Genomic DNA, 63,434 nt, shown 5'->3' on the forward strand with positions numbered 1-63,434 from the left:
CAAGGATAACAGCTCTGACAACCAAGAGGTACTGGACTCCGTCATCAACGCCTTTTACGTAGATAACTGCCTGCAGTCTCTTCGTTCCCCATCACAGGCAAAACAGCTTATTGACAGGATGAGAGTCCTGCTCGCTGCTGGTGGATTTGATATGAGACAGTGGGCGAGCAACCAACCAGAGGTTATCGCTCATCTCCCCCCAGAGGCAAGGTCAGAGGGCTGCGAGCTGTGGCTGACCGCAGACAGAGCTGATCCCCAGGAGTCAACTCTAGGCCTCCGTTGGCACTGCCCATCTGACACCCTCGGCTACAAGCATCGCCAATCAGTAGCCATGGAGTCCACACTGAGGAATGTATACAGAGTGCTGGCATCTCAATACGACCCACTCGGATACATTATCCCCTACACCACGCGGGCTAAGGTCTTGATCCAGGCTCTTTGGAGGAACGAGCAAGGCTGGGATGAGCCTATCACAGGCGAACTCCTCTCCGTATGGCAAGCATGGGAGAACGAGCTATCTCACCTCCATCACATTAACATGCCACGGTGTTACATGCCAGCTGGTGTCAATCCCGATCACTCTCCTGTGGACCTGCATGTCTTCTGTGACGCCTCGGAGAAGGCGTACGGATCTGTAGCCTATCTGCGTGTTGAAGACAATGAAGGACACGGTCATGTGTCATTCGTTATGTCCAGATCTCGCGTTGCTCCACGGAGACAGCTCTCCATGCCTCGCTTGGAGCTCAGTGCTGCACTGACTGGAGCTCAATTGGTCAAACTGCTACAGACCGAGCTCACCATATCTATAAGGCAGACAACAATGTGGTCAGATTCTACGACCGTACTCAGTTGGATCCAGTCTGATTCGTCTCAGTATAAGGTGTTTGTTGGGACGCGTATAGGCGAAATACAGGAGCTCACGGATACTGCTAGCTGGAGGTACGTCCCTTCTGAGCAGAACCCGGCAGATGACATCACGCGAGGGAAGTCATTACAGCAGCTGACTCAACCTACTCGCTGGAAGAACGGACCTGATTTCCTGTCTGACAATCCTGCTCAATGGCCAGCTACTCACATAGTAACCTCAGAAGACGCAGATGAGCGCAGGAAATCTACATTCTGTGGTCAGCTCACCTTCCCCGATGCATCTGCTCCTGATCCAACACAGTACAACACCTGGTCTGACCTATTACAGGCTACTCACCAGTCCCTTCATGGGGCGGCAGCGCTCCCTATGTCTGCTTCCGACCGACTAGACACAGAGGTAGTCCTTCTCAGGCGAGCACAGAGCGAGAGCTTCCCAGAAGAACTCAACGCCCTGCAGCATTCTCACCCTGTTCGGCCTACCAGCCGTCTCAGTCCACTCTCGTCAGAGTACGACCAGACTCTGGGCCTTATCCGAGTTGGGGGTCGTCTCCGAAAAGCTGAAGATCTGCCTGAGGATACTGTTCATCCTATTGTTCTTGCACCTGATCACCCTATAACACAGCTGTTGGTGAAAGAGTTTGACGATCGTCTGCTTCATCCAGGTCCTGAGCGAGTCTTCGCAGAGATCAGAAGGACCTATTGGATCCTCAGAGGCCGCCAAGCCATCAAGAAACACCAGCGGCAGTGTGTGGAGTGTCGCAAGTGGCGCAGCAAACCGGTGATCCCTAAAATGGCAGACCTCCCAGCTGCTCGACTCCGACTCAACAAGCCCCCTTTCTGGTCGACTGGCGTGGACTGTTTCGGCCCTTATATGGTCAAGATAGGACGGCGTCAGGAGAAACGATGGGGCATTGTGTTTAAGTGTCTCACTACCAGGTGTGTTCATCTTGACCTACTGCCTAGTATGGACACGGATTCATTTCTCTTGTCTCTCCGTCACTTCATCTCGCGAAGAGGGAAACCCTTCGAGATCTTATGCGACAGAGGCACCAACTTCCGCGGTGGGGACAAGGAGCTTCAGGAGGCGTTTGAGGCACTTGAACCATCGCTACAGGAACAGCTAGCAACACAGTGCATCACCTTCAGATTTAACCCCCCTCTGGCTCCACACTTTGGTGGAACGTGGGAGAGGGAAATTAAATCTGTCAAGGCATCTCTCCAAACCATCCTGAAAGACCAGTCCCTCCCCGAGGAGGTCCTACTGACCGTCCTCATTGAAATTGAGGGAATTCTCAATTCCAAGCCGTTAGGCTATGCGTCATCGGATCTTGCAGATCCTGATCCCGTGACGCCTAACCTTCTGCTCATGGGGCGGCGGGATGCTTCGCTGCCTCAAGCTGTGTACGGCTCCAGTGACCTGCTAGGACGCCGTCGCTGGAGACACAGTCAGGTACTTGCTGACCATTTCTGGGGTCAGTTCACCCGCAAGTACCTCCCTGGTCTCCAACCACGCCAGAAGTGGCGGAACCCAACATCAGACTTAGCCGTGGACGCCGTCGTCCTGGTGGTTGACCCACAGCTCCCGAGAGCGCTGTGGCCTGTCGGACGCATCACCCGGATCATCCACAGCGACGATGGCAAGGTCCGCACTGCAGAGATCGACATCAAGGGCAACTCCTACACACGACCCGTGGCCAAACTGATAGAGCTCCCGAGGATGCCCGACGACGGAGATATCAGCGCTCCCTAGCCCAGCAGCGACCTTCCTGTGACTGCGCATTCGTCCTACGAATCCGGGGGCGGCTGTGGAAAACTCCCTGCTGGACGAGGGCATACGTCACGCAGTTGATTCACCTATTCGCGCACATGCGCAATTACTTTTTCTAGGAGCTTAGTTCACTGCCGACACGAGTCCAGCAGCTGTAGAGTTGTTAATATCTCCCGTTCGGTTTTACTTTCATATTGTGTTGCTGTGTGCGTTACCGACCATGTAAGTACACCAATGGGACAATTGACATATAGTAAGACATTACTTTGTTGTAATTTGTGAACTACAGTCTGAATAATAATCCATCGTTGCTGCTGCTAACTTAATTAAACACATTTCGTGGTTTCATTCGCGCCACTAGTCTATCACGTGATTACTAGATACTAATGCTAGTGACATGTTTCATTTGTGGTCTTAGAGCGCCATCTAGTGGTCAATGTTGGTATAACATGGTGTAACTGCTGATTTCCTTTGTATTGAATTCTATTGTTACTCATTGTTACTCAGCATTGTGCTGTGCTTGTTGCACAGCAATTACTTAAACTTCAGAGCTGATATTGTTACATGCTCTTGGCCTGTACTGCATGCATACATATTTATATATTCATGTATATTTATGTTATATTATTTATGTATGTATGTACAGTACAATTCATATTGATATTCTGTATTTCCTTTATTTACAGAAAACCACACACTCATACTCAAACACAAACATATACATCTACACTCCAGTACATTCACACACATGTTATTGAAACAACAATCCTCTGTTGGACCTGAAACCAATAAATCTGTCAAACTAAACCAAGTTGCAGCGACTCTCTTGCCGGAGTGCATAGCCAGTTTGGGTGGCGCCAGCGTAGTAACGTACACAGACTTCACAACCCCCATCGTGACTCCAATCTTTTCAACAGTTGAATCCTTTCTAAACCTCTTCAGTACCAATCACATGCGATTCCGTTTGAGCAGAACCGAACAGAATCTTGTCCTCTGCACACTGCAACTGCAAAAGAGAGAAATGTTCATTGACCTGTATCACACTATTTCTATTGCACAGAATGCTTATTTTGATAATTAAATAATGTGACAAATGTGGTAATTTTGTGTAATTCAAAGAGAAGAAGAGAAGATATATTGTCAAAATAATAATAGTAGAAATAATGTCGCCATGACACCTATTCAGAAAAAGTGTTTCTATTTCCGGCGAAGCTGCATTGTATCTATTTTAACGTGACGGTTGACAGTGTTTAACATATCAAAACGCATATAAAAGTAAACTTTTATATTTTACAGTATATCGGTTATATTACGCAGTATATCCATGCTGAGGGCAGAATTGTCAACATTTCAAAAGAAATCTAAGTTGAAGCATATTTAGCGTACTGTATACTGAGAACGCTCAAAGCTATAATGTAAACAGAATGAACGGAAGTTGAAAACCGGCCAGATTTCCGGGTTAAGGAATAAGGTGGATAGCTGCTGTCTCTGTGTGCAGGAACAGTAGCCTATCTATTGATCATCCATATTGATAAGTCCTGTAGTATGCTTTCTATTTCAGACAAATGTGTTTTACTGAGAATGATTGGTAGTATGGTATCAAATTAGGTGTTATTGCACTCTGTCATGCAAGATCTTAGCTGTGAGGGTTTTTGTTGGGCACAGCTGGGTTTCCTGACACTGTGGGCTGCAGGGCGCAGTAGTAGACAGCAGAGTCTGACACTTTAGCAGATGAGATCTCCAGAGAAACTTGCTGCGCTGTCTTGTCATGTTTCATTGATATCCCAACAACAGGAGGAGTTGCATTGGTTATGAAGCCTCGATATTCCAGAATGAGAAACTGTGGCACTGTGTAAGAGAATTGGCGATACCAGTGCAGACCGTAGTCTGTTCCATCGTACTTGCAGGTGAGCTCAACATTTTCTCCTTCTGTTGCATACTTTACTGCAGTGACTGGGGTAATAGAGTTTCCAACACTCTTACCTTTAATGGGAGAGTTGTGTACAAATGTCAGTAAGCATGTGTGTTGCTGTTAACCATTCATAATTTAATAAGACCGCTCTTTAATACTATTGCAAAATTGAAAATGTTCTTACCCAATAAGGTTGAAAACAGTAATGTTACAGCGATCATGGAAGAGCTCATTGTGGAGTTCTTGTGATATGCAGGTCTGTTTGGATTCACTTCTTTACTCTCAAACACTTTCATTTGACCTCACCGTGATGCTGTCTGTTCAGCTCCTCCCCTGATGGTTTGAGAAATAGCGAACTTAGAGAACTTTGGTGATCAGTGTAATAATACAGTGATTTAAAAATGCCACCATTACTTTAGGATACATTAACATATTTTATGTCCATCATTATTTGTGTACAAATGTCTAATATTGATTCTAAGCCATGGCCCATCTGAGCCAGATGGTATATAGTGCACAAACATAAACCTTTCCCACTGGCTAATACACATGATCAGTCAGGTGGAGTACTAACAAGCAGAAAGACATCCACATGTTTATTTTGAAAAGTTGCTTATAGATTAAGAGCTGATGAGTGATATGGTGTGATTGAGCACAATCACTGGGAAATAAAGTGTATTGTTAGGTATTTGTCATGACAAAAGACTTTTCATCTGTGTGGACACCTGTTGGATACAATAGTGTTAAAAAAATTATATGAACAACTACACTTAGCGTACACTCACATACAGTTAATGTAATTTGAGTTTTTGTTGAGTGCAGCTGCTGTTCCTGTCACTGTGGGCTCCAGAGCGCAGTAGTAGACAGCAGAGTCAGAGACTTCAACAGATGAGATATTCAGATGAAACTTTTTATCTTTATCCACTTGACCAGAGGCACGAGGATGAGGAGGATCTGATTTCATTGGATTACTGTTGGATTCAAACAACATGATGATGAATTCTGGTTTAGATCCTGGATTCTGGCGATACCACTGCAGATTGTTCACAGCAACATTGTATGTGCAGGAGAGAGAAGCTGTATCACCCTCTGATACAAGGAGTTCTGTAGAGTTTGGAGTGATGTCATCTTGAAAACTGTCACCTGAAAAAATGTTATTAAAAAAAAAATACTTAAAACATTTTCATTTTTGACACATTTGTGTTTGATTTTTGTGATAAACCCACCTATCAGTGTTAAAATGAGAAAGAAAAGACTGCACATGGTCATAATTGTCTGACACAAAATAAACAGAATCCACACAATGAATGACAACTCTTCAATTGTTCTTCATGAGTACCCAATCACCGCTGTAAGACTCCTCCTTATATGTGTGTGTGTGTGTGTGTGTGTGTGTGTGTGTGTGTGTGTGTGTGTGTGTGTGTGTGTGTGTGTGTGTGTGTGTGTGTGTGTGTGTGTGTGTGTGTGTGTGTGTGTGTGTGTGTGTGTGTGTGTGTGTGTGTGTGTTGGTTTTAGGTCAAAGACAGATGTTCAGCAAAGAATATCTGCCACACACCACCATTCCAGTAGATGGCACCATAATGACATACAACAACTTGTTGTCTTGTGAGGTTCACAGAAGACTGGCTACCATTACATTATTCTATCCCAAAAACAGGAGGAGTTGCATTGATTATGTACAGTAGACTCAATATTCCAGAATGAGAAACTGTGGTACTGAGTAAGGGAACACGACACCAGTACAGACTGTAGTCTGTTCCATCGTACTTGCAGGTGAGCTCAATATTATGTTCTCCTTCTGTTGCATGCTGACTGCAGTCACGAGAGTAATAGATACTCTTACCTTTAATGGGAGAGGTTTTTTGTTTTTTTTTTTTTGGGGGGGGGGGGGGGGCGGGTTACAAATAATGTGTGCTGCTGTTAATCATTCATGATTTAATAATGAAGGCTACTCTGTAATACTACTGCAAAACATTAAAATTTGTTCTTACCCAAGTTGGTTGAAAACATTATCAATGGTACAGCAATTATCATGGTAAAGCACATTGTGGAGTTCATGTGCAGGTCTGCTTGGATTCCGTTATTTACTCTCAAGCACTTTAATCTGACCTCACCGTGATACTGTCTGTTCAGCTCCTCAATTGAAGGTTTGAGAATTTGGTGATCAGTATAATAATACAGTGTTTTTTATTTTATTTTTTCTTAGATTTACCCATTACTTTAGGAAACATTCACATATGCTAATGTATGTCCATCATTATTTGTGTACACATTTCTAATATTTATTCTAAGCCATGGCCCATCTGAGCCAGATGGTGTACTAGTGCGCAAACTTAAACTTTTTCCACTGACAAATGCATGATCAGTCAGGTGGAGTACTAACATGCAGAAAGACGCAATAATAACTTCCACATGTTTATTTTGTTTATTTTGAAAAATGAAATAAAGTGTATAATGAAGTGTATAGTTATAGATATTTCTCATAACAAAAGAGTTGTGTCTCTGTGGCCGCCTCTTGGGCACAACAATGTTAAAAATATGTGAACAGTCCATTCCTGCTACACTTACAGTAGCTTATAATCACATACAGTTCATGTAATTTTTGTTTTTGTTCAGTGCAGCTGCTGTTCCTGTCACTGTGGGCTGCAGAGCGCAGTAGTAGACAGCAGAGTCAGAGACTTCAGCAGATGAGATATTCAGATAAACCTTTTTATCTTTAGCCACTTCACCAGAGGCACGAGGATGAGGAGGAGTTGATTTCACTGGATTACTGTTGGATTCAAACAACATGATGATGAATTCTGGTTTAGATCCTGGATTCTGGCGATACCACTGCAGATTGTTCACAGAAACACTGTATTTGCAGGAAAGACAAGCTGTTTCACCCTCTGAGACAACAAGTTCTGTAGAGGTTGGAGTGATGTCAGCTTGAAAACTGTCACCTAGAAAGGAAAAATGTTGATATTTTAAAAAAAAATACTCCAAACATGCAGACCCATGTTTCATTTTTGACAAATTATTTTTTTTTATCTTTTCAAAACTGAAATAAACCCACCTATCAGTATTAAAAGCAGTAAGAGAAGGCTCCACATGGTCAGAATTCTGTGACAAAAATAACAGAATCCATACAATGAATGACAACTCGTCAATTGTTCTTCATGAGTACCCAATCACCGCTGTAAGACTCCTCCTTCTTATCTCTGTGCAGTTGTACACACCCCCACTGAGACTCTTTTCAACAGTTGAAATACAGATGTTTTATACACTTTGAAATTCAGCAGAGTAATGTGATTTGTGTGTGGTGTGTGTGTGTGTGTGTGTGTGTGTCCTAATGATTTGCTTTAAGGTCAAAGACAGATGTTCAGTAAAGAATATCTGCCACACACCACCATTCCACTAGATGGCACCATAATGACATACAACAACTTAGTAAGGTTCACTGACTGGCTAATACTTTCTGCCAGAATGAAGAAATATTTTCTGTTCATTTCCCTTATTAATGTTATAGTGTACACAGTGACAAGAGCAAATATGTCACTGGAAAATAATAAAGCCCCAGTATTAGATATCTTAGAGTCAAAAAGTGCAGTAAGTGAAATCTTCATCCAGTGCGTCACGGCTGAAGTGTGATCAACCATCAGTTCAGTCTAACGTGTCTCTGTGCGCAATGCGCATGGAGTAACTAAAATTGTATGTGAGACGAAGAAAGAAGCTGGTTACAGAAACCAATGCCAATATGAAAGCTTTACGAGTTAAGTAACGCTATAGTATGTACACTTTTTTTCTGTGCTACCTCAAAATAAGATAAAACTAACATTTGTAGGCCTATTTGTTCCTGTATGCAAATTGCAGATAGGCAATAATATTATGAAACCTCAATAGTTGTGGATAGTTGAAGAAAAGTTAAGGCCACATTTAGACATGCAGGTTTTTGTAAGGGGAGGTGTGTTTGTCATTCACTGTGGGCCTCAGGGCACAGTAGTAGAGAGCAGAGTCTGAGAGTTCAGCAGAGGAGAGATCCAGATAGACTTTCTCTTTAGTCATTCTAACAGACAGATGAAGCTCCACATCTGATTGTTCATTCTGCCCAACGTAAATGCTGAGAAGATGCTGAGGAGCTGAGTTTGGATACTGGCGATACCACTGTAGAGACTGTAGATTTGAAGAGGAGTAGCTGCATGAAAGGGTTAAATCAGATCCCTCCATATGAGAGACATCAGTGCTATCTGAAGTTATCGTATCTGCATTTATGAGTCCTGCCAGAGGAAAAGAAACAGACATGTTGTGCATATATCAGTATGCATGATTTGTGCTGCTGTATTTGTTTTTTTTTTTTTTTCATTTTTTAAGAAAATAAATTCTTCTGTGTATTACTACTGAAAATTGTAGCTTCTCTTACCCAATAAGGTTGAAAACAGTAGCAGTGCTACAAGAGTCATCATGGTAATGCCCATAGTGTAGTTCATGAGGGAGGATAGTACAGTATGCTGATCTGCTTGGATTCAGTTCTTCACTCTTAGACACTTCAATCTGATGCTGTCTGTTGAGCTCCTCCTCTAACTGGTAGAGGGTTGGTGAACATCGAAAGAACTTTGGAGATTGGGATAATGATAAAGTGATTTAAAGATACTTCAATTACTTTAGGAGACAACAATTTATGTTATAATGGTTTGTGTTAAGATGAGTAATGTTAACAATAAACTGTTCGAGCAAGATGAGCAACATGATACACTTCAACACTAACATAAACTCTGACCTCTGAAATGATCTGAGTCATATGGATTACTAACATGAAGAAATTATACATTCCTCATGTTTATTATGAACAATGACAATGGAGTCCGAACTGTATGCTAAACTGTATGTGAGCATGCTAGTGAGTGATGCTACTGACCTGCTGTCAATACTGCAATATACTGTATAATATAGCATGAAGGGCAGATTTGCTGAAACTTCCTCTGGGTTTCATGGTCTTGAATTAAGGCATAGAGTGCCTCCCTCTGGTGTCATGGTGACATGAACATGTCATGCATTAGATTAAGTATTGAGTATTATGGGAAGAGGGGTGCTTAAAATCATGTAATAAAATAACATATGGAAGCCATTATTAATTCTCAAGGTGAAGTTGTGTCAAATACAAATTGATGCATGTATGAATTGTAATGCATATCTCAAAGCTTCAAAGGTTAAGCTCATCCTTTAGATCTTGATACTGTAGCCTATGTTTCACTGTGTAAATATCAACATACATAACAGATTTGTTACATGTTTATTTGTTAATTGTATTATATGTATTATAATTGCATATTCCATCTTAAGATATTTAAAATAAAATGAATTTCATTCACAGTATTATGATTCATGATGAATGCAGATCAGTACAAGCTTCATGGGGCAATTGCTCTGTCCCTATAGTTTGGAGTTTATCACGGTTTTAAACTGGAGTTGGAGTTGGGAGTTGGAGTTTAAGGCCACATTAAACTCCAAACTAGCGACAGAGCAATTGCCCCAATGTGTTCCAACTTGGATCAGCAGACAGGATTCAGGATTAATAGTCAGAGTGTATAAATGAATGTACAGTGCTGTCTGTGAAGGGGACAGCATCTCCCTCCTCCATCTGAGAGGTTTTTGCACAGCAGAGTCTGAGTTCCTGTCACTGTGGGCCTCAGGGCGCAGTAGTACACAGCAGAGTCAGACGCCTCTGCAGAGGAGAGCTCCAGAAACACACGCTTTGCCTCTTTATCTATGGAGGGACTCAGACGGGGAACTGAGCCTGTAGGGGAACCATGCTCATATATGAGGTAGAGGAACTCTGGGATGGAGTTGGGATACTGCCGATACCACTGTAAAGTATTGCCAGTGCTACTACTGCTGTAGTTACAGGAGAAAGTGGCACTTTCTCCATCACTTATGACCACTGAAGAATTCAAGGATGTGATGGTATTCCCAACAGATCTTCCTGTGAATAATATGAAGAGATGAACATTATGTGAAGATGGATATTTCTGATACATTCTTCTGTGATGGAGTCTAGATCATTTGAGACAACAAGATAACTTGATTATCTGCTTATATTGCATTATTATATTACACCTAGATTATGTACTACCTGGTGATAAATAGAAATGGTAATACTCAAAGACCTTACCTATTAAGAGAGACAAGAGCAGGAATACACCAGGTACCATCATGACTGGTCTGCACTGACAGTGACTGCAAGCATCGCAACACCTTCTTTACATACATTTCCTGACCCCCCCCCCCCCTCCCCCCCATCCACTGGAGTAGGTTATTGTTGCGCAAAGGATCAGCCAACATTCATTATGGCTTTACCAGTGTATGTTTTAATGATTTAACTGAATTATAAAATTTATTTCAACTGGAACCAAGTTGGGTATAAAAAGAAGGGAACCTGGGTTCACTTTCACTTTTTGCATTGTAGTCTATTATTTATTAAATAAATATTCAAATATTGTGATGAAGCCTATAACAAATCATGATACAGACATTTATCATTTTTCTGCAGCCAAACAAGAATGTTCTAATGTTAGACTAATGTGTATCCTTTCATCCAAGCTATTAGACACTGATAATATATTACTGTAATCAGCTTATCAGCGACACATTTAAAAAATGTATGTGACCAGTCCAATGTTGCTGTACTACTTCATACTGTTCATGTACTTTGAGTTTTTGTACAGTGTTGTTGGGTTTCCTGTCACTGTGGGCTCCAGAGCGCAGTAGTAGATAGCAGAGTCTGAGACTTCAGCAGATGAGATATTCAGATAAACCTTTGTAGAGCCTTTATCCACTATACCAGAGGCACGAGGATGAGGAGGAGTTGATTTTACTGGATCACCGCCGAATTCGAACAACATGATGATGAATTCTGGTTTAGATCCTGGATTCTGGCGATACCACTGCAGATTGCTCACAGCAACACTGTATGTGCAGGAGAGAGAAGCGGTTTCACCCTCTGAGACAACGAGTTCAGTAGAGGCTTGAGTGATGTCAGCTTGAAAACTGTCACCTAAAAAGAAAAAAAAACCATATATTTTTAAAAAATACTTGCCGACTGTTTCATAATTGTTGACTCTGACTTTTTTATTATTAATGCTAAAAGCTGAAATAAACCCACCTATCAGTGCTAAAAGCAGATAGACAAGGCTGCACATGGTCATAATTGTGTGAAACATAATTGAATTACCAGCTGTGATAACTGCTGTACGACTCCTCCTTCTCACATGTTTGTACAGCAGTACACACCCCCATTGAGACTAATCTTTTCAACAGTTGAAATACTGCTGTTTTTATACACTTTGAAATTCAGCACGGTAAGGTTAAGTGTGCACATTTGTGTTTGTGTGTGTGTGTGTGTGTGTGTGTGGGTGGGTGGGGGGCGGTTACATCTTTTGAATTCTAAGGTCTCCGTTCTTTCTCATTCAGTAAAACAACACACACACCACCATTCCACTAGATGGCACCACTATGACATACAACAACTTACTGTTGTGAGCATGTTTTTTTTTCTATGAAATAAATATTTGCATGTTTTCCATTTAAAGGCATAGCCATCCATATAACTTGTGAAAATTGCATGTGATAACATGAGACCACAATAGTTTTGCATGGTTGAGGAACTTGCTAAACGCTCTACAAATAAAACTCAAGGCCACATTTAGGTAGGTTTTTGTATGGGGAATGGGGATGCATGTCTGTCATTTACTGTGGGCCTCAGGGCACGGTAGTAGAGAGCAGAGTCTGAGAGTTCAGCAGAGGAGAGATCCAGATAGACTTGATCTTTAGTCATTCTCACAGACAGACGAAGCTCCACATCTGATTGTTCACTCTGCCCAACATAAATGTTCTTCACCTTTAGACACTTCAGTCTGATCACATCATGATGCAGTCTGTTCAGCTCCTCCTCTGACTGGTAGAGGGTTGATGAACTTCATCAGAAGTTTGGTGATCAGGATAATGATGAATTGATTTAAAAATGCTCCAATTAGGCTACTTTTGCAGATATTCACACCCGATATTTATTATGGTTTGTGTAAACTTGAGTAATGTTAACAATAAACTGTCTGAACCAGATATCACATTAGAGTACTAACATAAAGTCTGAACTCTGAATTGAGTCATATATGGAGTACTAAAATAAAGAAACTATTACATTCCAAATGTTTATTTAGAAAAATGACAATGGAGAGAGAGAGAGAGAGAGAGAGAGAGAGAGAGAGAGAGAGAGAGAGAGAGCTGTGAATAAATAGTTGTGTAGCCTGCTGTGCTGTTAGACACAATTATGTTCCTGTACCCTTATTGAAGTTTTTGTACAGTGCTGTTGGGTCTTCTGTCACTGTGGGCTGCAGGGCGCAGTAGTAGACAGCAGAGTCTGAGACTTGAGTGGATGAGATCTCCAGAAACAGCTTCTTCTTCTTACTGTTTAGTTTAACAGACAACCCATGAACTGGTGGATTCGCTTGTTGAGTGTGATTCCCTTCAGTCAGAAGATACAAGAACTCTGGCCTTGAACTGGGGTACTGGCGATACCACAGCAGGGAGTCCGAACTGTAAGCTAAACTGTAGTTACATGTGAGCATAATGGGGTCCCCCTCTTTAGAAATCTCTTCAGATGCGAGCGATTTTATATGCTGACCAGCTGTCAGCCCTGAAATACAAAAGATAATCAACATAATAATTTTAGATTAAAATGCTTTTCATTGTATGTTATGTCATTTACAAGACAACCTTGATTTCAGAAGTAATGTTATTATTAAAAGCATAGATTACTTGAAATATTATTCATACCTATGATAAATATCAAAGGCCAAACAACACAGAGAACTTCCATGTTGGCTTTCAGGAGGAAACAGTGTTGAACTTAACTGGTGTTGAACTTAACTGTCACTTTGGAGAGCCTGGTGTGGTATGAAAATCCTCAACACTTCATACGCTCAACTCCACCCCCCATTTTGGGAGGGAACATGGCTCTATAATAATAACAACTACAGTATATAATGAATACATAAACATACTTCTCATGGTTGTCAGTTAAACATACAAACACATCAGCATTACCTAGAAGGATGTAGAGGATGATCATAGTCAACTCTTAGTTAAGTTATTTGACAAGAGAGTTTCTTTTCACAGACGGACAGCTGACACACACAGTGGAGCATGAAGGATATTGTAAGTCTGCAGTAACCTCTGGGTCTCATGGTCTTAGCGCCTCCTTCTGGTGTGGTGACAAAAACATGTGATGATATATATTAGGTATTGAGTATTGTCATGGGAAGAGGGGGGCTTAAAATCATGCGATGAAATAATATATATGGAAGCCACGATTAATGTTCAGGGTGATGTTCCTGTACATTTTTGGCTGTGTGCATTACAAATTAATACATTTATGTATTGTGATGCAAAACATCTCTTTATACATGAAGGGCAAAGCTCATCCTTTAACTCAATTTTGTGTATGCTTTAATTGTGTAAATATCAATTTTGATATGTAATATGTTTCTTTGCTAATTTTTATGTATTATAAATGCAAATCCCATATTTTAAATGTGCAATATTGTAATTCACATGATACATACAGCTTAGTGCATCAGCAGTCTGGATTAATAGTCAGAGTATGAATGTGCTGTCTGTGAAGGGGACGTGTTGGATCTCCCTCTTCCTGCACATCTCAGAGGTTTTTGCACAGCAGAGTCTGAGCTCCTGTCACTGTGGGCACCAGGGCGCAGTAGTACACAGCAGAGTCAGACGCCTCTGCAGAGGAGAGCTCCAGAAACACACGCTTGTTCTCTTTATCTATGGAGGGACTCAGGCGGGGAACTGGGTCTGAAGGGGAACCATGCTCATATATGTAGTAGAGAAACTCTGGGATGGAGTTGGGATACTGCCGATACCACTGCAAGTTAGTGACACCACCACTGTAGTTACAGGATAAAGTGGTACTTTCTCCTTCGTTGATGACCACTGAAGCTTGCAAGGCTGTTATGGGATTCCCAACAGATTCTCCTGAGAATGAAGAACACAGAGAGCCTAGATTATTTGAGATGACTAGATGACTAGAGTAGATCTACTCAACTATACCTGCATTATTTCATTATATCATGTACTACCTGATATTATGAGAAGGTGTTACCTGAGAGAGACAAGAGTAGGAAGGGAACAAGTATCATCATGACTGGTCTGCACTGACTGCAACATCTCAACACCTTCTTTACACACATATACATTTCATGACTCCGCCCCATCCATTGAAGTTGGTTATTGTTGAAGGATCAGCCAATAATATGCTTTTAATAACATTCATTTATGGCTTTACCATATGTTTCAATTATTTAACTGAACTCTACCTAATATATTTACAGTTCATGTAATTTGAGTTTTTGTACAGTGCAGCTGGTGTTCCTGTCACTGTGGGCTGCAGAGCGCAGTAGTAGACAGCAGAGTCTGATACTTCAGCAGATGAGATATGCAGATGAAACTGTTTTAAGTCTTTATCCACTTCACCAGAGGCACGAGGATGAGGAGGAGTTGATTTCACTGGATTAATGTTGGATTCAAACAACATGATGATGAATTCTGGTTTAGAGCCTGGATTCTGGCGATACCACTGCAGATTTTGTACAGTAACACTGTATATGCAGGAGAGAGAAGCTGTTTCCCCCTCTGAGACAACACGTTCTGTAGAGGTTGGAGAGATGTCAGCTTGAAAACTGTCACCTAAAAGAAAAAAATGTTGCTATATTTAAAAATACTTAAAACATGCAGGCCCATGTTTAAAGTTTTTTTTTGTCAAAACTGAATTTAACCCACCTATCAGTGTTAAAAGCAGATAGAGAAGGCTGCACATGGTCATAATTGTCTGACACAAAATAAACAGAATCCACACAATGAATGACAACTCTTCAATTGTTCTTCATGAGTACCCAAAAACCGCTGCATGACTCCTCCTCATATACAGGTGTGTGTGTGTGTGTGTGTGTGTGTGTGTGTGTGTGTGTGTGTGTGTGTGTGTGTGTGTGTGTGTGTGTGTGTGTGTGTGTGTGTGTGTGTGTGTGTGTGTGTGTGTGTGTGTGTGTGAGAGAGAGAGAGAGAGAGAGAGAGAGACAGATGTTAGTAAAGATTTCTGCCACACACCACCATTCCACTAGATGGCAACATAACGACATACAACAACTTGTTGTCTTGTGAGGTTCACAGAAGACTGGCTACCATTACATTATTCTATCCCAAAAACAGGAGGAGTTGCATTGATTATGTACAGTAGACTCAATATTCCAGAATGAGAAACTGTAGTACTGAGTAAGGGAACACGATACCAGTGCAGACTGTAGTCTGTTCCATCGTACTTGCAGGTACAACAACTTCCTCGTGTGAGGTTCACTGAAGACTGGCTACCATTACATTCTGCTAGAATGCAGAAATAAGGTCCAATCATTTCCCTTATTAAAGTCATAGTGTACTGTGACTTTGTGCAGTACACTATGAAGAGCAAATATTTCACTGGGAAAATTATAAAACCCCAGCACTAGATATGAATCAAAAGCTACCATAAGTGAAATCTTCATATAGTCCGTCAACTTAAGTTCGTGATCAATCATCAGTTGAGTACATGTGTCTGTGTGCCCATGAAGTTTTGTATGAGGATGTGTGTTTGTCATTCACTGTGGGCTGCAGGGCACAGTAGTAGAAAGCAGTCTGAGAGTTCAGAGGAGAGATCCAGAAAGACTTTCTCTTCAGTCATTTTCACAGACAGACTAAGCTCCTCATCTTTTTGCTGATTCTGACCAACATAAATGCTGAGAAGATGCTGAGGAGCTGAGTTTGGATGCTGACGATACCACTGTAGAGTGGATTTGAGGAGGAGTAGTTGCATGAAAGGGTTAAATCAGATCCCTCCATATGAGAGACATCAGTACTATCTGAAGTTATCGTATCTGCATTCATGAGCCCTGCCAGAGGTAAAGAAACAGACATGTTGAGCATATATCAGTATGCATGATTTGTGCTGCTGTTTTCTTTTTCATTTTTCTAGAAAATAAATTATTCTGTGTAATACTACTGAAAAATGTAGCTTCTCTTACCCAATAAGGTTGAAAACAGTAGCAGTGCTACAGGAATCATCATGGTAGTGTCCATAGTGTAGTTCATGAGGGTGCATGTTATGCAGATCTGCTTGGATTCAGTTCTTCACCCTTAGACACTTCAATCCTCCTCTGACTGGTAGAGGGTTGGTCAACTTCATAAGAGACTTTCACATCTGATAACTTATGTTACTGTATTATGGTTTGTGTAATTGTTAACAATAAAATGTCTGAGCAATATTATACAAGAGCACTAACATAAACTCTGACCTCTGAAATGATCTGTGTCGTATGGAGTACTAGCATACAGAAATAAACTACAGTATTATACATACATACATATTTTGTAAAATGACAATGGAGTCTGAACTATAAGCTAAGCTGTAGTTGCATGTGAGCATGATAGGGTTCCCCTCTCTAGAAATCTCTTCAGATGTACAGTAGGTGATGCTATATGCTGACCAGCTGTCAATACTGCAATATAAGACATGGTCAATATATTAGTTTTAGATTAAATTGGAATGTTGTCTACAAAACAACCTTTTTTCCAAAACAATGCTATAAAAGCATATATTATTTTAATTATTATTCAAACCTATAGAAATATGAAAGGCCGAACAACGCAGATAACTTTCAAGTTGGCTTTTTGAAAGAAACGGTGTGCAGAACTTAACTTTGGAGAGCCTGGCGTGGTATTAATTGAATTGAATTGAATTGAAATGGAAATTCTCAACCCCTCATATGTTCAACCGCACCCCCTGTTTTGGGAGTGGTATAAAGAAATATAGCCTACTTTAATATAATAACTATCAACTTTCAGTTAAGTTAATTGACAACAGAGATCGGCTGTAACCTCCTCTGGTTTTCATGGTCTTAAACTACAGCATATGGTGCCTCCCTCTGGTGACATGGTGACATGAACATGTCATGCATTAGAGTATTGTTATGAGAAGAGGGGTGCTTAAAATCATGTGATGGGTCTTGGACTTTGGACTCCCAGGATGCTGTGCAGAGTATTTGGTGTGATGTAATGTGATGCTAAACAATGTTAACGTGTTTTTTCACAGTTGACACTTCCTGCATTTGTTGTGGATGTACTGTAACTGTGCGTGCATATTCACTGCTACAATATGTAATGGGTCACCAAACCGTGTGGAGAGGTGTTGGAAAGCAAGGGCAGAGAGAGTGTAATGGTCAATAAGACTTCAAAAGAGATTCTGTAGACTGTCATTTATTAAAATAGATAAATATATATATATACTTTGTAATCTCTTACAGTATACAGTACATCAACGGTTCAAATGTTAAACTCATCCTTTAACTTAATGTTTAACTATATGTTATTTTATATAGAAAGACATATCATCTAAAGATATTTATAATGAAATTAATTGAATTTACAGTATTATAATTCACATGATAAATACAGATCAATGTTGATGAGTTCAAACCTGTATACTGTATTAATAAATGCGGTCTGTGAGGCGGACGTGTTTGATCTCCCTCCTCTTGCTCACCTGAGAGGTTTTTGTACAGCAGAGTCTGAGTTCCTGTCACTGTGGGCACCAGGGCGCAGTAGTACACAGCAGAGTCAGACGCCTCTGCAGAGGAGAGCTCCAGAAACACACGCTTTGCCTCTTTATCTATGGAGGGAGTCAGGCGGGGAACTGGGTCTGAAGGGGAACCACTCTCAAGTATGTAGTAGAGGAACTCTGGGATGGAGTTGGGATACTGCCGATACCACTGTAAAGTATTGCCAGTGCTACTGCTGCTGTAGTTACAGGACAAAGTGACACTTTCTCCATCACTGATGACCACTGAAGAATGAGAGGGTGTTATGGTATTCCCAACAGATTTTCCTGTGAATGATGAATAAAAAGATTATGTTAAGATGGCAGGCCTAATGACGCTAACATTCACATTAAACACACCTTTGAAGTCTAGATTATTTCAGGTAATGAGATAACTTGATTAGACCTGCGGTTATATATTACACCTTCATTATGAACTATGTTGTGATGATAAATAGAAATAGTAATACCCATAAATTTTCCCTAAGAGTGACAAGAGCAGGAATACAAATACCATCATGACTGGTTTGCACTGACAGAGTGACTGCTGGCATCTTGGCAACTTCTTTATGCACGCATATATTTCCTGACTCCACCCCATCCACTGTAGTTTGTGTTGTTTGGTGTTGTTTGAAGGATCAGCCAATCATGCTTTTTAAAATATTGATTTATTGCATCTTCAATAATGTACATATTTCAACTGAAACCATAATTGGGTAGAAAAAGAGCACTGCAGATATGTCCATATTAATGTTAATCTAGTATCTAGTATCTACTAAATTCTGAAATGCAGCGTCTGTGCAGCAAGTAGCTGTCATGACCTGTAATAAAAGATAATATGTCAGACAATTACTTGCATTACCTAAGGCAGCACAGTAAGTTGAAGATGTCTCTCATCTTAACCCAACATCAAATGCTTTACCTCTTTTGAAAGCTGAGACCCAATAGCATTTTCAGAAACAGTCAGTATAACATACATCTCTGGAACTGGCCACATTTGGGCCCTCTAGTGGCCTTGAAACAAAGCCTGGAACCAGGTCTTATAAAGCTGTAACTCATAGATGACTAGAGTAAAATATGAAATGTTCACAAATGTATACTGTATGTGTTGGAATACTTATGTGATAAGCTCAGTGTCTTTTTTAGAAAACGTAGTCACAATTGCATATTCATATTACAGGATATCACAGCATCCACTTATAGCCAGAGGACAAAAGTGTGTAGAGCAAAACGTCTGCACTTCAGATTTCTTCATCCCTGCGAGAGTTTAACAGGTACGCCAATTCAAAATCCCCATGTTATTTTTCCATTGGAAAAATCTCAAAATACCGCATCTCCTTATATACACAAAGTGCCTTTTTTGCATGCAGGCAAATTTCAGAGGTCTATTGGCATCCTTCTGTAACCCAGACTACACGGTATAGAGGCACAGATTCTCAAGGGGGTGGAGGGGGGCATTTTAGCATTTTGATAAGATACATAGGGGAGGGGGGTTGACTCAACAGATGGCTTTGCTTTGAGCATGATCAAGAGCACTTCCTTAATTAACATGTTAACAGGTGCGAATATGTATTACCACAGCTTCCCATTCAATACAGAATTTGGCAGGCCACAAAGTTGGCAGACGTAACTGTGGTTAATACATTTATTTTATCTCCTTTATTTCAAAGTAAATTCATCTGTGCAAGTTTTTGTACAGCTTGTCATAGTCTTTTTATCACTGGGATACCCGGAGAGCACAGTAGTAGAGAGCTGTGTCTGCCAGACTTGGGTTTTTAATATGGAGTTCAGTTGATGTTTCTGATGTTGTTGATGTTTCCGATGTAGGGTTGGGTTCATGTTTAGTATCGTAGTATCTTGCACCTCTCCACAGTAAAAACTCAGGAGCTTGATCAGGATATTGTCTGTACCAGTAAAGACGCACCCGTGTAGCATTTGTGTCATATGAGCATCTCAGTGTAACGGGTTTCTGTTCGTCAGTGAGAATGTTTTGGTCCACTGGATTAATGACATCTGTTGAAAAAAAAAAAAAAAACAATGGCTGGTAATGTAAATGCCATATTTAATAATTAATGTTCATAAGGTTATAAACCTCCACATTTAGAACAGCAGATATGCAGTTTCTATGGTATGTGCTGCCATACCATGCATGAACACTATAGTAAATATCTAATGATGATAGACTGATGGGGTGACCCCACATGAGGAGGCTAAATAGCCTACTTTACACGTTCAGTTTGGGAGGGTTCTTCTCGTATTTTGTATTTATATACTTACAGGAACAGTTTACCTCATCGCTGTTGTCCACACAATCGTTATCATTGTCACAAACAAAATCCCGGTTTATACACCTTCCATTCTTGCACTCAAACTCGCAGGCCAGAGCTGGTGCTAAAAACAGAGAGAAACACAGGTCAGTCAGTCTCTAGAGGTCCATCAGCCTACCGTTTACACAAAGCCCACACATACTTATATCTGCTCATGGTTGTCAGTTAAACATATAACACACATGACTATTACCTAGAAGCAGATAAAGAATAATCATGATTAACTTTCAGTAGAAATTACAGTTTTGCTGAGACTCTGTTATGGTAGGAAAACATGCGCTTCAGCTGCATTTTCCAGAGTGATGCCTTTAGTGTGCAGACAATTGCTTTAGGACTTGCATAGGGACACACCTCTCGTGCGAATGGGTGGGCCTTGGTTATACATTTCAGTCAGTTTTTTTTCATAGCCAAAGCTGCAAAATGGCTGCCACATGACTATCCACATTTCAACAAAGAACTTTCTTGGGGTGGCCATCTACTCTTATTCTAATTCTTATTCTTTATTAGGATACCCATTAGCTTCCCCACAAAGGGTAGTCTCCCTGGGGTCCTGTAGTAAAATCTTAATCATTTCAACATTACAAATATTAAAATGTTACATTGCATTTACATTCCATTAGTATTAAAAACACAAACAGTCTTGCAAACACCATAATCGCAACAGGACAAGAACAAGCATTCACACAAGAGCTTATATCTAGTTATCATACAGTGAAAATCCAACTGATCTGATGCCCACTTCTGAATATCTGTCAAATGTATGTTGTCAATACTATACATCTATGTTTGGTCTTGAATGAATACTTATAATGTGGGCAGCAGTCTGATTATGATATCATTACAATCTAATGTATGCATAGTTGTAGACTATGACTAAAACTAAGAGGGGATGCTTCTCACTTCGGGGCTCTTTCTCTTTTCTTCTGCTAATGATTGTTTTATCTGGTGTATTTGATGTTTGTTAGGTTGTTTAAGTTCAAGTTTGCTGTTTGTTTGAGGTTAAGTTTACTTTGTTCACTTGATCCTTTGTTTTACTGTATTTACTTATCTGGGTTTTACCTTACATCCAACATGAAGTGATATTACATTTACCAGCAGACTTAATGCCTAATAAACTGTTCATTTAATTCAATTGCATATATCAGAGCCATTGCTGATTATTTGACATGAATAATGGTATCATTGGGGAAGCCATTTCCCTGACTTTTGCTGGTACCAAAAAAGAGTTGGGATTCCACCTGCTGCTACTTTATATGTACATTGGAGAGTTGTTGATCCTCCCTCTGAAGCCATTTGAACTGACACTGTCTGGTTAACTGTGTCCTGTGATCTGCAATCTGGTAACAATAAAACATACAAAAACATTGCTAAATCACAAGATACTGATTAAAGCTACAGGCTGATCCATCTGTAATGTGGTTGAACCCTTTAACATTATTAAGCCAAAACCTACCAGCAAAACACACAGACAGCAGAGGTAATTCCCATAGCCAGTGTGCCATAATATACAGTGATGCCTCACTCTCGCTGCCTCTCTCTTTATCAACTACTGTTTGGGTGGGTGGTGTCAGTACCAGTGAAGTAAAGCAGAAAGCTGCTGGTCTCTTTTGTGGTGGTGAGGTTGTTTACCAGATGGGGATATGACACAGAGGATTACTATATGTCTTGCATTTTCAATGTTGTTGGCTTGTATTGCAGCCATATTTGTAATGGGAGTGTTTACATTGAATTCAATTAAATATATGTAACTGTAGAAATTTGGTTCAGGTATTTTTTTCAGAGATGATTGACTCAGTATCAGTTAAACAACAATGATTGTAAATAACAAAAAGACACTATGTTTGAAGCTGTAACATTGATTATTATTGGACAAAAACAAATATTTTAAAAGAAAATGCCACACCAAAGTCAACCGCTTGAAAAACCGCTTGATACGTCAAATATGTCTAATGCTAATTTGCATTGTGTGTTATTGTGTGTTTCATTTCATTTCAGTGCTGCAGCAGGTGTGACCACAAATGCTACTTATCAGAAATCTTCTCATGGTTTTAAACTGATATCGGAACACTAAGAGGAAATTGCTTTGATCTCTGAATGAAGAGCATTTTAAGAGAGTTTTTGTTGTACCACTGGGCTACCCGCAGAGCACAGTACATGGCTGAACTTAATGTTTTACAGTATGATTAAATTAGTCAGGGTCCTAAACTTCCCAGGTGGGTTCCAGACCACAATAGTACAGTGCAGAAACTTGAGCAGAGGAGATCTGCAGAAAGACTTGAGTTTTATCTTCGTTTGTGGTGGAGTAGCTACAGGACATGGTAACAGTGGATCCATCTTCACTCTGACTTTGGTTTTGGTTTGATGTGATTGTATTACCCACATTAGCTGCGTTTCCATTGACCATTAAATTGCGCAAATTAAGAATTGCGAAAAGAAATGTGCTTAATGGAAACACACACATTTCGAAAAAACTCACATTTTTCGATAAAAAGTTTTTGCGCTCGGGTGAGGTGGTATTTCGAGCGTATCGAAATTTGTATATTTCGCAAAACTGCAATGGAAACACTTTTTTCGCATCTGACGAGTCACGTGACCCAACAACCGGATGTTAGGAGGAACGAAACCGACGAAGAAGACTGCCGACAGGAAGTGGCACCGGGAGAATAGTGTAAAAAAATAATATTTTTTTCATTAAAAGTGGCTCGTGTCATTCTAAAATGTTGAATCCACAGCTGTGAACTTGCCGACAACAATTCCTCAAAAACGCTGCATAGGCTACGCAACCGCTCAACTAGTTTTGTTTACCCATAGCAACAACGTTGCTATGCTTTGCTGGTTTAACATGATGAGAACGGTGCTGAAAGAAATCTAGATTCTAGTTTTAGAAACTAATCAACTGGGCTGATCTACGAAATATTCCACTGACATGGCTGTGACATGATTTAAGCATAGGCCTACTACAACAAACTCTTGTTGTCATTTTTAATTTTATGTTTCTGCCCCACCAAAACGTAGGCCTCCTCCGCTGATGGCTTATAGTCTAATGACTGATAATCAGCGTGCCGTGGTGGCTATTTGAATGCATTTAGTGTAGACTAAATCCCTATGGCTAAATCTGGGTACCCAGATAGCAAAACTGCACTGGGACGGAACTGGGCCACATGTACCACAACATTCGGCACGGATCTTTATAATGGACCTGATCTGGCGTCCAAACGCACATCGGTCCAAAATTGTTTTGGATCTGTTTGACGGATTTGCGGCAGATATGAACTTGCACTCGTCCAGGTCCGTCCCAGATAGCAAAACACACCTACCACGACATCCGGCACGGATCTGAATAGTGGACCTGATCCGCCGTCCAAACGCACATCGGTCCAAAATTGTTTTGGATCCGTTTAACTGATCTGGTGGCAATAAGGGCTGAGACTGCTCCCAACAAACAAGATAACGTCCCGGCGATGATTCAGAGCTTTTTAAAAAACGTATTTTGTCACTGCGACGTAAAAAGAGGAAAAATCGAATTTCACACAACTACCTGTTCACCGTTTAGCATTTGCGCCATGGAGATTACCCAAGTCAATCTGTCACGAGCGTGTGGCGTTGTGAAACAGCTGTCAACGTTGGTAAACAGTAATTGGCATGCAGTAATGATTTGCAATTTAGCCTACGTCTAGTATTTTATTTCACACATTTATTTAGCTTACCTCTGGGTGCGGCTTGGAGATTGATGATCACGTCCAGATGGATAAACATGAGAAGAGTTAGCTGGGTATTTATACCCGGTTAGGTCTAATACTTTCACGACTACGGTGTATTTCCCCCCTAATAAATTACTAAGTCAATGGTCATATCTGGTAATGTTGTTGTTCAAAACATCAGTGGAGTAGGTTAGCCTATAAGCTAAAATATCCCAACCACATTGTTTCAAAATTCAAAACTAATATTTGCAATGCATGCTGGGAAGCAAACAAAGCAAACAAACAAGCAAACAAAGTAGGCCTACACAAAGTATAATTAAAGTTATCAGAGAATGTCTAGGTTATATTTTATATCTAAACCATGAGGTTTATAAAGTCATAAAATTGTGATAAGCATCCTTAATTCTTCTGCAAAGTTTTTTATAGTGGTGACCAGTTGGGGATGTGAATGTCTGCTTAAAGTCATATGTGATATGGGACCTGCATTGCAGATCCGTACCACACACAAGAAGCGGACCCGTACCACACATAAGAGGCGGAACCGCATTGCAGATCCGTACCACACACAATAGGGCTCGGGCACACGACTTGCATTCTAGGAATATTGCCGCCATGTTGGTAGCGCACTGAACGTGATGTCCATTCATTCAGATGCAGAAGACAAGAAGCAGAAATATAGTATTAGCTGTGCCCGCAAAGTTTTCACGTCATGATCCCGAGCCCTATAAGCGGACCCGTACCACACATAAGAGGCGGAACTGTATTGCAGATCCGTACCACACACAGTAAGCGAACCCGTACAGGTCCGCTTCTTGTGTGTCGTACGGATCTGCAATACGGGTCCGCTTATTGTGTGTGGTACGGGTCTGCTTCTTGTGTGTGGCAGAGCCATAGAGAGAGCAGAGAGAGTTGCGACACGCTTTGATGTCGCCGCCACGCGATGAAAAGTTCCAAAAAACCTGCGCTAAATGGCTGAATTCCAGGAGGGTGGGATGTAGCTTCTAGATGCTGGAAGGTGTAATAATTTAACTCATTAACTACTGACCAAGAGATTGGCTGTAAATAGTTCCAAAAGTCCCATAACGAGGAAATAGCCTGGAAAAAGCACTGCCAATTTTTCCTACGGAGGTCTATGGGAGTGTCGCCACTCTGTTTTATCTACCGCTCTGGTGTGTGGTATACGGATCTGCAATTCATGGGTTTCATCAGGTCCCTTTCCACAGGTGTATAAAATGAAGCACCTTGATTATCAATGCAGACTGCATGGTGATTGATACACCTGTGCTAAGGGACCTGATGAAACCCATGAATACGGGTCTGCCTCTTGTGTGTGGTACGGGTCTGCTTCTTGTGTGTGGTACGGATCTGCAATACGGGTCCTTTTATTGTGTGTGTGTGGCACGGGTCCTCTTATTCTGTGTTGTACGGATCTGCAATACGGGTCCGCCTCTTGTGTGTGACACGGGTCCGCTTATTCTGTGTTGTACGGATCTGCAATACGGGTCCGCTTATTGTGTGTGGGCCACATCTGGCCCACAGTCAGATACCGTAGGTCCGCTACATACGGATCTAAAGGCTTTCATGCGGATCCGGCCCAAAGGAAATTGCTATCTGGGTAATGTTGATAACCACCATGTCTCATAATGACTTACAGCACGCGAGAATACACGAGATTTTAATTTAGTTAGCCGAATGTAATGGAAACACCGCAATTGCGAAAATTGTGATATTCGACATTAAGAAAATATCGACAAAGTTTTTGCGCATATTTGTAATGGAAACGCAGCTACTGATACCTTGAAAAGAAAAGACATTAGCTGCGTTTCCATTGACCATGAAATTGCGCAAATTAAGAGTTGCGAAAAAGCTGCGTTTCCATTGACCATGAAATTGCGCAAATTAAGAGTTGCGAAAAGAAATGTGCTTAATGGAAACACACACATTTCGAAAAAACTAGTTTTTTCGAAATGTGTGTGTTTCCATTAAGCACATTTCTTACAGTAGCTGCGTTTCCATTGACCATTAAATTGCGCAAATTAAGAGTTGCGAAAAGAAATGTGCTTAATGGAAACACACACATTTCAAAATGTTTTTTCGAAATGTGTGTGTTTCCATTAAGCACATTTCTTTTCGCAACTCTTAATTTGCGCAATTTAATGGTCAATGGAAACGCAGCTACTGTCTGGGGAGAAAGAGAGAAGCAGCGGGACCTGCGAACGTACAGGCCTTCGGTGGGGTGAGCCCGCAGTGTTTTTCTTTTTGCTGTGCTGTAGGCCTACAGTTTCTTTTATGTGGATTTTTGCCAATTGGATTACTGGAATACTTTTCTGTTCAAGGAGTGACTTTGCCGTGGGACTTTTGTGCGCACCTGGAGCGGTAGCGCTTTATGACTTTTGGGTTGGGGATTTGAAACTACGGCTGCTCTTTATATGTGCTTGGACTGAGCTATATAATTTCTGGGGTGTTTGGGGTGGGGGTCATTTATATTGTGGGGTTTGTTGTTGAATGAATGTATGTATGTATGTATGTATGAACTCGGTTCATTCTAAGAACATAACGTGAACGCATAACGTTATCACTAAATAAGCAGTCTAAATCTAAAAAACTGGTTTCCGAATTATTTATTTCTTTGTTAGTAGCCTTTCATATCTTAAAATATAAGTTTGAATTGTTACAACCGCAATTGCGAAAATTGTGATATTCGACATTAAGACAATATCGACAAAGTTTTTTGCGCATATTTGTAATGGAAACGCAGCTTGATGACTGTAAATACTTCAGTTAGCTACTACACCATTGAGTTACTGATGTTGAAAATGTTCATGCACTTATGGCCTATTGCAAATTCAGCAAGAATGAATACCTGCTGTCACACTGAACAAGTAACGGTGAACGCTGCTTCAAGGAAGTGAATCCAACATGTTTTAGAACACCTCACTCATTCCCAATCATGGGTTGATTACTGCATTGCTTTTCACAGGCCTTCCCAAAAAAACTATCAAGCAGCATACAAAATACAGCAGCTAGGGTTCTCGGAAAGAACTGACTACATCACCGCAATTCTTAAATCATTGGCTTTTAGTAAGTCACAGAATTGACTCTAAAACACTATTGCTTGTTTATAAATCAGTAAATGGAGCAGGACCTAAATACCTGTCAGACATACAGTACTTCAGCAGTACACACCTCGACCTCTCAGGTCTCAGGAGAAAAACCTGTTTGTAAAACCTGCTGTTAGAACTAGAAGCAGATTTTGGCTGCTATATGCAGTTTAGCTCCGAACCCAACTTTTACATGACATCAAAAAGGCTACAACTGTAGCAAGTTTTAAATCTTTAAACTGTTTTCAGACGCCTTCTCCTGAGTGCTGATTCACAAATTATGAATCCGTCTTCAAATAATTCTACCTTGTGTCTTTTATGTTGTCTTTTTAATTATTCTTTATTTTTACCTTATTTGTGACCATTCATAGCGAAATCAGTCGTTTTGCGCACAACATTATTTTGAGAAAATCAACAATAACAAACTTCCGGGTTAAAATGTTGAATTTCACGTTTTCGCCTAATTCGACTGTATACAGTCTACAGTTTCATATCGTGAACGCATTTCACGGAAAAACATACGTTTTGACTGTTAAACCCGGCGAAGATTCAACACATTTGCTGTCATTCCCGTTGTGCACGCGCCGCATAAAAAGGTGATTTCTCCTCTTCTGGCATATCGTGACAGGAGAACCTTGTCAACTTTGGATGCTGTTATCTTAGCGATAGTTTGTGTAATACCCTCGATATACATATCGTTGGAAAGCTTAGTTTATGGCCGTTCACGTGAGCACAATAACTTAATTTAATTAATTTTACTGAAACGACTGGTTCCGCTTTACAGGGTCACATTTTACCTTGTGTGTTTTATGTTTCCTTTTTATTACGAGCTTTACTTTTAAACTATTCTTTGACTATTGCCCTTCTATGTTTTATTACATGTAAAGCACGTTGAATGACCTCTGTGTATGAAATGTGCAATATAAAAACAATCTTGATTTGACTAGACTGGTTGACATGTGGAAATTAGTTGAGATGTTCCCCTCAGATTAACTCCATCTTCACTAGCAGGTCTTGCGATCATATTGTACACAGCACTTTTCAAAACTACTTTAAACTATTTGAAATACAGTATAATTTCCCAGTGTGATATGTATGTTCTACACTGATATTTATTTCTATTTCGTGAAATGTGTTATCTGTTTGTATCTTTGTTGGATATGGGCATCCATCAACTTCCTTTATAATGTTTTAGTCAGATTTCTCTAGTTCCCACATAAAATGCTTCGTATTTAGCGTTGAGAATGAACATGGCTTCGTAGCTCTCCATGGTCCTGGAATGATCTGGGTGTAAAGCTATAACTGAAATGGAGTGACTGATGGCTGACAATCATCCCTGACAATCATCCCTGTGGGCTCCTCCAAAAAATCTTGTTTAGAAAACATTATTCATAAAATGCCACTTTCAGGTGTCTTTTGACTCAGACAGTATTTGTATGAGTGTTGAGTGTGCAGCTGTCACTGTGGGCTGCAGAGCGCAGTAGTACACAGCAGAGTCAGACACTTGCAGATCCTGGATTGTCAGATTAACAGTTTTTGTGTCTGTGTTGAGCATAGCATTGAATCTCTCCTTAAAATCTGGGCCATTGTTTAGTCCAAAAGCCGGTTTCTGTAAAATATATTTTGGGTATCCATTGGGTTTCTGCTGGTACCAGAAGACATACTGCTGAGATGCTGCTGCAGTGGTCTCATACCGACAGCGTAGTGTCACCGTGTTACCCTCCAGACCAGTCTCATCTTTAGGCTGAGTAACAGTGTCCCCAGCTGCAGAGCACACTGTGAAGACAACAGAGACACATGAAATATGAAAAAGAATGAAAATACAGAAATTATACAGAAATTGTGAGAAACATTTACTGCATTTTAGGACATCTCTTACCACTGAAATAAGCAGCCAGAATGAATATCCTGATGCAGTATTCCATTGTTGAACTGTAGTGACTACCAGTGATAATGCAGCTCACTCTGAACTCTCTCAGTCTCATTCAGTTCTTACATCCAACACAACACATCATGTTCTGACACACTTGTGCTGCACTGTTTTGACATTGCATTTGCACCCTCTACAGTTCACAATGAGAACAGTACAAAGGGCTCTTTTCCAGATTATCCAACAGAGAAAATTCATTCAGATATACATTCTCAGCCAAACTCAAAGTGTTAGGGTAAATGTGACATTGAAAACAGTGAAAGAAAGAAAACACATTAAGATATCATAATAGGCAGCAGCAGCCATCAGGGTTAAAACAACAGCTGCCCAGGTTAATTAAAGTCATATATTCTGTTAAAAAATAAATGTTTAAAGTCTTTAAAAACTGTCCATACACTGTCGAGCCCTCAGAGTGTCAGAGAGGGCAATCCACAGACAAGAGGCAGGAGAGCAGAAGCCAATCACCCCTTGATCTGTCTTGTCCTGGGTGTGTGGAGGCCCTTTGATAGAGTAGAAAACGAGGGATCATGTTGTGATTAGTGGGGTGAGCTCTTTCAGGTAGGGGGCATTGCAGTGGATGCACCAGCGGTCTTGTAATACAATCATGCCACCTGCAGTGCACTCGGGTTGACTATACATTTTGATGTTAACTTTTTACTTTGTCTACCTATGTTAATATTCCCAAAGATTATATTCTCTTTGTGCCATTTTGCACACAAAGCCTTCTGTGTTGAGCATTCTGTAAATGTCATGGGCCTTATTATGTAGATGTCATGGGCCTAATTATGTAGATGTCATGAGCCTAATTCAAGAAAGTATAGAGGGACTTGCCTTCTTGAAAACCTCACAGCCATTATGTTAAATGTTGATAGGCCACCGTGGGAAGTGTCCTATCTGATACGTACCTTTCCTTTGTACAGTATATCTGAAACAGAGCAAAGAAAGCCATCATACTGCCATTCATTTAGCAACAGCCATGAGTTACTGTACAGTTTAATAGAATTTATTTCTGGTAACAGGTGTAACCACAGTTAGCATATCACTCCAAACCTCTGATGGCAGGCGGCTGATATCTGCACTAGCAGGAAATATCTATGATGTCTCTTGGCATTAAAGACAAATTAGTTTTTGTTCAGCTTCTTGCTGAGTTTGTATCACTGGGCAACATCCCTCAAGGCACAGTAGTAGAGAGCTGTGTCTGCCAAAGTCAGGCCATTAATACTGAGTTCAGTAGATGAGTACTCATTAGTAATACCAAACCGTTGGTCAGATTTGTGCTCTCTTGTCTCAGATCGAGCCCCTTTGAAAGCTAAATACTGTGGAGCTTCATTTGGATGCTTTCTGTACCAGTAAATCCAAATGTTACTGCTGGTGGCTTGAAATGAGCATTTCATTTTCACTGAGTCCCCTTCATGGTGATTGATCAACTGTCTCTCAGGATCCGTTCTGTCAGCCATGATGTCTGAAAAAATAGATTAAATGAAAAGAATACTGAAAAAAAATAGATAAATAAGCATAGATAATATATACTGTACGAATACGAATGACAAATAATCTTAATTATTATGTCTTTAGATTTTGTATAAAGCTTAGGCTACCTGTAGACATAAAAAGGATCAGAAGAAGTGTTTTCTCCATATCAGTATGATGCAGCAGCAAGTCAGTAACGTACTCACTGAGCTATTTTGTGTGTCTAAGTTGGCTGCTCACTAGAGATGAAACAAGACACAGGAAATGCATCTGTCACCAGTAAAAAAAAATACAACACACAGCAAGGAGATCCGGAGTATCAATGAATGACTTCAGAGGAAAGCAGAACGAGAAAGTCTGTTCACATGAGTCTGTTACAGACATACAGTATGAGTCAAATTCAATTCAAAGAACTTTATTTTTCCGTTAGGAACTTCACATGTGGAGAAGCAGCACATACCATCACACACACACACACACACACACACACACACACACACACACACACACACACACACACACTCTCTAAAAGATAATAATAAATACAATACATAAAATACATAAATACATAAAAGAAGACTAAGAGTGACTGTTCAACAGTCTAATGGAAGCAGGCACAAAGCTAGCCAGGGCTCTGTTTGTTCTGAGTGGGAGGGATCTGAGTCTGTGTCCTGAGGGCAGGGGGCAGTACTGACTATGGAGAAAGTGAGTGGTGTCTTTGGATATGCATGTTGCTTTTTCCACAGTTCGTCTTTTGTATATGCTGGAGAGTGATTCCTGTTGTTGGCCAATTATTTTACCACTTAGCTTTATGATTCTGTTGAGTGGGTTCAGGTGAATACTGGACAGTGCCCCAAACCAGGATGTGATGTTGAAGGTGATTATGGACTCAATGAAACATCTGTAGAAAGCTGTCAGAACTGATGAGTGGACCTGAAGTCTACGGAGTTTTCTGAGGAAGAATAGACGTTGCTGGCATTTGGAGTAGATGATGTCTGTGTTATGATGGAAGTTCAATTTATGGTCAATCATTGTCCCAAGGTACCTGTATGTGTCCACCCTCTCTATAGACTGGTTGTTGACAGTTAGAGTGGGGATGGTGGTGGGGGCTTTACGGAAGTCAATTAGTAGTTCCTTGGTTTTTGATATGTTGAGGTCCAGAGAATTATGTGTACACCAGTCTGCGAAGGAGGCCAGCTCAGACTGTAGTTGATCATATGAATTGGTGGGGTCCATAATAACAGTGTCATCAGAGTACTTGATGTATGTGATGTCTGGGTTAGTGCTCTGACAATCGTTGGTGTAAAGTGTGAATAAAACCGGTGAGATTACAGAGCCCTGTGGAGCGCCTGTGGAGATCGACTTATCAGAGCTGAGATGGCCATTTACTCTGACTCTCTGATGCCTGTCTGTCAGAAAAGACAGAACCCAGAGAATGAGGTGGGGATTGACCTCCATCTGGAGAAGCTTTTGGCCCATCAGATGGGGTTGCACAGTGTTGAAGGCACTGGAGAAGTCCACGAACACCAGCCGAACAAATGACTTGGGCTTTTCTAGGTGGGTGTAGGCTCCATGGAGCAGCGTCAGTATGGCATCATCCACCCCCCTCTGCCGCTTGTATGCAAATTGGAGTGGATCGGTGTACATACTGACCTCCTCCTGCAGCTGTGAGAGAATTAACCTCTCAAAGCTTTTCATGACCAAGGATGTTAAGGCCACTGGGCGGTAGTCATTGTCGCAGGTGGGGTTGCTCTTCTTTGGTACGGGGCAGATGATAGATGATTTCCAGATTGAAGGGATGGAGTGTTCTGTCAGGGAGCGGTTGAAGAGGTCACAATAGACTCCAGCAAGCTGGCTGCAGCACTCCTTGAGCAGGCGGCCGCTGATCTGGTCCGGCCCTGGTGCTTTATTTGGTCTCGCCCGCCTCAGCATCAGCTCAACCTCCTCCTGCTGTAGTTGCCAGTTTGCCTTTTCATGAGTCCTGGTCAGTAGCTCCCTCATGAGCCCCTCCCTTTCATGCTTGTGGTCAGTTTTGTCAAACCGACAGTAGAACTCATTTAGTCTCTCTGCCATATTGACACAGTCTGCTGCCCCTGTAGTGGGCATAGCTGAGTTCTTATTGGGAAGGCCAGCTAAGGTTTTGACACCTTGCCAGGCGTCTCTTGCTTTGCCCTCCTGGAAGAGTTTCTCCATCCTTTCTTTATATTCTCTTTTCGCTGCCTTTATTTGTTTATTGAGTTTGTTTTGGATGAGTTTGGACTCAATTTTATTCCCGGAGATGAAGGCCACTTTCTTTTCGTTTAATGTTGCTTTCAGGTCTTTTGTAATCCAGGGTTTATTGTTAGAGAATATTTTAACAGACTTAGTTGGAACAATCATTTCCTCGCAGAACGTGATATATCCAGTGACTACATCGGTGGCTTCCTCAAGGCTGCTTCCCTCTGTCAACACATCCCAGTCTGTACATTCAAGGCAGCTCTGGAGGGTTTCAGTTGCTTCTGTGGTCCATTTTTTAACACACCTTTTAGTCACTCCCTCTCTTTGCAATTTTGTGCGGTAGGCAGGGATAAGATGGATAACATTGTGGTCAGCGGTACTAAGAGGAGGTTTCCTGCTAACCCTGTAAGCATTCTTCACATTGCCATAACAGAGGTCGATTGTCTTGTCACCTCTGGTAGCGCATGTGACATACTGTTGGAAGGTTGGCAGAATCTTATTTAACCTACAGGCATTAAAATCGCCTAGAATGAAAACAGGCGAGTCAGGAGATGCGCATTGGATATTGTTGACGCACGTAGCTATAGCCTCCGCTGCGCGTGTGACGTTGCCAGAAGGAGGAATATAAACAAGCACGACGGCCAGCTGACTAAACTCGCGGGGAAGATATTTAGGTCTAAAAGATACAGAGAGCAGCTCCAAATCAGGAGTACAATATGTGTGCTTCACCTCAGCAGTCCTGCTCCATTTCTGGTTTACATAGACACACAGCCCGCCCCCATGTTTCTTGAGGCTACTCACAGTATCCCGGTCCAGTCTAAGTGGTGTTCCGAATCCATCCAGAAGTAGCTCTGTGTCGGCAATTGTGTTGTCCAGCCAGGTTTCGGTGAGACAGATCAGGCTCGCCTCTCTGTATGCCCATTGGCAGGTAACGTTTGCCTGTAGTTCGTCCAGTTTATTCCGTAGCGAACGGACATTAGAGAGTAGGATGGATGGGAGAGGCGGGCACTTAAAAGTACCGGTGAGTCTTTTCAGCCTCTGCCTGACACCCCCTCTCTTACCCCGCTTCCTACTCCGGGTATCCCGCCGGTGGCCGGGGCTGGTGTTCGTAACGTTACAGCGCCTCAGTTCTTTCCAGTTTACATCCAGATTTAGTGCAGGATAATCCGTACTTCGCAGGAGGAGCAGGTCTTCTCTAGAATACTTCAGAATTCCCATTCCGAGTCCTCCAGGTACCGTCAAGAGTGATCCAGCTGTCCAGAAAATCCACGACAGTAGGCACTTCCTCATTACGAAGAGGTTACGTTAATGTTGCTGTAACTCCCGAACTGATACGAGACGCTCCACTTTGAGATGATCCGAGATACATGTGTGTACCACACAGGAGACGCTGACAAACTTTGACGAGCATAGACTTTGACGAACATAAACAACTAAGGCGCGTAAAGAGACGCGCAACTTTCACACACTCTCTCTCACAGACTCTCTCCGCTCTCTCCACGAGTCGCCATTACAGCGCCAGTCACCTCATTCATTTTATTTATGTTGTTATATACTTTATTAATATTATCATGTTGGAAGGGGCTGGATGTTCTCAGTAATGCTGGGGGTGTAAATTGAGGTGTTGTTGTATATCTGGTATTGCCATGTGACCGAGTAACCCAGAGTAAGTATGGAGACGGTGGGTATGGGATGCTGGACAGCACCACTGACTTTCTGGGACTATTGGGACCTTAAATTCACTGACAGTCAAATGTGCCCATTAAACAACCCCAGTAATGAAAAAGGTATCTCACCACAATTCCAAATGATCAGAATACTGTATGTCAGCTAATTCTTCAGAAAAGCATGACTACTACATGTATATTTGATCACTGGGAAGTTATAAGCACTAGAATGAGAAGCGGACTAGCTGTGTCAAGCACCATTATCATTCAACCATTCATCATGTAATGTGAAAGGATCTGATGTCACCCTACCAAGGTTTGCAGTGCCATTGCAATGTGAGGACACTTTACATACATGGTCAAATAAAATATGTACTAAAGCCTCCTGTTGTGTTCGTTTCATGCTTATTAGTAATAAATCCACACTGACATGTATTATCATCTAATGTTGTGATACACTTATTTCCAGTTTTGAACTTCCATTGCTATTTATGTAATCTTTTCCTGTGTGTTTTCTTTGACCTTTAAAGGGACATCTAACTCATGTGTGAATGGTGTGATCATATAAACTGACATTTTTTGATTATAATGCATTTTTCAGTGACCCTGGCTTTGATGGATAGGAGTTTTTGTATGGATATAGAGTGTGCAGCTGTCACTGTGGGCCTCAGAGCACAGTAGTACACAGCAGAGTCAGAAACTTGCAGATCCTGGATTGTTAGAGGGACAGTTTTCACAGAGTTGTTGAGTTGAGCTTGAAATCTTCCTTGGACTTCACTATTGCCTCCATCTCCGAAAGAGTATCTCTGCAGCAGATATCGAGGGAAGTCATTGGCTTGAAATTTGTACCAAAACAAATAGACTTGAACGGTTGTGTCAGTGACATCATATTTACATCCGAGTGTCACCACTTCACCCTCAACACCGATTACATGATTTGATGGCTGATCAACAGAATCCTCCATCCCTCTGCCAACTGTAAAACAACAAGAGACAGGCATACAACATTTTAGAAGATGAAAATACCCAGATTGGCATGTATTAACTTGTACTGAAAAACAGGTATCAGTTAACTGTATACGCTATAAACTAATCACTAATGTGAGGGTTATTGGAAAGGTTTACTTACCACAGTAACAAACAATTAGAATGTGTAATATATTTGTCCAGATGGTCATAACTATTCTTTGTAATGAGCTGTGAGCACAATAGAGCTGTCTAACGTCGTTCAGCTCTGAGAGACAAATGAAAATCTTTTTCTATCGAACATGTAGTGTTGAAATGTCGCCCCTCCATGGTTCAGAATGGTATTGCAGTTTAACTGCAATACGATTGCAGTGGTGTTCATTGGCATGAGACACAATGAAATGCATTTTGTATTAAAAGAAATTAATTTGAGCTACAATTTGACAAAATAACCATTCGTTTTATTATTTGCCATATTTGACATGATTCAACAGTAAACATTGGCTCTTCAGGTTCAGCAAACACAGGGGTTAAATATTCAATTTGATGGATAAAGAACATGAATGAAATGGGTAATAAACATGAATAAACTTGTACGTATTTAATTCAAGATTTTGATACAGTATCTGCAGGATTAAGCATTTCATATCGACCTTTTTTTTTTTTTTTAACCACTTTATTTATGGTGTTTTTTCACAAAACATATACATGTGTAGATTACAATGTGATATTTCACAGTCAAAATAGCAACCACAACAATTGACGCCACACCTAATAGACAAAGACAGAAAAGAGGAAAAAACAAAAAACAAAACAAAACAAACAACAGCAACAAAAAACACAACAGCAACAAAAGGGGTGCATCACAGTATAATTACAATAGTTGGGATAGAGCAACAACATTCTAAACATGAGGTGTATGCTCACAGTTCCAGGCCAGGTAAGGTATTCACATACTGTATAATAGGGTCCCACGTTTTATAAAATTTGTGAACAGAGCCATTAAGAGTACATCTAATCTTCTCTAGTTTCATATTCAGCATGACGTCTCTAATCCACTGACTATTCGTCGGAGGACTTGAATCCTTCCATTTAAAAAGAATGGCACGTCTAGCTAATAAGGAGAGAAAGGCAATGACCCTTTGTAGGTGTGGTGGGAGAGTGGACCCATCTGAACACGATGTAATACCAAAAATGGCAATTGTTGGACTGGGCTCTACATCACTATTATATGATTTGGAAATTGTGTCAAAAAAGGAATCCCAGAAAGGGGTCAATTTAGGACAGGACCATAGCATATGGTAGTTACTAGCGGGTGCCTGTTTGCACCTGTCACAAATGGGGTTTATTGTTGGAAATATTTTTGCTAGTCTGACTTTGGAAAAGTGCAGTCTATGAAGGACCTTAAATTGTATTAAAGCATGTCTAGAGCAAATAGAAGATGAATGGACCCTAAGCAGAGCCATGTCCCATTCTTCATCTGAAAGTGGGACCCCCATATCACTTTCCCATTGCTCCCGAATATGAGATACAGAGGGACTGAGTGTATCCATTATCTGTGAATAAATCATTGACACCCTACCTTTTTTAAGAAAATTCACCCTTAACAGAGAGTCAAGACAAGACAAAGGGGGAATGTTTGGGAAATTGGTGAATCTTTTACGCACAAAATCCCTGACTTGTAAGTAGCGGAAAAAGTGAGCATTGGTCAGCTCATATTTTTCAGATAGTTGTTCAAAGCTCGCAAAAGTATTTTCAATATATAAATCCCTAATGCTATGTATACCTTTGTCATGCCAGGTCTGGAAGCCTTTATCTAATAGAGATGGTCGGAAAAGGTGGTTATTTATTATGGGAGAGTGGGAAGAGATGCTCTGGACACCCAAGCATTTTTTGAATTGTTTTAAAATATGTAATGACTGAGTTACCATTACATTACCACTCACATTATTAACTGTTGGTGGCAGGGATGCACAGAGTAAAGCAGGGAGTGAATGTGGACTGCTAGTGGCTCGTTCGATTTGAAGCCACGCAGGAGCAGTACCACTCCAATCTTTCAACCAAAGAGAGATAGCATTCAGATTTGCAGCCCAATAATATGAACGGAGGTTGGGTAAGGAAAGTCCACCACAAGTTTTTGGTCTCTCCAAAAATTCTTTCCTTATGCGTGCTGACTTATTATGCCAAATAAAAGGAGAGATTACTTGATTAAACGCCTTGAAAAATGACAGTGGTATAAAAATAGGTACAGCTTGAAATAAATAAAGATATTTAGGTATTATGTTCATTTTTACAGAGTTTATTCTCCCGATAAGGGATAATGGTAAAGTGGACCAGCGTTTAATGTCTGTTTTGGTCTGTTCCAGGAGAGGGGAAAAATTTTTCTTAAATAAATGATGGTAGGACTTGGTAACTTTTACTCCCAAGTATGTAAAAGAGTCAACTGAGAGCTTAAATGGTAGGTTGGGATATTTTTCTGCAGTTTTATTGATGGGAAAGTACTCGCTTTTGTTATAATTAAGTTTGTACCCTGATATTTTTCCAAAGTTCTCCAGGACAGTTAGAGCTTCAGGTATGCTCGCAACAGGATTAGTGGTATATAATAATAAATCATCTGCATAGAGTGAGACTGTGTGTGTTAGGCCACCACGCACAATACCTTGAATGTGACTATTACTTCTTAGAGCTATTGAAAGTGGCTCTATAGCAAGAACAAAAAGTAGTGGGCTGAGTCATATCGACCTTTTGATTGGAAAGTAAGATACGGTGCATTTCATCTGTGTCATGTCATGTCATGTGAGTTTTTGTTTGACAGTCTGCCTGTTTCCTTCACTGTGGGCCTCACGGCGCAGTAGTAGAGAGCAGAGTCTGAGAGTTTAGCCTCAGTGAGCTCCAGGAACATTTGACTTTTATCCTCATTCATTCTCCCAGAGAATCGAGGATCCTCATCTGATTGGTCTGGCTTATCAGTACTAATGATGAACAAGAGAAACTGAGGTGCTGATCTTGGGTGCTGTCGATACCACTGTAGATAGTCTCCGAAGCTGTAACTAATGTTACAGGAGATGGTTGAATTATGTCCCTCGACCATGTTGAGTTCAACACTGTTTGAGGTGATTTTGTTCCCATGGGTGTTACCTGCAAAGAGATGGTATGTCATATATGTATCTGTTGTTATGTCTCTTTCTCCATTATTTGACAGACGTGTTAAATTCTGAAAATTCACAATAATCAACAGCACACTACAGTGGATACAATGTGTTTACCTGAAAGGTCCATCAGCAATAAGGCCAGAAGGAAGATCATTTTTGGAGATTTGCAACTGTGAGGTGACGTCTGCTAAAGTAACACAATTGAATGTCAGTCCTGCCTGTGAAGACAAGTAGGCATTGTGAAGTCATCATGATCTTCTCTTTTTAGTTCCTCCCTCACAGCTCCAATTACAAACAGAAAAGACTTGGTGAAAGTTTTACTGATACAGTTCCACATAGCATTTGGAAAGTGTTTACAATAAATATCTTTTAAATATATGAGATATTTGCTCGTGAATTTGAATTCAGTTTATTGATCTGAACATCTGAATAGGTCATCCTGCTTCATGGCAGGCAATTGGTTTGACAACCTGTTATTTGGCTGCATGCTATTCATTCAGCATCTACAATTACAACAGTTTTATTGCAAGATGTTATACTGTATAAATATGCCTCATTTGATTGTCCTGTAATGCTGTTTGACTAAACTTAATTATAAACTCTGAGTGGCCAGCTTTGGACTCTAGTTCTTCAGGATTATTCTCTTCTGCCTCCTTGAGCTTTCAGTGAGAACTGGGATGGATGAGTACATGAATGAAATGATCACAAATGTGTTGATGAGAGGTAGGAGTTATTTTTTGCATATTTTCTCTGGGGAAATAAATATGATACACCTTGTTTGTAATTTAACTTATGTCACTGCTCAGGCCTGCTAGACAGAGAGGTAGATACAGCAAAAATGCCTGCTCAGTGTGATGATTTTCTGGAATCGTTTATAGTTTGGACTGAGTTCTACTTTTTCCATCAGCAAAAAATTACTAATAGATCAGACTGGATGTCTCTGCATTCTCCACTAGATGGCGATCTAATCTCATAATAACCTCATATCATTCAAGGTGTGTTGTTTCATGATGCCCTCCTTCAGGAAGAGTAACTTTGGTCAGTGGCCACTGGTCAGGGTAATATTGACAGGAGATCTACAGCTAGAGAATCGTAATGGCATGATGACAACAATATAGCCCACTGACATAAGTAATTAGATGACGTCTAAGGATCGCCACTGGTATAATGATCAATTGATCATATTGATGCTGTAAATAAGTATGGTACCAATACTACGGTACACTTGCAGAAGCCATTAAGGTGCCTGATCAGGACTCTATCTGTAGGCTACTAGTGAAGTAAAACAGAACAGCTGCTGATCTCATTTGTGGTGGTGAGGGAGTTTACTGGGTGGGGGATATGATGTTTATAGAGGTTTGCACATGTATTGCATTTTCAGTGTTGTTGGCTTCTGTTGCAGCTAGATGGGTTCATACTTGCATTTAATCAAACTAAAGTTTGAGCTGTAGATGAAGTTTGGCTGATGTATTTTACTGAGATGATTCAGTTAGACAACAATGAAATAACTAGATGTACCGCAAAGCGATACACAATATGACCGCCGCTCAGTCCTGCACATTCTCTCCGCAAATATCAATCACGCTTGTGTTTCCATCGCCTACTTCATCCCTACTGCAACTTTTATGTATGTAAATGAGTGTGTGCATGTGTGCGCTTGCTTTTGTGTATGAGTGCTTCTCTGTCTAGTGTGAGTGTGTGTCTGCTTGTGTGTGTGTTTAATGTGTCTGAGTATATGTTCACTGTGTTCTCTGCCGTCACTGTCACTCCAATATCAGATAACACACACACACACACACACACACACACTCACATGCGCGTGTGTGCACACACACACACACACACAAACACACATACACAGGCACACACTCACACACGCACACAAACACACACTCGCACACACAGGCACACCCAGAGAGAGAGAGAGAGAAAGAGAGAACACACACAGAATACACACAGATAACACAGACACAGAGAGAGAGAGAGAGAGAGAGAGAGAGAAAGAAAGAGAACACACACAGAACATGCACATACACACATATACACACATGCAAACACACAGATGGGCACACAGAAACGCACCCACACACACAGGCTATAGTACATCACACACACACTCACTTCTCAGCTCCGGTGGTCTCACAAAATGTACTCAAAGATGTGTGTGTGCATGTGTGTGTGTGTGTGTGTGTGTGTGTGTGTGTGTGTGTGTGTGTAGGTGTGTGTGTGTGTGTGTGTAAGGGTGTATGTGTGCATGCGTGTGGGCGTGTTTGTGCATGTGTTTGTATAATGTTTTATGTACATGTGTGTATGTAGTGGTGCGTGTGTGTGTAGGTATGCGTGTGTGTGTGTGTGTTCCTGCATGTTTGTTGCACCCAGAGCAACCATTCTCTTTTAAAACGTATTTGGAAACTAGCTGATTAAAGGTTTCTAATGGTGTCACTTATATGTTTCTAGGACAAAAACTAGCAGAGATTGAGATGTTTGGAACAGTTTTTGAAATCCCCAGGGGGGGATTTAGACTCCAGATAATACCACCATCTACTGGCCGATGGGTATACAGTCCTGAATGTACACATAAATCCATTTATTTTATAGCCCCCCATGGATGAAATTCCACAAAACTTGGCATACTCCCAGAGGGTGTCAGGTTAATCATACACATGAAATTTGGTGCAGTTCATAACATCTCATCTGAAGATAGGGGCAATTAAAGCAATATTACATTGCATTTTCAATTTTTACGATGGGGGGGCAAATCACAAATGACTGGTTATAAGCTAAGTTGATGCAAGCTCTAGAGAACAACATACCATAAACATTTTGTCATCCTCGGTGCCACGGTTCAGGTAGTTATGTAGGAAAAACTGTCATTTTTGGGCTTCGGGCGGGGGCAGCGCGGGGGTGGAGTGACCCCCGGGGACGAAACGAAAATTTTCCATAGAACTCTACTGGGGCTACATGCCCACCAAGTTTCATGCGCTCCGGTGTTACGGTGTCCCGGGAATCGTTGACGAAAAATGACGGGAAAAAAGAAAAAAAAAAAAAAAAAAAAAAAAAAAAAAAAAAAACTTTGACAACAACTATATGACCGCTTCGCTAGCTACGCTAGCGGCGGTCATAATAAACAAATACACACTGCACGTTTGAAGTTATAACTGAATATTGATCAAAAAGTATTTACAAGGAAGATAACCACAAAGTCTACTGTTTTAGTTCACTTGTATTGTGATTAGCAGTTTATTATGACAGCATGCATTTCTATGATAAAACAGCTGTGACCACAGACAGTAAACCACCAGAAAACCTCAGATGGATTTAAACTGATATCAGAGAAATTGCTTTGATCTTTTAATACAAAATATCTTATTTCAAATGTGAGTTTTTGTACAGCTTCTCAGATACTTTGTATCACTGGGCTACCTCCAGAGCACAGTAGTAGAGAGCTGTGTCTGCCAGAGTCAGATCTTTAATGGTGAGCTCAGTAAATGTTTCACCAGTGTTAGAGTCAAATCGTGGATCTGAGCTTTTCTCATAATTGTTCTTTCGAGCACCTTTGAATAAAAGCCATTGTGGTGCCTGATGAGAATACTGTCTGTACCAGTAGAGGTAAACATAACGGCTACTTGTCTGATATGAACATTTCAGGGTCACTTTTTTCGTTCCTTCTGGGTGACTTGCACGGTCATGATCAGGAGCAATATTGTCAGCCATTATTTCTGCAAACAAGCACATTAAAGAAATCAAATTTGCATCATATTAATCATATCATAAAGAGAAAAAAAAGAAGGAAAAAAGTCAGTTTACCAGTGGTGATAATGAGAATCAGAAGTAGTGAATTGTCCATGATGCTGCCAGATCTGTTCATTTTTCTTGTTACTGTATGTGTGTTGTTCTCTGACGTGCTGCTGTGTGTATGATTGAAAGTGCATCTGTACCAAGGGAGTAGATGAATGTTCAGAGAGCTACCCTCTATGGGAGGCTTTGAGATTAGAAGTCGACCACATGGTGTTAGCGTTCTATTGACAGCCCTATTCATTTTAGCGTCACTTTGACATCAAATCACTTCACATCTGGTGCATTAGGCTTTATGCTAACTTTTTCTGTTTTCATACAAATATAACATAGTGTGTATGATGTCATAACCTCCTAACTCACTTTACGGCTGAGACATACACTTTTTTCTGTAAACAATGCTAAAAGGATGTAGGAGTCTGCGCTTTATTTTACATGAACAATCTGGGTGCACCTTGTGGATGTGCCGTTGTGATTGGACCTACAGTAGTAAACGTGGACAGGAAGCAGGAGAGATAGATCTGCAGATTTCCAGCCTGAGCTGCAGGGCGAAATCCAAATCGCCGGCAGATCAGGCTGGGTTTACCCAGCCTATACTGTGTAATATGTTCCACAAAGCCTAGGTCTTATATTATTAGGACTGACGTTTTGCCTGCATCTGTTTTATTATAGCACAATTTATACATCAGTCTTTGGTCATGCTGAGGGCACTGTGAGGTTTGATGTGGTGGGAGAGGTTGTTGTATGGGTGAGTACGGTGTTGTGGGTAATAAGATTAGCATGACTGAAATGGTGTATTTATGTTTGGGTTACATGTTACCTACAGCCAGCCAGCCACAGATTGGATGTTCTTATCACTTAAGGAGCAGATAAGAGAAGGATATGATTTGCAAATTATTTGCTTGAACTGATCTTTTTGACTTGTTTTGTAGATGATTTTGTTGCTATTTTGTTGATTGTATAGCATCTGATCTCTTTCCACAGTGTAAAAAAAAAAGATTCAGGTCAGACCATTTTTGTATGAGTGCTGAGTGTGTCACTGTGGGCCTCAGAGCACAGTAGTACACAGCAGAGTCAGACACTTGTAGATCCTGGATGTTCAGAGAAACGCTGGTGTCATTGAGTTCAGCATGAAATCTCTTCTTGTACACCTCATCAGCTCCATACTTAGATTCAGGCCCAGAACGGAATACTGTAATCAACAAAATGCATCTGGGGATGTCATTGGACGTTTGTTGGTACCAAAAAAGGGTTGGGATTCCACCTGCTGTTGTTGATGTATATGAACATTTGAGAGTTGTTGTTTCTCCCTCTGAAGCCATTTGAACTGATTCGGTCTGATCAACTGTGTTCTGTGATATGCAATCTGGAAAAAATTAAACACGCAAAAAGGTTGATAAATCACAAGCTACTGATTATACAGGCTGATGCATGTCATGTGATTGAACCCTTAAACATTATTAAAGCAAAACTTACCAGAGAAACAAACAGACAGCAGAAGTAACTCCCATAGCCAGTGTGCCATATTAGTACAGCGATATACTCATTACTCAGAGAGTCTCTTTCACACTCTCACTGGTACCTCTCCCTTTATCAGCTACTGATTGGGAGGGAGGTGTCAGTACACCAGAAGAGTCAGTGATGAGTAGCAGGAAGTGTGGAGCTGTGAACCTTGGTGAACCCTTATCAAAAAACATGACTAGAGTGTAGTCTGAAATAGTAATAAGACAATTAGCCACGTTTACATGGACAGTTTTTTGTCATTGCGATTAAACTATTCCGATTGAAAATTTTGCGCTGTCTGTTTACATGGGTTACTCTCTATTCCGATCAGGTGCTTGTAAACACTTTCTTTGATCGGAATAGCCGTTGTTTGCTACTTTTCGATGGGAAGATATAGCAGTCAATCCGAATGAGCGTTTACATGGGTGTTCATTCGGAATAGGCCGGACTACACCACCTTTTCCATTCCGATTACAATTCTGATCGGATCAGGAATTTTCATTCCGATTGAGCTGTTTTTCCGATTCTAATCAGAATAGAAGTGTCCATGCAAACATAGCTATAGTGTCACCTTTGCGTCGGTCACTATTTCTTTTCTAATTGGGCTTGTTTAATCGCATACCCTGAACTGCTACCTGTGGACAAGATTATTAACAATGCATTTAAAACAGACTTTAACTCAACTATTTGTTTGTATATTATATTAATGTCATTTTGTACTGTATTACATGTGAATATAACATAGCATAAAGGATTCCCAATTAATAAACATCTGGTGTTAGGGGAGTTTGCAGAGTACCTTATACACCTTGTCTACCTTACATAGGATTGTATGTAACAGTGTATTATAGCAACATTCATTTCAATAATGCAACAGGTGTGACCACAGATGCTATCCACCGGAAAACCTCTGATTGTGTAAAACTGATATCAGAGCAGTGAGAGGAAATTGCTTTGATCTCTGAATGAAAAGCATCTTATTTTAAATGAGAGTTTTTGTACACCTTCTCAGGTTTTTGTATCACTGGGCTACCTGCAGGGCACAGTAGTAGAGAGCTGTGTCTGCCAGAGTCGGATCTTTAATGATGAGCTCAGTAGATGTTTCGTCAGCGTTACAAGTAAATCGTGGATCTGGGCTGCTCTCATAATCGTAATTTCGAGCACCTTTGACTAGAAGCCATTGTGGTGCCTGATGTGGATACTGTCTGTACCAGTGGAGCTCAACATCACGTCTACTTGTCTCATGCGAACATGTCAGGGTCACTTTTTTCATCCCTTCTTGGTGACCTAAACTGTCCTGATCAGAATCAATTTTGTCGGCAATTATTTCTGCAAAGAAGCACATTCAAGAAATCAAATTGGCATCATATTAAATAATTTATGAGAGAAAAATAAAAGAAAAAAAAAACAGTTTACCAGTGGTGATCATTAGAATCAGAAGTAGTAATTTGTCCATGTCAGTGCTCTTGGTGTGTGTGTGTGTGTGTGTGTGTGTGTGTGTGTGTGTGTGTGTGTGTGTGTGTGTGTGGGTGGGTGGGTGGGTGGGTGTGTGTGTGTGTAATTTATTCTCTGACGTGTTGCTCTGTGTATGACTGCAAGTCTACCTTTTAAAAGAGAAAGGAAATACAACAGGAAGTTACACTCTCGTGTCACACAACACAGCATCATTAACTGTTTCTCTACATTTGCTGGATCATGTTGATTATGTAACTTGTACATTTGATTTACTCAGGGTCCTAAGCGTCCTGTTATTCAGTCATTCCTACTCATTTTGTTTTCTCCTGACATTTTGTTGCCTTTGTGTAGAGTTTAAGCATGCAGGACAATGTTGACACTTTTTACTGTAAAGTACTGTAGATCTTGGGGTTGGAGAATTATCGACCCCTTGTGGTTAGTTTCATTACTGCATCTAAAACATCAACATCCATCAGGTACCATCAGTTCAAATAATTTGTGTCAGATTGGTTTGACCTGCCACCTTACAGTGTGGGTGGCAGTAATGAACACAATTGCTTGTGTTTTTGGCCCAAGAAATGATTGTCATCATTTTTAGATATGCATTAATGACATAATAAAATAATTTTGCCGATGAATTGTAGGCCCCAGGAGGCAGACACTTTAAGTCCCCATTTCTAGTGCATACTGTTTCAACAGTGCACATATTGAACAAAAACATGCATTTGCACATTGTATGAACTGAGTATAGACTCTGTATCTCTCTGTCAGTTAGGTTTTTGTACAGCAGTCTGTGGTTTAGTGTCACTGTGGGCGCCAGAGCACAGTAGTACAGTGCAGAGTCAGAGACTTGAACAGAGGAGATCTGCAGAAAGACCGTTTTCTCTTCATTTAGCACCAGCACGCGAGGATTTACCTCTGATCTTTGTGGTTTTTTAGAGCTTTGTAACGTCAGCACGAGGAACTGTGGAGCTGATCTGGGATACTGGCGATACCACTGCAACCCTGCAGTACTGTCTGTGGTGGAGTAGCTACACGACAAGATAACATTGGACCCATCTTCACTTTGACTTTGGTTTTGGTTAGATGTTATCGTATTACCAAAACTAATGCCTGGAGAAGAAAGAGAGTTGATACGTTATCAGTTATAGGAAGATCACTCCACTGCTGATTCACTATTCAAAATATCTGTGCACTTGTGTCATGTTGCAAACTATACACATCCTACTGCTGTAATTCTTAATTACCGGCTGTTGCACTGAACAAGATAAGTCCAAACAGTAACATGGTGGAAGCTGCTTCAAGAGAGTGAATCCAACAGTGGTTGACACTGAGATGATCCCCTCAGATCACACAAAACTCCACCTTCACCTTGTCACATGTTCTGTATATCAGCAGATGTGTGTTGTGGTAAGATTGTATCCATATGGATGTGCACTACAGACTTGAAATAATATTTTAAGTCCTGTGTCACAATGTTGATATTTGTATGTTTTGTTTGTCTTATTTTTCACAAAGATCATTCACATAAGCACTTCATACACTTTGATGTAAAGGTACAGTACCCATGCAGAAAATCTAGCAACAACTGATGGCAGGTTGTAAGGTTTTAATCAAATCAAATTTAATCAAATTGTTAAATCAGTATGTAGTATGATAACAAATAATGAAAACATGTTCAGGTTGTTTCATAATAAAAAAACAACAACTTTCAATTGTTTTGTTTGCTTGGTGTTCTATTATGTTACGTGGTGTTACATTATGGTTAGGCTATTGCTTATTAGTATTTCCTGGAGTTGACATGTCTGATATTGTGCATTGCAATGGTAATGTCATAGTGTGGAGAGAATGACTGAGAAAAAGCAATGAAGTCATTAATCTAGTTTTATTCCATCAGTAATTAAGTTGCACCGCATTTCATTTACATAAACATCCCAAAATGTTATTACAGCTTTTTAATTACCTCAGCCAAGGAGGTTTTGTTTTCATCGGGGTTTATTTGTTTGTTTGTATGTTTGTTAGTCTAGAATAGAATAGAATAGAATATATACTTTTTTGATCCCGTGAGGGAAATTCAGTTCTCTGCATTTAACCCAATTTAACCAAATTAGTGAACACACAGCACACAGTTAACACACAGTGAGGTGAATCACACAACCCAGAGCAGTGAGCTGCCTGCCCAACCAGCGGCGCTCGGGGAGCAGTGAGGGGTCGCTCAAGGGCACTTCAGCCGTGGTGGACTGGTCGGGGATCGAACCGGCAACCCCCCGGTTACAAGCCCGATGCGCTAACCAGTACACCACGGCTGCTCTCCTAGTCTGTTTGTTAGCAAGATAACTCGAAGAGTTATGGATGGATTTCAATGAAAATTTCAGGAAAGGTCTGAAATTACCAATTTAATTAAATTTTAGAGTATCATTTCTTGAACATTCCTTTTCTGCCTGTGTGTGTCTCCCATAGGTTTTTGTATGATGTGTGTTTGTCATTCACTCAGAGCACAGTAATACACAGCAGAGTCAGACACTTGCAGGTCCTGGATTGTCAAAGGAGCGGATTCAGAGCCTTTTGCAATAGTAATTTGATCGTTAAATCTGATGTCCTTTACCAATGCAGAAGCACTTTTGGAGCAGCTCGGTGTGACAAAGGCTCACTGCAGGCTTTTTGTCCTCTGAATTGGTTAAAACATGCCCCATAATTAAATCCCAATAGAGCAGTATCAGACTCACATTCTGAACAGAATTGAGTATACTGTAGCTATGTCATCTTACATTGAACATTAAAAATTGTTCATTGTTATAGCATTCTTTATTCATTCTAAAACAATTAATTGCATTGTAAAATGTGTGATGGTATGTTGAGATGTGTAAGGAATAAAGGAGATCACACATGTTTTTGTATGTCATTGTGGTTTGCGACTGTCACTGTGGACCTCAGAGCACAGTAGTATACAGCAGAGTCAGACACTTGCAGATCCTGGATTGTCAAAGGAGCAGATTTCACAGTCGTGTTGAGTTGAGCTTTGAATCTTCCCTTGAATCCATCACTATTTTCAACACTATATCCATGAGAGGATCTCTGCAGCATATATCGAGGGAAGTCATTTGCTTGAAATTTGTACCAAAACAGATAGTACTGAGATATTCTGTCAGTGACATCATATTTACAGCTGATTGTCACCACTTCACCCTCTATACTGACTACATGATTTGATGGCTGATCAACAGAGTCCTCCATTCCTCTGCCAACTGTAAAACAGAGACAAGCATAGAACATTTTAGAAGATGAGCTGCCTAGATGGGCAGGTATTGTAGAAAAACAGTCAACTGTAAATGGGAACTGTACATCGATTAGTTTTGTGAATGTGCAAAGAAAAGTTTACTTACCACAGTAACAAATCATCAGAAGGCGTAACATATCTGTCCAAAGGGTCATGACTTTGCTGTGTGATAGCTTAGCAATAAGACTGGAACTCTCTAGAGTTTGTTTCTCAACTCTGAGAGATGAACAGAAACATCTTCATTTATTGAACATGTGGTGTGGAGATGTTGCCCCACCATGGTTACGATTGGTATTGCAGCATGTCATTTTTTTCTTTTCTTCGTATTTGTCACTGACACTAGTCTTGTGTTTTTCCCCATACTGTATAACACACAAGGGTGCATAAAACAAAACTACAAAAGAAACATGTACTATTTAAAGTAACAAATCAATCAAATGTATGGCTACAGTACAAACATTACAAATATGTATTTATTCAATAACTCTAATCTCTGTAGATTGTTTGAAAATGGTCAGACTTTTTAGTAGGAGAATAAGGTTTGGTGAGGTGTGCTGCATGTTATCTCAGTTTTTGTTTGACAGCTTTCCTGTTTCCTTCACTGTGGGCCTCATGGCACAGTAGTAGAGAGCAGAGTCTGTGAGTTTAGCAGAGGAGATGTCCAGAAACATTTGATTTCTATCATTATTCATTCTCCCAGAGAATCGAGGATCCACAGTTGATGTTCCTGGCGTTTCAGGACTGGCAATAAACATGAGAAACTGGGGTGCTGATCTTGGGTACTGTCGGTACCACTGTGGATAGTCTCCAGAGATGTTACAAGACAGAGTTAAATCATCCCCCTCCACCGTTTTGAGTTCAACACTGTTTGGAGTGATTTTATTCCCATGGATGTTACCTATAGAGATAATGTACATATAAATAACATGCTATATTTATTTATTGTATTATCTGACATACAATTTCCATAATGATTAGTTGCACTCTGTTTGCCAAAGTTACGCTGTTTTTTTTACCTGAAAGGTCCATGAGCAATATTCCCAGTAAGATGATCATTGTGGAGGTCTGAACTACAGTACTTCTAAAGTCTACAGAAGTAAAACAACTTGAATGACGGTCCTGTCCAAAATGACTTAGAATTGTGAAGGCATCATGATCTTCTCTCTTTAGCTCCACCCCCAGTTCAAACAGAACCCACTTTGTTGAAAATTGACTGATGTATTTTCACACTGCACATGACTTGACGTTGATTAATTAAAGTTTTTTTTGATCAGTCAGCTTGGTTATTCTTAGAATTGCAGTGGACTTGAGAAGGCATGATTGTTCACATTTTTAATAAGCTGTACAAAACAATAAGGCCACATTTAGATAGACAGGTTTTTGTATGAGGATGTGTGTTTGTCATTCACTGTGGGCCTCAGGGCACAGTAGTAGAGAGCAGAGTCTGAGAGCTCAGCAGACGAGAGGTGCAGATAGACTTTCTCTTTAGTCATTCTGCCAGATAGACGGCGGTCCACATCTGATGTCTGATTCTGCCCAACGTAGATGCTGAGAAGATGCTGAGGAGCTGACTTTGGATGCTGGCGATACCACTGTAGAGACTGTGGATTTGAGAAGGAGTAGCTGCATGAAAGGGTTAAACCAGATCCCTCCACATGAGAGAGCTCAGTACTATCTGGAGTAATCGTATCTGCATTAATGAGCCCTGCCAGAGGAAAAGAAACAGAAATGTACAGTAAGTAACCTGAAATATGTAATAGGAGAATTGTGCATAAATCAGTATGCATGTGCTGCTGTCCATTTTCATTATTTTTGAAAATCACTAATGCTGTGTAAGGCTACTGAAAAATGTAAAAACGTCTCTTACCCAAGAAGGTTGAAAACAGCAGCAGTGCTACAGGAGTCATCATGGTAATGCCCATAGTGTAGTTCATGAGGGAGGATGGTACTGTATGCAGATCTGCTCGGATTCAGTTCTTCACCCTTAGACACTTCAATCTGATCCCACCATGATGCTGTCTGTTCAGCTCCTCCTGCAGGATTGGTGAATTTCATAAGAACTTTGTTGATCAGGATAATTATTATACAATTATTTATTATTATACACTCCCCCTTGACTTTAGGACATATTCACACATTATGACTTATTTTATTAAGCTTTGAAAATTAGTAAGGAAACAATGTACTGTCTGAGCCAGATAGTGCACTAACATACACTCTCTGAAATTATATTAGTTATGTGTTGTATCAAGACTGCCACATGATGGCAGTCTTGATTCTTCCAGTGGCTTCCTTAGATTGCTTTTATGAGTAGCATATGCACATGAAAACCAAACATCATAGTAATTGATTTGTATAGGTTATTTTGATAGCAACCACACCCTGTGTTTTTGGAAGGTGCATGGTAGGGATGACAAGTAAAATATAATAGCTATAATTCATGAATACTGTACATAAACATTCTTCCCACGGTTGTCAGTTAAACATAAAACACGCATATCAGCATTACCTCGAAGGATGTACAGAATGATCACAATTAACTTTCAGTTAAAGATTTGACAAGAGAGTTTCTCTTCACAGACAGCTCACACACACAGTGGAGAATGATCTGCTGAAACCTCCTCTGGGTCCATGGACTTAAACTACAGCATACAGCGCCTCCTTCTGGTGTCATGGTGACATGAACATGTCATTCATTAGATTGGAGTCATGTTATTATAAAATAATATGAAAGCCATGATTAATGCTCAGTGTGATATTCTTTTAATTTTTTGGCTATGCATTTCAATGACAAAATAATTCATTCATTCATTCATTAATTCAACCCTTATTTATTCTCGAAGAGTCATTGAGGGTAGCCCTCAGTATCATAATGCATGTACAGTATACTTTGTAATCATACTTATACATCAATGATTAAGCTGATCCTTTAACTGAATGTTCTAAATGTACATGTACAGTATATGTTTTAATTGTGTAAATAACACTTAAATACAGTATGTACATATTAATTTTTAATTAAATGAGTTTCATTCACAGTATTATAATTTACATGAGAAATACAGATAGAAAATGTTGATGAGTTCAAGCCTGTATCAGCGTACTGGATATGAATGAATAATGAATAGCCAGAGTGTATCAAATGAATGCTGTCTCTGAAGAGGACATGTTGGATCTCCCTCCTCCTGCACATCTCAGAGGTTTGTGCAAAGCAGAGTCTGAGTTCCTGTCACTGTGGGCACCAGGGCGCAGTAGTACACAGCAGAGTCAGACGCCTCTGCAGAGGAGAGCTCCAGAAACACACGCTTTTCTTCTTTACTTATGGAGGGAGTCAGACGGGGAAGTGGGTCTGAAGGGTAACCATTTTCAAGTATGTAGTAGAGGAACTCTGGTATGGAGTTGGGGTACTGCCGATACCACTGTAAACTATTGACATTACCGCTGTAGTCACAGGAGAAAGTGACACTTTCTCCCTCACTGATGACCACTGAAGAATTCAAGGATTTTATGGTATTCCCAACAGATCCTCCTGATGAACAAAGAGATGAAGAGCATGTGAAGATGGATATTTCTGATACATTCTTCAGTGATGGAGTCGATATTATTTGAGATGACAAGATAACTTGATTATCTGCTTAAATATACCTTCATTATTATCACACCTAACCTCATGGTGATAATACTCAAAGATCTTACCTAATAAGAGAGACAAGAGCAGGAATGCACCAAGTACCATCATGACTGGTCTGCGCTGATGATGACTGCGGGAATTTCTCCACCTTCTGTATGCACATTTCCTGACTCCGCCCCATCCACTGGAGTTTATTATTGTTGTGTTAAGGATCAGCCAATGAAACTGAGGAACTGATCTGGGGTGCTGGTGATACCACTGTAGAGTAAATGCTGATTCAGTGGTCACACAACAGCAGCACTGATGGACTGACTCTCATAATTTTGTGTTTGTGGTTATTAGTCTTACAGGGGAGCTACACCAGACGCGTAACTGAAGCGTTCCGTTCGCGATGCGTATGTTGCAGCCGGTCGCAGCAGTCAATTATCACTGTAGTCAATGGAAGTAGCTACACCAGACGCAACAGTGGCGCGTACATTCGAAAAAAATAGACCCATCTTCTAAAACGACGCGAACTGAACGCTTCAGTTACGCGTCTGGTGTAGCTCCCCTGTTATCCATGTAATTGGATGTTTGAGATTATTAGGTTTACTGTCAGAGAACTTTGTAGGCCCTTATAATAAAAAAGGCCCTCAGTACTCTGAGGTATCAGTGTAGATTTTGTATGAGTGTGCTGTCACTGTGGGCTGCAGGACACAGTAGGACATCACAGAGTCAGACACTTGCAGATTCTGGATAGTCAGAGGAGCAGTTTTTGAAGCTGTGTCTACTTTGGAGTGGAACCTGTCCTTGAACTTTTCTTCTGTTTGTGGCTCTTCGTAGTAGATTAAGATTAACTCAGCCTGTTGCTTGTAACAGATGAGGGAAGGTGTTATAGCTGAAGTTTTTAATGACATCCAACAGTCACTTCATCTCCCTCAAAGTTTCTTACATTTGTGTCTGTTTGTTAACAGAATGCTGTCCAACAGCCACTAAAGAGAGATGAGAATACAAATGAATAAATAATAAAGAAAACAAATCCATGTCGGTCTATACAATATAAAAGCTCATTTTATTTTTGGATGATTTGAGAAAGATACATATACTTACTAACAATGAATGCTGCCAGGAAAACTAATAGCCCACAGTGTCATGGCAGATGAGCTGTAATGATTGATGTTTGCTCACCTTGTGGCGAAGTGACTCTTACATTCATATTCTCTGTCACAGAAACTAAGAGCCATTTACACTGCCCCCTTGTGGAGGATGTTCCTACAACACACATCTACTTTTGCAAAAATATACAGTATGTGCAAGTGAAAACAGGGGAAATGTACTCTCGGTTGATTCTGATTGTTGTGAAGAGTTTGCAGGAAGGTGGATGTCTGAGTTTGTTATTGGATTATTAGATTATTGCATAATGAGACAGACATTCACAGATCCAGGATGGTCAGAGGAACAGTTTCTGGAGTGACTACTAGTCAGATGATACCTTGACTTCTCCTAACTCTACAGTGTGGAGAGCCACTCAGAGCTTACTCACACATCTCATTTAATTGGCTTATGGTTGTTCGTCGCATAGACATATTTGAGTTTCCTCTCATCTTTAAAGGGTCAAGTGGATGCTTATATTTCAAAATATGTAACCTGCCATTTCTTCACCACCCAAAAGCTGTGTTTTTTGTAATGTATTGTTTATAAAGGCATTTGATATCTTACTACTATGACCGACGTTTATTGCACAACTTAACATTAATCTAGTCATGAACTATGCTGTGGGCACTGTGAGATATGTAGGTTTGATGAGGTCAGAGAGTTTTTTGTATGGGTGTGCACAATGTTGTTCTAACATCTGAACACGTTAAATGATACTGAAATGTTTTCTTTAGGTTTGGGTTACATGTTTCCTCCAGCCAGCCACAGTTTGGATGCTCTTGTCCACACGATTAGCAGATGACTAGGAAGAGGAGCAAGTAAGAGAAGACTATTCACAGTTCTCTTACACATACTGGCCACCCCACCCAATTGTTATGTGTCATCTTCTTGATGGCCCGTTATGAAGCTTGAAACTGGACAGTGGGGCTATTACAACTGATATCAGGAATGTCAATATCAATCTGACGATTCAGCATCGCCAAGTGATTTGCTTGACCTGAGCAAAACTCCCTTTGGCTTGTTTTGTAAATGAACTTATTGTGAGCATCTGATTTCCTCACCTACACAGTGAGATCAGACAGTTTTTGTATGAGTGCTGAGTGTGCAGCTGTCACTGTGGGCCTCAGAGCACAGTAGTACACAGCAGTATCAGACACCTGCAGATCCTGGATTGTCAGAGAAACGCTGGAGTCGTTGAGCTCAGCATGAAATCTCCTCTTGTATACCTCATCAGCTTCATAATCAGATCCAGACCCAGAACGGAATACTTTGACCATGTATCTGGGGAAGTCATTGGCCTTTTGTTGGTACCAGAAAAGAGTAGGAGTTCCACTTGTTTTGTATGTACATTTCAGAGTTGTTGTTTTCCCCTCTAGAGCCATTTTAACTGACTCTGTTCGATCAACTGTGTCCTGTGATCTGCACTCTGGAAACAATAAAACACACAATTGATTGAGCCCTTTAACATATTAAACCAAAATGTTACAAAACCAACCAACCATAACTAAATCAAAACCTACCAGAAAAACACACAGACAGCAGCAGTAACTCCCATAGCCAGTGTGCCATAATGGTACAGGGATATACTCTGAAAGCCTCTGCCACACTCTCACTGGTGCCTCTCTCTTTATCAGCTGATTGGGTGGGAGGTGTCAGAACACTTCAGTAGTCTTCATGCGGTACAGATTTCTAGAGTATTCATCACAGTACATGTGATGGTACAAGAGTGTATGAGCAGATCTTTATTGTGACAATATTAATGTGTGTCAACACAAACTAATCATTGTATCTTTAGCAGTCCTGCATGTGTCTGAGTTGAGCACCAAAGAGACACCTTGACTCCCCTTGTTGTTAGTGTACTTACCAACTGGACTTACGAAGGAAAGTCAAGATCTCACGTGACATACAGTAATCGCCTTATATGGACTTTCTGTCGAGAGGAGTTAGTAGTGAGACAGTTGGTTAGTGTTCTTAACAGTCTTCCATCATTGAATACAGAGCAAAGACTGAAGGAACTAGCACCACACAAAGCACCAAAGCACCACACTTAAGTGAGTTGGATAGTCCTTGGATAGATTCCTGAAATGAAACTTAAATGTATAGCCTGCAATTCTGTATATCTGAACTGCACCTTTCCGTTGTGTGCTTCTGAATCAGTGTGTTGATTTTCCAGAACTACTAACATACGTGGAGATCAGGATGTCTCTGTATTCTCCACTAGATGGGGTTCTAATTTCATATAACAGGCTTCTTCAACCTTTTCGCCCAAATAGCCCCACATTCCTGGCATTCATATCACATTTGGAACAAAGTGTCAATCACTCAAACACAAACACACACACGCACACAGATGGTGATCCGTATCACCGTCGGGATTCTAGAGGCATTTATGTGGTGTAATGGCGTCGTATGGCCACGTGGTGATCTGAATAGTTTAGATTCAAATGCATGCTTTTCTAGTTTAGTAATGTATTGTTTTGTGTCAAAGGAAACTTGAATCTTGGTGTTTGGTTAGTGTATTGCCCTCTCCACTTTAAGTGTTGGGCTCACATAAGAAAGTAGGGAATATATCAGACAAGTATTTATCTTTAAAGGGATATTCCGCCATTTTTGGAAATACGCTCATTTTCCACCTCCCCTCGAGCAAAACAATCAATATTTACCTTGTTCCCGTTCATCCAGCCATTCTGTGAGTCTGGCGATACAACTTTTATCTTCAGCCTAGCATAGCTCATTGAATCGGATTAGACCATTAGCTTCTCGCCTGCTAGCTTCATGTTTAAAAGTGACTAAGATTTCTGGTAATTTTCCCATTTAAAACGTGTCTCCTCTCAAGTTAGAAAGAGCAATAAGACCAACTGAAAATGAAACCTGGCGTTTTTCTAGGCTGATTTGACATGGAACTACACTCTCATCTGGCGTAATAATCAAGGCAACTTGCAGACGTACCATAGGCGCAGTGATATCTTACGCAGCATCTGAAAATAGTCCCCATAGACAACAAGCAGTAGTAGTGCCAGTAGCTGCAAGTTGCCTTGATTATTACGCCAGATGAGAGTCTAGTTCCATGTCAAATCAGCCTAGAAAAACGCCAGGTTTCATTTTCAGTTGGTCTTATTGCACTTTCTAACTTGAGAGGAGACACGTTTTAAATGGGAAAATTACCAGAAATCTTAGTCACTTTTAAACATGAAGCTAGCAGGCGAGAAGCTAATGGTCTAATCCGATTCAATGATCTATGCTAGACTGAAGCTAAAAGTTGTATCGCCAGACTCACAGAATGGCTGGATGAACGGGAACAAGGTAAATATCAATTGTTTTGCTCGAGGGAAGGTGGAAAATGAGCGTATTTCCAAAAATGGCGGAATATCCCTTTAAAACATTTCGAACACCACAGTACTAGGTGCATTGCTCTTTTTATTGTGTAACTAAAATCAATTCAGTGGAAATTACATTGACACATTTGTGTTATGGCCACTTTCAGGTGTCTCTTAACTAAGACAGTTTTCGTATGTGTGTTGAGTGTGCAGCTGTCACTGTGGGCCTCAGAGCACAGTAGTACACAGCAGAGTCAGACACTTGCAGATCCTGGATCATCAGATTAACAGTTTTTGTGTCTGTGTTGAGTGTAGCATTGAATCTCCCCTTAAAACCAGGGCCATTGTCTTGTCCAAAATCCGGTTTCTGTAGAATATATTTGGGGAATCCATTGGGTTTCTGCTGGTACCAGAAGAGATACTGTTGAGATGCTAATGCTGTGGTCTCATACCGACAGCTGAGTGTCACACTGCTGCCCTCCAGACCCGTCTCATCTTTAGGTTGAGTAACAGAGTCCCCCTCTGCAGAGCACACTGTGAAGACAACAGAGCCACATGAAATCTCAAAAAGAATGAAGAAATACAGACATTATGAGAAATATTACATACTGCATTTTGGGATTCTTACCACTAAAATAAGCAGCTAGCATGAATATGCTGACACGGTATTGCATAGTTGAACTGTGGTGACGGACACTCACTTTGAATTCTATCTGCTGTCTCCTTCTGTTTTTATATCACATTCTGACGCACATGTGGTGCATGTTCTGGCATTACATTTGCACCTCCTGCAGTTCACAATGAGAACAGCACAAAGAGCGACAAGCCTTATAGAGAATTGGAACCGATGTAAGCGGCGCAGTGCATTCTAGGACAAAAAGGGCGTTTTCCTCCGTGGATATTGTGGTATATGTGCACCTTTCCAGTGTATATCTGAAACAGACCAAAGAAATCCATCGTACTGACATTTATTTCTGGTAACAGCCATAAGTTACTGTACAGTTTAATAGCATGTATTTCTGGTAACAGGTGTGACCACAGTCAGCATTCAAATCCAAACCTCTGATGGCAGGCGACTGATATCAGAACATTGGCAGGAAATATCTTTGATGTCTGTTGGCATGAAAGACAATTGAGTTTTTGTTCAGCTTCTTGCTGAGTTTGTATCACTGGGTAAGAACCCTCAGGGCACAGTAGTAGAGAGCTGTGTCTGCCAAAGTCAGGCCATTAATAGTGAGTTCAGTAGATGAGTACTCGTTAGTAATACCAAACCGTTCAGATTTCAACTGGTCAGATTTTTCTTCATATGTCTCAGATCGAGCCCCTCTCAACAGTAAAAACTGTAGAGCTTCATTTGGATGCTTTCTGTACCAGTAAATCCAAATGTTACTGCTGGTGGCTTGAAATGAGCATTTCATTTTCACTGAGTCCCCTTCATGGTGAGAGATCAATTGTTTCTCAGGATCCATTCTGTCAGCCATTATGTCTGGAAAGAATAAAATAAAATAAGAAATAAAAAACAAAATCCATGTGTGTGGATGATATCAAACAATTAGAATTAGACAAGGCTATACTAACCCTTACAGTAACATGTAACAATACAGAACAAAAAATAAAAAAAGTCTTAATTATTATATCTTAAGATTTGGTGTACAGCTTACCTGTAGACATAAAGAGGATCAGAAGAAGTGTTTTCTCCATATCAGTATGATGCAGCAGCAAGTCAGTAACGTGCTCTTTTTCACTGATGTGCTGTTTTGTGTGTCTATGAGGTTGGCTGGTTACTAGAGACGAAACAAGACACAGGAAGAGGATCTGTCACCAGTAAAAAAAATAAAAAAAAATACAGCACACAGCTAGAAAATCCGTAGCATCAATGGATAACTTGAAATTGAAGCAGATCGGGGAAGTCTGTTCTCATATGAGTCTGATACAGACATACAGTATGGGTCACCTCACCCATTTTAACTATAATCTATTATTAATATTCTTATGTTGTATAGGGACTGGACGCTGTGAATTCAGTCTTGAGCATATGGGCCGTTAAGAATAGCCAAAGGACTGGACTGACCTTCAGTCATAGTTGTGGCGAAGTCTCTCATTAATGCTGGATGTATATCCTGAGGTGTTGTTGTCTCTGGTATTGCCATGTGTAACCTGGTATAGCCATGGCCTACGTGTTAGGGCTTCGAGCTTGTAACCAGAGGGTTGCCGGTTTGATCCCCGACCAGTCGACGGCTGAAATGCCCTTCAGCAAGGCACCTAACCCCTCACTACTCCCCAAGTGCCACTGTTTGGCAGGCAGCTCACTGCTCTGGGTTAGTGTGTACGTTTACGTTTACGTTATACGTTTGACCAAATGCATCTGCCTCCTGTTGTGTTACTTTAACACAACAGGAGGCAGATGCATTTGGTCAAATATGGATTTTCCACTTTTGTATCTATAGTAGGGCTGTCAAAATATTAATTTAGATTCATTAATTTGAGATAAAATAACTGATTAAATAGGGTGACCAGACGTCCTCTTTTGCCCGGACATGTCCTCTTTTTGAAACCTAAAAATGTGTCCGGGCGGAATTTCAGAATCGTCCGGGATTTTGTTATTCTATCCTCAAACGTGTTTTCACCGAATTTACATTGCTCTCTCTTTCATTCATTCACATAGTAATCTAATCATGCCCTCCCCCTACAGTTCGCTTTGCATTGAGTTGAAGTGTAGGTGTACTTGTAGAGCCTGACCTTAGAGCTACCGTCATTGGTTGATATTTTCGGCCTAAACATTTAATTGGTTATTCACCTCATTAGCGCACACTTCCTTGTTTACCACTGGCAACGCGCATGGCTATCCGGCATCTTCAGCCATACCGAAATTTCTTCTATGGGTCTATGGCCGAAACTCAAGCGCAAGTTCACTGACGAATTGAAACGTAAATTGCCATGTTTTTGTCTCGGTTGAGATCAATACCAAGCTGAGTGCCTGACCTGCAAAGCAGTCTAGGAGGAGGACTGAAAAGTAAGCCATTGGGCAACTTTTCAACTTTAAAATGTCTTATTTTGTGCGATTAGGTTTTATTTTTTATTATTTTTGTTTTACCATTGTTGTGACTATACTTTACATTGTATAGCCTACAAATGTATAGTTTGTTTGCACATTTAAATCTTTCAAGTTTTCAAAATTGCCTTGTTTTTCTGTTAGTGTTGGGCCGGCCAATAAAGCTCATTAGTCACCATGTTCATAAGTTGACATGTGAATACACTGAGCCATTGAGCAGTGAGCACTATGTTAATATTGGTCTTTTTTCACAGTAATAGCTAAAGCACCCAATTATCGCACTTGTTAAACTCTCGCGGGGATAATGACATTGGAAATGCAGACGTTTTTCACTACACAGTTTTGTCCCCTGCCGTCTAGTGGATACTGTGATCTTCGGTAGGTGAAAACGGCACACTTTGACCTTTGCTACCCCAGAGCTAACTTACCATGCAACTTGCCATTGGCAGTTAGCTTCAATTAACTCCGGGATCTCCTAACATGGGCAAAGATGGCAGCTTTGGATCCTTTTTGTAGGCGAACTTCAGAGGTCTATTAGACCGCAAAATGGGGAGACGAAAATGTGCTGCCTGGATCATTGATTGGAACATTTACTTAAAAAAAAAACGACCTGACGGTGTTAAAAAGAAAGTGTTGATTAAAACAAAGTCCTCTGCAATGTCTGCAGCACAGAATTTGCATATCACCGGAGTTCGTCAACTCAAGTACAACATTACTGCAAAGAAAAAGTGAAGATTTAGATGAATTAATCACAGAGTATGTAATTAATTAGATAAAAAATTTGAATCGATTGACGGCCCTAATCTATAGTTGTATTTTTGGAACTTAATTTGATTCATTTGGTAGATTTCAGCATGAATTATAGTCTGGAAACCCAGGAATTACAGTAATGCACTGACGCAACAGTGGCTGTATGATCCTCTCTCAACCAGAATCAAAAGTAAAAGTATGTACAGTTTCATAAATGTAAGCTGACTTGGCCTCACTCTATGACTGGTGCAGTGTTTTAGGAAGGAGGGATAGTCTTATGAGTACAGTAGAGACAGAACTTCCTGTTACAGTAGGTTTTTGTTTGACAGTTAGCTAGTTAGTCTTCACTGTGGGCCTCAGGGCACAGTAGTAGAGTGCAGAGTCTGAGAGTTCAGCAGAGGAGAGGTGCAGATAGAGTTTGTCTTTAGTCATTCTCCCAAACAGACGATCTACATCTGATGTCTGATTCTGCCCAGCAAAGGCAAAGGTCATAAGATGCTGAGGAGCTGATTTTGGATGCTGTCGATACCAAAACATGGTGGGTGAGCCTGAATATGAGTGGCTGCATGAAAGAGTTAAATCAGACCCTTCCACATCAACCACCTCAGTCCTGTTTGGAATAATAGAATTTCCATGGATGAGCCCTGTGAGAAGAAAAAGTAATAGAATTTCCTTAGTAAGAACTGAAATATATTATCCATGTTTAGCAATGTTCAAAGTTCTGTATCCCAGATATATTTCATCTGAATTCAAAAATCATAATCAAAAGGTCATGTTAAAATTGCATTACAAATTGTACAAATATATTGCATAATGTACCTGCTATGGTCATGAGGAGTAGCACTGAGTAGACGAGCATAGTGAACTCATTGAAGATCACAATACGCCCTTTAGATGTTCAAGTTGAGCTCAAACTCGCATCCTCCTCTGGATGGAAAAGAGTTTTTCAGAACACGTCCTGTCAGCTCCTCCTCCTGAAGTGGTTGATGCTTCAAATCAAGCATCATCATGAGCTGCTGAGGTGGGGCTATAATACCATAAGTAGACTAACAGGCAATGTGTACAGAGTACGCTCTGCACATCATCACTGTCATATATGATATTATTTTTTCTTTTCTTTTTTTTTTTTTTAATTTGGCCTCTAAAGTGACATTTGACTCATTTGTGTGTGTTGTGATCATATTAACTGAAATAATTTGATGATGATGTGTGAAATGTTTTATGAAAACTACATCAAACATTTCTTGCACCACTGCTGCATGTATGCTAATGCAATAGTTCTGATGGCTTTGGGACCCACAATTTCCTATGTTCATAAAGTCGCGACCCATATATTAATTTACTGTTCAAGCCAATGGATATGGTGAACTGCATGGTAACAAACAAAGTGCCTGTAGTGTAGACCTTGTTGTCTGGAACATGCAGATGTTTGGCATTACATTTGCGTTTACCACAGAAACGATGTCTAACATGACCGGTCGCATAAGCATTGTTTATGTCCATGGCAACATTGGCTACGAATAAAGCCTGTTAAAATAAAGGTACAATATTAGATCTGATAAGGTAGCATTTTGAATTAAAGCTCCGCGACCCACCCAGAATGGTTCCACGATCCATTTTCGGGTCCCGACCCAATAGTTAAGAAACACTGTGCTAATGTACTACCTCAACTCATCTCTTTACCATGTCCATAAAGATATAGGTCCCCTTATAAGTCATGGTTGTACAGTTGTTCCTCTCACTAGTGCCTCAAACTGACATACAGTAAGGTTGTTTCAAGTGCCATGCGAGATATAAGTTTGCTTGATGCTATGTAATCAAATTTAATGGAATTGAATCACAGAATACATTTCGAAATGCTGCCCTCCAGTGGCCATCTTCTTACTACATAACATCCAGGCCATCAGAAAAGTATCATGCAGGGTCAAATCCAAACCATGACATAACCATGGTTAGGAGACTAATAATAATGTTTAACATTGTCAATGTGCTACTGACACTGATTTTATCTTTAAGACATTTCAGGGATTTGTCATTTTTCAGTCAGCCAGTTTTTGTAAGGCTATTAGGTGTGCAGCTGTCACTGTGGGCCTCAGAGCACAGTAGTACACAGCAGAGTCAGACACTTGCAGATCCTGGATTGTTAAAGGAACAGATTTCTCATTGGTGTTGAGTTGAGCTTTATATTTTCCTTTGAGTCCATCATTGCCCCCATCTCCGAAAGAATATCTCTGAAGTATATATTGAGGGAAACCATTTGCTTGAAATTTGTACCAGAACAAGTAGTCTTGGAAGCCTGTGTTAGTCACATCATATTTACAGTCGAGTGTCACCACTTCACCCTCTACACTGACTACATGATTTGATGGCTGATCAACAGAGTCCTCCATCCCTCTGCCAACTGTAAAACAACAATTATTTGTCAAGATAAAATGCTCAGATTGGCAGATAGTAATGTACTGTAAGTATTGAAACAATTAGGTATAAATTGATTAATCAATCAATCAATCACCAATGTGAAGCTGGTTGTAAACGATCACTTACCACAGCAACAAACAATCAGAATGTGTAATGTATTTGTCCAGGGGGTCATAGCTACAGTATTCTGTGTTATGACAATGGAGCTGTCTAATGTCTTTCAGCTCTGAGAGATGAGCAAACATCTTTATATATTTAATATGTAGTGTTGAAATGTCGCCCCACCATGGGTCCGAATGGTATTGCAGTCCAAGCGCAGCAGTGTTTTCTGCCATGTGAAATACAGTCATATGCG

General features: G+C 40.5%; 1 protein-coding gene and 4 gene segments (V, D, J or C); all 5 read right to left on the bottom strand.

Moving 5' to 3' along the window:
• Positions 1 to 4,271: 4,271 nt before the first annotated feature.
• Positions 4,272 to 4,813, bottom strand: LOC134099378 (T cell receptor alpha variable 4-like). The segment is given in 2 exon segments: positions 4,272 to 4,618; positions 4,732 to 4,813. Coding segments are annotated over 2 exon segments (396 nt in total).
• An 8,034-nt stretch (positions 4,814 to 12,847) lies between these two features.
• On the bottom strand, positions 12,848 to 13,449 carry LOC134099382 (T cell receptor alpha variable 8-2-like). The segment is given in 2 exon segments: positions 12,848 to 13,215; positions 13,356 to 13,449. Coding segments are annotated over 2 exon segments (411 nt in total).
• Positions 13,450 to 49,343: 35,894 nt separating this feature from the next.
• LOC134099391 (T cell receptor alpha variable 3-like) lies at positions 49,344 to 50,719 on the bottom strand. The segment is given in 3 exon segments: positions 49,344 to 49,571; positions 50,187 to 50,482; positions 50,645 to 50,719. Coding segments are annotated over 3 exon segments (591 nt in total).
• A 1,134-nt stretch (positions 50,720 to 51,853) lies between these two features.
• LOC134071291 (T cell receptor alpha variable 20-like) lies at positions 51,854 to 52,513 on the bottom strand. The segment is given in 2 exon segments: positions 51,854 to 52,306; positions 52,474 to 52,513. Coding segments are annotated over 2 exon segments (375 nt in total).
• Positions 52,514 to 54,603: 2,090 nt separating this feature from the next.
• Positions 54,604 to 57,816, bottom strand: LOC134099398 (uncharacterized). Its single transcript, XM_062552259.1, has 4 exons — positions 57,804 to 57,816; positions 57,097 to 57,393; positions 55,063 to 55,176; positions 54,604 to 54,968 (listed from the first exon to the last, which is right to left on the bottom strand). The coding sequence occupies exons 1-4, from the start codon at positions 57,814 to 57,816 to the stop codon at positions 54,604 to 54,606; spliced, it is 789 nt and encodes a 262-aa protein (XP_062408243.1).
• Between the last annotated feature and the right edge of the window lie 5,618 nt (positions 57,817 to 63,434).

Source organism: Sardina pilchardus, chromosome 2, assembly GCF_963854185.1.
Source record: "Sardina pilchardus chromosome 2, fSarPil1.1, whole genome shotgun sequence".
Taxonomy (NCBI): Eukaryota; Metazoa; Chordata; class Actinopteri; order Clupeiformes; family Clupeidae; genus Sardina; species Sardina pilchardus.

Excerpts from the sequence above, each read along its gene's own strand:
- LOC134099398 (XM_062552259.1), bottom strand. Across the intron at positions 55,177-57,096 it reads TGACTCTGCTGTGTACTACT|CTGATAAAGAGAGAGGCACC; the intron begins GTGCTCTGAGGC and ends CCACCCAATCAG. Across the intron at positions 54,969-55,062 it reads GCTGTCTGTGTGTTTTTCTG|AGTGCAGATCACAGGACACA; the intron begins GTAGGTTTTGAT and ends TATTGTTTCCAG.